The sequence below is a fragment of the Euphorbia lathyris genome, chromosome 1 (genome assembly GCF_963576675.1).
Source record: "Euphorbia lathyris chromosome 1, ddEupLath1.1, whole genome shotgun sequence".
Lineage (NCBI taxonomy): Eukaryota > Viridiplantae > Streptophyta > Magnoliopsida > Malpighiales > Euphorbiaceae > Euphorbia > Euphorbia lathyris.
Genome location: NC_088910.1, coordinates 86,366,274 through 86,438,362, shown reverse-complemented (window position 1 = coordinate 86,438,362; position 72,089 = coordinate 86,366,274). Strand labels below are relative to the sequence as shown.

General features: G+C 36.0%; 3 protein-coding genes across 5 annotated transcripts in view; 1 reads left to right on the top strand and 2 right to left on the bottom strand.

Annotated features, from left to right (window-relative positions):
- The window catches only part of LOC136205186 (cleavage stimulating factor 64), a 14,985-nt gene extending 3,990 nt beyond the window's left edge, over positions 1–10,995 (top strand). Inside the window, exons 4-10 of the mRNA XM_065995685.1 lie at positions 2,436–2,469; positions 2,564–2,808; positions 2,899–2,976; positions 3,700–3,735; positions 3,826–4,332; positions 8,946–9,278; positions 10,313–10,995. Of these exons, the coding sequence (XP_065851757.1) occupies positions 2,436–2,469; positions 2,564–2,808; positions 2,899–2,976; positions 3,700–3,735; positions 3,826–4,332; positions 8,946–9,278; positions 10,313–10,459 (1,380 nt within the window). The 3' untranslated portion in view covers positions 10,460–10,995. The remainder of the gene's footprint in view (positions 1–2,435; positions 2,470–2,563; positions 2,809–2,898; positions 2,977–3,699; positions 3,736–3,825; positions 4,333–8,945; positions 9,279–10,312) is intronic.
- A 28,383-nt stretch (positions 10,996–39,378) lies between these two features.
- LOC136205172 (U1 small nuclear ribonucleoprotein 70 kDa) lies at positions 39,379–46,320 on the bottom strand. Of its 2 annotated transcripts, none has more exons than XM_065995675.1 (10): positions 46,084–46,320; positions 45,732–45,846; positions 45,538–45,617; positions 42,946–43,021; positions 42,768–42,832; positions 42,620–42,682; positions 41,247–41,328; positions 41,002–41,164; positions 40,541–40,612; positions 39,379–40,329 (listed from the first exon to the last, which is right to left on the bottom strand). In XM_065995675.1, exons 1-10 carry the CDS (start codon positions 46,180–46,182, stop codon positions 39,639–39,641), a joined length of 1,506 nt encoding a protein of 501 aa, XP_065851747.1. In that variant the 5' UTR covers positions 46,183–46,320; the 3' UTR covers positions 39,379–39,638. The 2 variants fall into 2 exon arrangements, with proteins under 2 accessions (XP_065851747.1, XP_065851741.1); XM_065995669.1 differs by having other exon boundaries at positions 39,379–40,335; positions 46,084–46,319.
- A 2,288-nt stretch (positions 46,321–48,608) lies between these two features.
- LOC136210998 (uncharacterized) lies at positions 48,609–50,964 on the bottom strand. 2 transcript variants are annotated; one of them, XM_066002496.1, is made up of 3 exons: positions 50,505–50,964; positions 49,590–49,668; positions 48,609–49,286 (listed from the first exon to the last, which is right to left on the bottom strand). In XM_066002496.1, the coding sequence occupies exon 3, from the start codon at positions 49,132–49,134 to the stop codon at positions 48,772–48,774; it is 363 nt and encodes a 120-aa protein (XP_065858568.1). In that variant the 5' UTR covers positions 49,135–49,286; positions 49,590–49,668; positions 50,505–50,964; the 3' UTR covers positions 48,609–48,771. The 2 variants fall into 2 exon arrangements, with proteins under 2 accessions (XP_065858568.1, XP_065858561.1); XM_066002489.1 differs by lacking the exon at positions 49,590–49,668.
- Positions 50,965–72,089: the final 21,125 nt, after the last annotated feature.

Here is a 72,089-nt window from a genome sequence, read left to right as displayed (position 1 = left end):
TAGTAGAACAAAACACATAAAACGAATTCAAACAGAAAGAAAGCAGCCAAGGGGAATTTGAATTCAATAGGAGTGATGAATTTGGAGAGTGTTGATCAGGAGTAGAACTTAGGACTTAGTATTCAACTTTAGCTTTCTAACGTGGGGTTTATTTTGCATTTAAAATTTATTTATGCTTAAGAATATTGTCATGATTTAGTATTCATTGCATTTTTATGTTAGTTTTATAGTTTTATAATTTTTGTTTTCGTAAGTGCCACTTGTCTCGCTATGGTGCGCCATCGCCGTGTGCCATGTGCCAAGGCTCCAGGACCCCTAGTGCCTTAGTGCGCCATGTGCCTTTAATAACTATGGATGGATGTGGGAATATCCTTAGGTCATGTTAGCTGCTAGCTTTAGTGAAGCACCCAAATTAATCTGTCATTTGCATGGCTTTTTCTATTGAATTGCTAAAAAAGAAAAAATCTGCCATCAGCTGAGTAGGATTAGGCGATCTTTATTTATTATATTCATTCACACTGAATGGAGTTCCTGATGTTCTTTATTATTATTATTATTAGGCAAAAAGCATCCTGAGGCCCCTGATCTTTCATTGTTTGGTGCATTAAGCCCTCGATCTTTTATTTAGACACATTAAGCCCCTGATCTTTCATCATTTGGTGCATTAAGCCCTTGATCTTTCATTTAGACACATTGAGCCCTTGATCTTTTATATATGGGTGTATTAGGCCCTTCCGTAAATCAATTAATATATAGGTTTATTAAGGGCATGTTTGGTTAGGTTTATATAACTGCAGCGTTTCGCATTTTCTCTGGACACTGCAACATTTTGGAGCTTTTCACGAAAAACTCTTTTCATGAACAGTTGTTTGTAGTTACTTATTATTGATAAAATTACCCTTCTTATTTCCACAAAATGTGCTTCAATTTTAACATTATTTTTATTTTTAGAACATAATTATCGAAAAACAAGGTTTTATTGTGTTCAATAAATTTTTTATTTTTTATTTAAATTATTTTTATTAATTTGTATAATATATTTTTTATTTTAGAATTTGTTATTTTTAGAATATCATTTGTTGTCACACCAAACATGCCCTTAATAAACCTATATATTAATTGATTTATGAAAGGACCTAATACACCCATATATGAAAGATCAAGGGTTTAATGTGTCTAAATGAAAGATCGAGGGCTTAATGCACCAAACAATGAAAGATCAGGGGCCTCAGGATGCTTTTTGCCTTATTATTATTATTATTTTCTATGACAAATGTTCTTTGTTGTTTTGAGAATACATCAATTGCACAATGCATTATCTTGATCAGTAGTGAGGATTGTTTAAGAAGTGGGCCGCTGGTTAGTAATTTTCCTATGCTTGTGTTGTATTTCCATAGTGGGAACAAGGCAACAATCATTTTTGTTTTGATTGGTTTGAGATACATGTTTGCTTTAAATTTTAATTTATTTTGCAGCATAAGTTAAATTGCGAATTACGGGTGAACGATTTGTAATCAAAATCATCGACAAATTTACAATAGAAAATTCCACTGAGATGTTTCCTATCTTAAAAAGTTGTATTTAATTGTTTAATTGCCTATATAAAATCTGAAATTCAAAGAATAGCAGTGATAAATTTAATGAAATTAAAACTTTGTAATGAAGGATCTGCATGAGACATAAGTGGCTTCCAATTTAATGGATTTTTTTGTGCGCCAAAATATATGTGAAGCATGTGACATGCATGGCGTGATGCTTTACGTTAAGATGCTATTTGATGTAACCTTTATTGTTCAAAGACTTGTGTGTTAAAGCGTATCAAAGAGATGGATTGTTTTATATGTTTGTGGATTATGCTTCAAAAATTTTGTTGCAGGCTTAGATTTATCATTTGGTGTTTCATGAGTACCTTTATTTTTGGTGTTGTCCTTAGGATTACTGGACTAAATCCTTATTGGTGACCTGAGTTTATGGAAAATTTGAAGAGACCTTTACCTTCAACTATTGCATCTTCATTTACACTGTATAGCAATCACAATGGCAGGCTTGGTGCCATTGAGGTAGTGTATGCAAGCATGTAGGTTATGGATGTTCTTGTTTGTTGACTCCACTAAAGCAGATACTTCGTATACTTTGAGACCTTAGTTAATGGCATTTGATATGCTGGTCAGGCCATTAGCTGTATTAATTTCTAATCAGGGAGATAAGGCAGTATGGAAGGTTGTTCATTTTGAATTGATAAAAGAAGTGTTGCCCCCCTGTGAAAATAACAAAAGGTTATTAGGATTTTATGCTAAGTTATAAGCCATAGGGTTTTGAAAAAGCCTGATCTGCTTTCTTTTAAGTCATTGTTTTCAGCTTTAGTGTTTGGTTGTTTCTATTCCGGTTTTGATTGTCAAGTTAATGTAAAGGCATTACATTTGCATATACTGCAGGGTCGTGGGGGACCTGGACTGGTTACAACTGTTGGTAAGCTTTTTCTTTCCTAATATTATATGCATTTTTTTTTTTTTTTGCACAATTAACTTTAGTATGATATATTTTCCTTATTTATACATCCCAGAACCTTTGAAGCAAGTAGGGGGCCCAGCTGTCCTTGGGGAGTATGCTCAGCATCAGCCAATTGGTCTCCATGTAGCTATAACTGCTGCCACCGTCATGGCAGGAGCTTTAGGTAGTGCGCAGACCGGAGTGCATTCAAATCAAAATAGTTTACATAGTCAGTCTGCATTAGCTAGTGATCCCCTAACGCTTCATTTGGCCAAAATGTCAAGGAGTCAACTTTATGACGTAATATCTGAGATGAAGGTATGTGTTTGTATGAATTCCATGCTTAATCTGTTTTCATGGATTGCTGTTGATTGGTGATACAATGTATTCTTTATCTTCTGTGGAAAGGCAATGGCCACGCAGAACAAGGAACTAGCCCGTCAGCTATTGCTTGCAAGATCACAGTTGCCAAAAGCTCTTTTTCAGGTATTTCGTTCTTAGCTGTTTCTACAAGGAGGTCCTATGGCTACGCGTAATTCTTTGACATCAGTTTATTCAACTACAGAGACACTAGAGAATAGTTTGTCTAATTCTTCTTGAAATCACTTCTTTCTCCACCTACGTGTCTTCTAAAAAAGATAAAAGTTTAAGGGTTTTCTTTTTTTTTATTTGCAATATCCATTAAAAATTATAAAACTGCATTAGAATGAATGCATTACCTAAAAGAATTCATTGATAAATTTAAATTTGTTTGTTCAAATCAAGTGAAAAATTTACTTGTAATTAAAAAAAAAGGACCTAAAAGGTGATTTTTTAAAAAAAAAATAATGCATGGAATTGAATCCAATAATTAAATGAAACACAAAATTTGTTTCATTTTAGATGAATTCATGTTAAATACAAATTATACCAACTATGAGAAATCATTGCAGATAAACTCTGTCATGAAATTTGTTTGCAAATGGAATAAATTATATACGGGTATAAACCAAACACTGCCACAAAATTGCTTTTATGTACTTCTATTAAAATAAAACCTTGATCTTGATTTTTTTTAATCTATAGGCGATGATTGATCATGGAACATTTCATGTTTGCAAATATGTTTCAACACGATGCTTTAACCCGGGTTTAATTTTGATAATATTTCTTTCTTTTATGACTTGATTGTGAATGCTTGTATGACAGTATAGCCTGATGTTTTTACAGGCACAAATAATGTTAGGGTTGGTGAACGCACAAGTGGTTTGTTTCAGTACCTCTCTCAGTGTGATTTGGTTCTGTTTTCCCATCTTAGCAATTATGTCACATAAGTTATGCTTTTGAATTATGCAGTTGCACATGCCAAATATTAGACAGCCACCAGGTCCAAATACCATGCAAGACACTCAACAAGCTCAACAACCAGCTATTCAAACTCTTCCTGGGTTACCGCCACTTGCACAGAGGAATCACCCTGGGTTGGTCCCAAAAATGCATGAAGGTCAATTCTCTTCTGCGACCCAAAGTTCCTTGGTTCAGAACCAAACTTCTATAGCCCCACAACCTATGCAGCCTCGATCTCAGGTTCCACAGCTCACCATTAGCCATGTTCCTCAACCAGCCATACCACCTGGCCAGTCTGGAGTTCCATCCCTTCGTCCCTCACAGCCTTCTGTTAGACCACAAGCTCAAGGGGGAAATACCTCTTCCTTGAACCAACAGATACCAACTTCATTGCTACAACATTCAGGACAAGTTGCAGCTTCAAATTCAAGGCATACCTCTCAGGTGGTTCTTCCAAATGCGACAATGAAATCATCTGTTTTACCTCGTCCTCCCTTGTCAGATGCAACATTCCAGGTATCAAAGTATTGCTTCTACCTCTGATCATTAACTTCTCCACCTTTGTTTTTGTTTGTGGAATAAGGAGAAAATTAATACTTAAAATAAAATTAAGAGTATTTAAACACTTCCATGTGCCTCGACATTCAGTTTGTTCACATACACTGCCAGGTCGGACAGAGGTGGTTATAAATTCCACTTTAAACAACTTGAGGGGGCCATTAGGATGTTTTAAAAGTTTTGGGGGACAGTAGGCTTTTGGGGCCAACTTTAAGGGGTTGCGTTTGTATTAGGCCAAAGATGCCTATACATGGTATATAAGTTGACTCATAGTAATTACTCATGCCAAATTCTTTTTGTTTAGATACTTCCATAGGCAGGAACATACTCACGTTGAAAAGTAGTGACGAAACTCCTTCTCAAAACTTCTGTTTATGAGTAGCATTTGGATCTTTTTTATTACACTTTTGATCCTATTATGTGCAAAGGAATGTGCTCACTTTGCTTCGGATGGAAAATTGGTGAAAACATAATAATGTGGGGAACATATTGTATGGTGGTACGTGAGAATGGATAGAAATGATTTATGAAGCACAGACTCTTCTATGGGGTCGGAGTGGCGGTGTCCGACTCGCCGGACACGGGGACTCGTCGGGGACACGACCGGATTCGCGTCCGACACGGCAAAATCGTGTCCCTGAGTTTTTTTTTTTTTTTTTTCAAATCGGACACGGCAGGGACAAAGGATGACATGGCGGGACACGGTATGTACACAAACCTATTTCCCCTTTGTCTGAATCGCGAATCCTCTTCTTCCACTGCGATTCCTTCTTCTTCTTACTCTGCAGTCTCTTCCTCTTTGCGATTCCTTCTCTTCTTTTCCGCTATATGATTCGTAGTCTCTTCCTCCTGCTCTTCATCTCTGGTGCAATTCCTTCTCTTCAGGATTCTTTGGTGCAATTCCTTCACGCTAAGCTCTCTCTCTCCTATTTTCTTCCCAGTTATTCAGTTATTCTTTGGTGTGATTCTTCCTTGCTGTTCTATAGGTCATGTAGAAATAACTGGGTTGTTCTGTAGGCTATTTAGAAATAAGGGCTTCATTTCCCTAGAAATAATTGGGTTGTGTAGGTTATGTGCTTAGTGGGTTATGTAATAATTGGGTGACATAACTGGGTTATTAGGTTATGATTACAACAACAAAGCCTTAGTCCCGAAATGATTCGGGGTCGGCTAACATGAACCATCGTATAAAACCGTGAAATCAAGTCGTTTCAGCGACACAAATTCGCTCCCTCCACTCCGTCCTATCCACTACCATATTTTCCTCAATTCCCAGTAAACTCATATCACTCTCGATCACCCTCCTCTAAGTTTGCTTAGGTCTTCCCCTACCCCTCACCACTACATCCCTTTGCCACTCTTCGGTTCTCCTAACCGGCGCATCAAGCGCTCTACGTCTCACATGGCCAAACCACTTTAGTCGGTTTTCTCTCATTTTATTCTCAATAGATGTGACCCCTACTTTTGTCCTAATTATTTCATTACTCACCCGATCCTTTCTCGTATGACCACACATCCATCTCAACATACGCATTTCCGCCACCGACATCTTATGGATGTGGCAGTGTTTCACTGCCCAACACTCCGTACCATATAACAATGCTGGTCTAATTGCCGTCCGGTATAATTTTCCCTTCAATCTATTAGGCATGCCGGGGTCACAAAGGAAATCCGTAGCACTCTTCCACTTCGACCAACCAGCTTTAATCCTATGAGCAACATCTCCATCTACTTCTCCATCCGTTTGGATAATAGATCCTAAATACCGGAAGCAATCCGAGGCCTGAACAACTCTCCCATCTAGGGTGATTGTCCCTGCCTCCCTACTCCTATGCCGCTAAACTTACACTCCAAATATTCTGTCTTACTTCGGCTCAACTTAAAGCCTCTAGATTCTAGAGTTTGTCTCCATAGTTCTAACTTCCTCTCCACTCTTTTCGTCTCATCAACCAACACAATATCATCTGCAAACAGCATGCACCATGGTATACCATCTTGAAGTGAACTTGTTAGTTCATCCATAACGATGGCAAAAAGAAATGGGCTTAGTGCGGAACCTTGATGCACTCCAATCGTAATAGGAAACTCGTCAGTCTTCCCAACACTAGTATGTACACTCGTGCATGCTCCCTCATACATGTCCTTTATGATGTCAATATATTTCCGCGAAATGCCTTTCCTTATCAAAGCCCACCAAAGTACTTCCCTTGGTACCTTATCATATGCTTTCTCCAAGTCAATGAAAACCATATGCAAGTCTTTCTTCTTATTTCAATAGTGCTCCATTAATTGTCTCATTAGATGGATGGTTTCCATAGTTGATCTTCCCGGCATAAAGCCAAACTGGTTTTCTGAGATCTTCACCGTTCTCCTTAGCCTTTGTTCGATCACTCGCTCCCAAAGTTTTATAGTGTGACTCATTAATTTGATTCCCCGATAGTTGGCACAATCTTGGACATCGCCTTTGTTCTTATACAAAGGGATTAAGATACTTTTCCTCCATTCTGATGGCATCTTATTGTTTCTCCAAATTTTGTTGAAGAACGTCGTCAACCATTCGATTCCTCTTTTTCCCAAACATCTCCAAATCTCAATAGGGATGCCATCAGGTCCTACTGCTTTCTTCAACTTCATCTTACTTAATGCCATTTTGACTTCACCCTTTTGAATTCTCCGCAGGCATTCATGATTTATCATATCATGATGGATACTTATATCTCCAACATCTTGTCTGCGATCTCCATTAAATAAGTCATCAAAATAGGACCTCCATCGTTCCTTGATATCCTTATCTCCAACTAGGACTTTCTGGTCCACATCCTTCACACATTTAACTTTTCCGAGATCTCGCGTCTTCCTATCTCTCATCCGAGCAATTCTATATATGTCTCTTTCCCCTTCTTTCGTATCCAATCTTGTATACAGATCCCGATTCACCTTTGCTCTAGCATCTCGTATGACCTTCTTTACTTCCCTTTTAGCCTCTTTGTATTTTTCGTAGTTCTCGTCACTCCTACATTTCCCCAATATTTTATAGGATTCTCGCTTACTCTTTACTGCTTGTCGTACTTCTTCTGTCCACCAAGATGTGTCCTTACCCGGTGGCATGCTACCTTTAGATTCCCCTAGAACTTCCTTCGCTACTCCCCTTATACTATGCTCCATCTTAGTCCATATCGAATCTATATCTAAATCCATATTACAAGTCCAAATATCTTTTTTGGTCATCTCATCCACAAATTTTTGTTGATTCTCCCATTGCAATTTCCACCACTTAATCTTAGTCTCTACTTGTGGTGTTTGTTTTCTTATACATTTCCTACTTCGAAAATCAAGCACCACTACTCTATGTTGGGTTGTCGTACTCTCACCAGGGATCACCTTACAATCAATATAACTCTTTCTCCAAGCACTCCTTACTAAGAAGAAGTCAATTTGGCTCGCATTACCGCCACTCCGATAAGTCACTAAGTGGGATGTTCTCTTCATAAACCATGTGTTCATGATACTCAAGTCATAGGCTGATGCGAATTCCAAAATATCATTTCCTGCTTCATTCTTATCTCCAAAACCATACCCTCCATGAACACTCTCAAACCCATCTCGCCTAGAACCCACGTGTCCATTAAGATCACCCCAGTACCATTTTTTCATCCCTAGGAACCTGTTGCACCACTTCCTCTAAGTCCTCCCAAAAAGCTTGTCTTATAGAGACATCTAATCCTATTTGTGGCGCATATGCACTAATGACATTCACAACCTCATCCCCTATCACTAGCTTAACACTCATAATTCTATCGCTCTTCCTAGACACTGCTACTACATCATCAATATACTCCCTATCAATAAGAATACCTACTCCATTTCTATCCTTATCCTTTCCTGAGTACCAAAGCTTATAACCCTAAGGAGCTATCTCTCTAGCCTTGGCCCCAACCCACTTGGTTTCTTGTAGGCACATTATATTTATTCTCCTCCTCTTCGTAACATCTACAATTTCAGCTAATCTTCCTGTCAAAGAACCTATGTTCCATGTCCCAAAGCGTAACCTACTACCTTTACCCCTACCCCTACCATTACCGTGGACTAGCTTATTTACCCGCAACCCTTGCATATTTGACACCACCCCCGGGTCCTGGGGTGGCGCGCCGCTTCGGGGCGACGACCTAGCAACCCTTGCACATTTATCACTACACCCGGGTCTAGGAAGTGCAGCGCGTCGCTGAGTAGGGAACGCCCCAACGATATTTATATCATTGGGTTATTAGGTTATGATTATGTAGAAATAATTGTAATATTTATTTAAATGTTATTTATGTTTTTTTATATATTTTTATATGTAAATATATATAATCAATTATACAATAATTTGCCGTTTCCCGCCGCACCCGTGTCTCATATTTTTTAAAAATGCCGTTTGCTGCACCAGCAACCGGAGTCGGTGCTTCATAGGAAATGATACATGAGAGAAAATTTACATTGGACCTGCCATAAATATCTCCAAAATTGAGAAAAAGTGATTTCAATCTAGTTGAAAGTGCTGACATCTAGTTTTTTTTCTATAATAACAGCCTGGCCCCAAAAAACCAGGCATTTCCGATGCCATTGGCAGTGATGCTGATAGATCTGTGCAAGCTAAAGTTGATACAGCACAGGTCTATAGAAGTAATGCATATTTGAACATGCAAACAAACAAGATTGAAGATCCTATAGAACCAGTCATCCGCCCTTCAAAGCTGCTGAAATTGGATGATGGAAGGAGTATGCATTTTTCTTCAGGGGCTTCAAATGTGTCTAGTGCCGCTGTATCTCGACCATCCCAAGCATCTGCAGCGAGTTCAGCACCTAAAAGACCACTTCCTAAGGCAGAAGAGTCTAAGCATTCTGAAAAACAAGTTCCCCAGGTATTTGTACTGCCATTTACTTTGCTTTTAAGTTTGTGTTGAACCAACTTCATGTTCCAGCTAGAGAAACATCATCCTGTAAGGTTCTATCATGCATTATTCTAGTGAATATGGTAGCGAAGGTGACTTCATATCGCATGCATGCAAATTTGTTTATTTCTTGGTTTCTATGTAATGGCTATTAAATGCTTCCAAGCTGAGCTCTTTGGGCTAGAACCAAAGAAAAAAAGAAAGAAACTTGGAACCTCTATATGCCATCAATCGTGGCCAATTACCTAAACAATGCTAGTTGCAGCGATGTACTTAATTGAGGGAAGTGATTGCAGCTGTTGACCAGTCCCTCTGAATTGTTTTCTGTTGTTGAAGTTGGACAGACATTGGAGATTTAAACTGTGTTGTGTTTATTATGGCAAATGTTTCAAGAAGAAGCATTACCATTTTCGCTAAGTGTTTCTGGAATATATTTCTTGATTGGCTGGACATCTATGTTGACTCTTCTTCACTAGCGTTTCCGCATTTCGTGTCCGTTTCCTAGCTAAATTTTCTTAGATATAATGTTTTCCGGTGTCTGTTTTCCATTTCAGTTTCCAGTGCAACATAGCTGGACATCAATTATTATATGGAAGTGTGAAAAAGCCTTTTATTGGTTTTCCCTAATTGTTCAGTAGAACATCTTAAGATTCAGTCACTCTATTCAGTGTATTAACTACTCTAGTTCAGTTGATTGATTTATGAAGTTTTTGCTCAGAAAATAATTCCCTTGGTTATTTGTCTTGATTCTTATGAAGATAATGCCGATATAATCTCGTTCATATTGGTTTTGGGTATTTGGAAGCAACACAACTGGTAATAAGAATGCCTCCGATGTCTGTCTATTCATGATGTTTGTATAATCAAGAATGCCTCCAATGTCTGTCTATTCATGATGTTTGTATAATGTCAAAATGGTACAAGTTTAGCAGCTTGGCTGTATATTTCATAGGGTATAGTCCCATATTTTTGAAGCTTACATGGATCCCATTCCTTGATTGCAGCTGCCAACTGATGTGGAATCTGCATTACTACAGCAAGTCCTGAACCTGACACCAGAGCAGTTGAATTCATTGCCAGCAGAACAGCGACAGCAAGTTATTCAGCTCCAGCAGGCACTCCGGCGAGACCAGATACAGCAGCCATCATAACAAGAAGTGCTTCCTTCCTGTGTATTTTGTGCATTGCGGGAGGTTTGATGATTAATCCAATTCTTAAAGCATGCATGTAAACAATAAGCATTCCCATAAAGGTCCGTAAAGTCTGAGTGTGGGATGTGAAATGCTGAAAGCATCATTCATTCCCATCCATGTAACGATTATTAGATTTTGGTTAGCATATGCAATATGCAATATGATGTCACGTGTGAAAGAATTAGTTATTTTACCAGAAAAAAAAAAAAAGGAAAAGAAAAGAAATTTTGTGTAGCCCCTCCCTCCTCCCTTCCCTTGTCTTAGTTTCAGTGCATTTTCCCTCTTTTGGGATGCCTGCCTGGCTTATGACGTCAGTTATTTACACATTCTGCTTACGTTACTTTAATCATTTTCTTTGAGCTTTCTCATATCCTCTTTGGTGATTTTATTATTATTTATTTTCAGTATTGTTATCTCAATATTTACTTGCTGATTGAATGTAAGGCCAAAATTGACAATTTACTCGCTGATTAATTCTAATGTATCTGGAGCTATTTTTTTTTTTGTTCCGTTTATGTGTATTTATGAACTCTTTTTTAGCTAAAGTTAATATAGTATTAAAATTGCAATTTTATTTTATCCAAAGCATAAAATTTAATATATATCATATTGTATCATTTTATTTTCAATTCTATTAAACAGCAGCTTAATTTTGACAATTTGTAAAAATGATTTGATTCACTAATACGGATAAATTGGCACCTTCTATTTAGACAATATGGGACATAACTGGAAAACAAGAATATTAGAGCTGGTTCAACAGAAAATACTGTATTTCCTCCCCCTGCCTTCTACTTTAACACCATCACTCCATTCATCAATTAAATTCCAAAGACAATGAAATAATTAGATAAGTAATATACATACCTAAAGTGATACCATTATTTTCCAACCCATTTCCATCTCCTGGAGATGCAGTGGGTTATCACAACCAAATTTAATAAGAATTAAGAATTAGTGTCAGTAAAATTTGTCATCCATTGTAATGTTGCCACAAATACTTGCTATAATGAAATTACGACGAATTTCCCACGTTAAACTATCCTCAATTTGGATAATTTCATTTATAGCTAGATTAATTAAGAAAAATTCAAGAAAAATAATAAAATATCAATTAACTTACAGGCCAAATAGGCTCATAAAGGAAATGAAAAATTCTTAGTAGAAAAGCTGCTCTTTGTCATCCTCAACCCTTACTTAAATGGATTGGTTGAGGTCTCGTTAAGAATGATCCGTCCAAAATATTCAATATATCTTATTCATATGATTGATGAGACCAACTCTCTGTCAATCTGTAAATATATCATCTCATTTTTATATCATTAAGTCATTTGATTTATAACATGGTAGGTTTGTACATGTGAGTTAAGATACTATGTGTAGATTAACTAACATATAATATATTTCTTCGTTCCAAATTGATTATAAGCATAAATGTGAAATATTTGTGGAGACAAAATTAACAAGGTCTTCATTCCATATAGTGAAACTGAAAACAGATTCACTTGATCTAATACATAATAATGCTTTTGACTTAAAGTTTCTACAAACTATGAGAGGTAATAAATATTTGGAAAAAGTACAAAAATAAACCATGTGGTTTAGCCGATTTGCAAAGACAACTCCATGGTTTAAAAGTTTAAAAATATGAATGTGTGGTTTATGCAGTTTGCAAACTCATGCATTCAGTAAACAATTATTATAGTGACTATTTACCCAAAAGGAGCAATTCAGAGCAATAAAAATACTAAATTTACAAATTACCACATATATATAAGGTCTAGCTTAGTAAATTAACCAAACCACAAGTATTACTTGGCCTTTTAAAAAAAAGTATTATCTGACCGAAAAATTGAGTCACAGATCCTTTAACTGCAAACTTCACAAATCTCTAACCTTTGTTTGTAAGTTTTTAAATAACAGGACCACGTTTATAAATCGGCCAACCACAAGTAGTTTTTTGTACTTTACCTTAAATATTTTATCACTTTCATTGACGATAATACAAAATATTGTTATGTATGTTTGTTTAAATGAAAGGACAGGCTTTAGAGAAGTTTGTTCTCTATAAGGACGAAGTAGAGAACCAACTTAATAGAAATATTAAGGTGGTAAGAAGCGATAGTGGTGGTGTATATATTAAATCATTTGACGAGTTTTTCTCCCAACATGGAATTACTCACAAGGTAACATTGCTTTATTTTCCTCAATCCAATGGAGTAGAAAAGAGCAAGAGTCGTACTTTAAAGGAAATAATGAATATGATGCTTAACAATTCAGAGTTGCCACAAAACATGTGTGTGGAGATACTCATCTTATAAATAAGGTGGCCCGTAAGAAACAATACAAGTCTTCATATTGAGCCATGGAAAGGAATGAAACCTTTCTTAACTACTTGAAAGTGTGAGGATGTATTGCTAAGGTAATGACTCTATTATGAAAGACAATGAAAATAGGTCCAAGATGGTGGATTGTCATTGGCTACGTGCTTCATACTAATGCTTATTAGTTTCTTGTGTATGAATCTAAAAATCCTAAGATACACGAGAACATGATCATGGAATGAAAGAAAGAATGCTTCATTTTTTCAAAACATTTTCCATTCAAACTAAATAAAGTTGGATTAAGATCCAAACAGACTCTAGAAACTGTTGATAAATATAGTTAAGGCCTTAAATTAGAGATTGAGATTGAAATAGAGAAAGATGTAGGGTCTAGAGAAGTAAAAAGGCAAGGGTGGAAAAAACTTATAGACCATATTTCTAACTTATATGCTAGCGGTTGAACCTCAAAATTACAATGAAGTTGTAAGGTCAACAAAAAGCCCTTTTTTTAGAAAGAAGTTATAAAAAGTGAAATTGATTTCATCATGTATAAGCATACATTGGATTTAGAGGATCGCCCTCTGGGAACTAACACTAAGTTCTGAATGGATTTTCAAATAGAAAATGAAAGAAGATGAGACCATTGATAAGTATAATGCCAAATTGGTCATAAACGGATATAGAGAAAAGGAAGACCTTGATTGACAAGTATTCTTTAGTGTCAAGAGTAACTTCTAATAGGATGATACTTGCAGTCGTCGCTTTGAGGAATCTCGAAGTACATCAAATTGATGTTAAAATAGGTTTTTTGAATGGAGACCTTGATGAAGAGATATATATATGGAACAACTTGAAAGTTGTGTAGCCCCAGATGAGGAAAATAAAATTTGTAAGTTGGTGAAAACTTTATTTGGATTAAAGAAAGTACCAAAACAATGACACAAAAAGTTTGATGATGTGCAACTAACTATAACATAAATGAGTGTGATATAAGTCAAAATTATAAACAAAGGATATATTAGTTAATGTTTGATGTTGATGATATACTCGTTGTGGAGAGTAATGATAAGATGGTAAAGAGTACCAAGAACATGTTAAACTTGAGGTTTGATATGAAAGATATAGGATTGATGCATGTGATTTTGGACATCCAAATTTGTTGAACTATACTTTGAACGATCAATCAACCACACAGATAAACAAAGTTCACAAAGATCACAGATTGGATCTTGAAACAGCAATAAAAAGAATACACACAGAATTTACCCTGGTTCGGCTTAACTGCCTACATCCAGCAACTTCACTAATCAATGGAGATTACAACAAGATTGAAACAGTTTCCTCTCTAGAAACTCTCGTGTTTTCCCAATCCCCAACTCAGAATATCACAGTGTACACTAATGACTTAGTCTAAGAATAATCTCTCGTATGAAACTACTTCCCAACCCAGACCTTTTATAGCCTTTACAAGGTTGTGAAAATACCCAAAATATCCTTACTCAAAATGTACTAACTCAGCAAGACCTACTGACCAGTGGTAACACAGCAAGACCATGTTGACCTGTATTAACACCTCAGTACCATGCTGACCACATCCATGCTGACTTGATAACTCAGCATTATACCGACTTGTTGAATTACTTTATGCTGACTTGATTACATACAATTATGCTGACTTGATAACTCAACACCATTCTTGATTAACTCAGCATCATCAGCAAGTGATAGAAAACAACGACTTACAATCTCCACCTTGTCTTTCTAATCACTCCATCAACTAGTGAAGAAAAAATACACTCAAGGACCACTGACCATCCTAACCAGTTTCAAGCAATGTTCAAATTTACTACTTGAAACAGATTTGGTCAGCATGTCGGCTGGGTTATCCTCAGTTCCCACTTTCACCACCTGAACAGTATCAGTGCTAATCACATCCCTGACGAAATGCATTCTCACATCTATGTGTTTGGATTGTTCGTGAAATACTTGGTGTTTTGACAGATGTATAGCTCCTTGGCTATCACAGTAAATCTTCAAACCATCAATCTGTGTCACTCCAAGTTCCGTTAAGACTCCTCTCAGCCACATTGCTTCTTTTACTGCCTCTGTGATGGCAATAAACTCAGCCTCGGTTGTTGACAGAGTCACAACTGACTGTAGACTTGCCCTCCAACTTATTGCTGTTCCAAACACAGTGAATACGTACCCGGTTTGGGATTTTTTGGTGTCAATGCTACCAGCATAATCAGAATCAACAAAACCTGCTACATCATCCACTAGGGCTTCAGCTCCACCATAACTCAAACCTTTACTCAGTGAGCCTTTGACATACCTCAGCACCCACTTCACCGCTGACCAATGTGCTCTTCCTGGATTTGCCATGAACCTGCTAATGAGACTCACAGCATGAGCCAAATCTGGGCGTGTACAGACCATCGCGTACATTAGACAGCCTACAACACTAGAATATGGCACCCTCTCCATGTCTTCCTTTTCCTCATCAGTTTGAGGACTCTGCTTACTGCTCAGCTTGAAGTGACTTGCAAGTGGAGTGAGAACGGCCTTTGAATTCGTCATACCAAAACGTTCTAACACCTTGCTCAGATAAGCTGACTGACTTAGGAACAACTTCTTTCTTCCTCTGTCTCGAGAAATTTGCATTCCTAAAATTTTACGTGCTGACCCGAGATCCTTCATCTCAAACCGTGTGTTTAGTTGTGCCTTTAACTGATTTATGGCTGCTTTGTTGTGACAAGCTATAAGCATGTCATCAACATATAACAAGAGATAAATCTTAGAGCCATCACTAAGGTCTCTACTATACACACACCAGTCATAACTAGACCTATGAAAATCCTGACTTATCATAAACTCATCGAACTTCATGTACCACTGTCTAGGGGACTGTTTCAGACCATATAGAGACTTCTTAAGCAAACATACCCGCTGGTCTTTATCTCCTATTTCAAAACCCTCTGGTTGTTGCATATATATGACCTCATCCAGGTTTCCATGAAGAAAAGCTGTTTTGACATCTAACTGTTCTAATTCTAGATCAAAACGAGCTACAAGAGAGAGAATAATCCTTATAGACCTATGTTTAACAACCGGTGAATAGATTTTATTAAAGTCTATACCTTCCTGCTGAGTAAACCCTTTGGCAACCAACCTAGCTTTAAACCTAGGTTTCTCTACACCAGGTATCCCTTCCTTTCTTTTAAACACCCACCTTGAACTGACCAACTTCTTATCAGGAGGTTTATCTACCAAAATCCAAGTTTCATTTTTATCAAGGGATTTTATCTCATCCTTCATAGCGTTAAGCCACTGTTCCTTGTCAACCGAATTCACAGCTTCCCTATAGGTTACAGGTTCAGATTCTTGTACTTCCTTAGCAACACTAAATGCATAAGCTACAAGGTCCTCAAAACCATATCTAACCGGGGCCCTAGGGACTCTTCTTTCACGGTCTCTAACAAGTCTATAGCTTTGACTGGACTCAGTAGAATTACCATCACTGACTTCTTGCTCGGTTTTACGAGTGTTTTCACTATTTTCTTCAAGCTCCACCTCATTCTTAACACTCTCAAGGTTTTGAATGGACTCAGGACTACTCGGTTCTAACTGAGTTTTCTCTTGGTTTTTCTGATAAGGAAAATCCATCTCATTGAACACAACATTTCTGCTGACTATGGATTTCTTATAACCAGGTTCTAGGCACCACAACTTATAGCCCTTGACTCCTATAGGGTAGCCTATAAAAACACATCTTAGAGCCCGAGGTTCTAATTTTTCCTGTCTAACGTGTGCAAAAGCTGAACAACCAAACACTCTAAGTTTTTCATAATCCTTAGGGTGATCAGACCATATTTGCATAGGTGTTTTAAAACCTATAGCAGATGATGGGCACCTATTGATTAGGTAACACGCAGTTTGCACTGCTTCGGCCCAGAAAGACTTAGGGAGACTGGATTGGATTAACATGCACCTAACTCTCTCTAGGATAGTCCTATTATACCTCTCTGCTAGGCCATTCTGCTGTGGAGTTCCAAGAACGGTGTGATGTTTGGTTATACCTGACTTCTTGCACAAAGTGATGAAATCTTTGTCAAGAAACTCCAAACCATTGTCGGTTCTCAACCTTTTGATTTTCTTTCCTGTTTGGTTTTCCACTAACACTTTCCAATCCTTGAACGTTTGCAAGGCCTCATTCTTATGAGCTAGAATATAAACCCATACTCTTCTAGAGTAATCATCAATAAGGGTCATAAAATAGGTCCTCCCACCATGAGACTTAGTTCTTGTTGGCCCCCATAGGTCAGAGTGAATGTACTCAAGAATGTCCCGGGTTCTATGTATTGCTGACTTAGGAAACTTGACTTTAATTGACTTCCCTAAGACACAGTTCTCACAGAAATCTATCTTTCCTATGTGATCTTTACCAAAACAACCCTGCTTCCTAAGTTCATGTAAACCAACTTCACTCACGTGACCTAGTCTAAGGTGCCAAAGATTGGTTCTATCAGTTTTAGACTCGGTGAGATTTACTTTAGAGACTAACACAGTACTACCTAAGAGTGTGTATAGGCCATTACTCATGGTACCTTTCATAACAACTAAAGATCCTCTAGCTATTCTTATGATACCCCCTTCGGCTCTATAATTGTATCATTGTTTATCAAGCGTACCCAAAGAAATTAAATTTCTTTTCAGTTCTGGCACATACCTCACACCGGTCATAATCCTTTCTTGACCATCGAACATCTTCAGCCTGATGGAGCCTTGACCCAGTACCTTGCACAACTTGTTGTTGCCTAGAAGAACCCTCCCACCTTCTTCTTGAAAGTCTTCGAACCACGTCCTGTTGGGAGTTATATGGAACGTACATCCGATGTCCAAGATCCAGTCAGTGTTTGGATCTTTATCAGTGACAGCAAGGACCTCAGCGCTCTCATAACCTTCTTCTACCACAGCGGCTTCGCCTTGATCTTTAGGCTGACCTTGACTCTTGTTCCTCTCAGGACAGTTTTTCCTGAAATGTCCTTCCTTATGGTAGTGAAAACACTTGTAGACCTTGCCTTCTTTATTGCTTGAGGATGGAGTTTTGGACTTTTTCCCGTTCTTGTTCTTTGGCTTGTGAGAGTCCTTTTTCTCAGACCTTCCACGAACAAGCAATCCTTGTGCAGCTTCAGTGTTGGTGCTGGCCTCAATCTGTTTTGACTTTAGAGCCATAAGAACTTCTTCCAGACTTAGTGTTTCTCTAGCGTACTTCATGGTTTCAACGAAATGACTGAAAGAATGGGGTAAAGAATTCAAGATCATTATGGCCTGATCTTCATCTTCAATCTTTACCTCTATGTTCTCTAGGTCAATTATGATCTTTGAGAAATCATCAAGATAGTCTTCAACTGGCTTGTCCTGGTTCATCTTGAAGCCGAAAAGCTTTCCCTTAAGATAAACTCGATTGGTGAGTGTCTTCGTCATGTACAACTGTTCAAGCTTGAGCCAAACCCCAGCAGCTGAGGTTTCCTTCGAGACTTCTCTCAGCACCTTATCGCCAAGATACAGGACGATCGTACTGTAAGCCAATTAAAGAAGATCTTCTTTCTCCTCCTTCGTCATTGTCGCCGGAAGTTCTTTCTCGCCCTTCAGAGCCTTCGCAACCTTCATTTGAACCAAGATTGCTTTCATCCTCTGTCTCCATAGAGCAAAATCTCCCTTACCATTGAAACGCCCGATCTCGATCTTTGTAAAACCCATTGCTCTGTTCTTGATTAGCTCTGATACCAATTGTTGAACTATACTTCGAACGATCAATCAACCACACAGATAAACAAAGTTCACAAAGATCACAGATTGGATCTTGAAACAGCAATCAAAAGAATACACACAGAATTTACCCTGGTTCGACTTAACTGCCTACATCCAGCAACTTCACTAATCAATGGAGATTACAACAATATTGAAACAGTTTCCTCTCTAGAAACTCTCGTGTTTTCCCAATCCCCAACTCAGAATATCACAGTGTACACTAATGACTTAGTCTAAGAATAATCTCTCGTATGAAACTACTTCCCAACCCAGACCTTTTATAGCCTTTACAAGGTTGTGAAAATACCCAAAATATCCTTACTCAAAATGTACTAACTCAGCAAGACCTACTGACCAGTGGTAACACAACAAGACCATGTTGACCTGTATTAACACCTCAGTACCATGCTGACCACAGCCATGCTGACTTGATAACTCAGCATTATACCGACTTGTTGAATTACTTCATGCTGACTTGATTACATACAATTATGCTGACTTGATAACTCAGCACCATTCTTGATTAGCTCAACATCATCATCAAGTGATAGAAAACAACGACTTACAAAATTAAATGTTCACCTAACGATCTCATTTTGACTCAATCACAATACGTGGACAAGGTACTTGTAAAATATATATTTTTCACAAAAATGAGGTTTAGAAATGATAAAAGTGACAACATAAACACCATAACATAAAGAACGGAGCTAGACGGAAACTCAAAGCGATAAAAACGACAAAGCCAGCTATATCCTAGAATAAAGGCACATCGACATCTACCAGGGAAGAAAAGGTTGATCGGCTTTATCATATTTCAGACCCAAAAGAGACCAGAAAATAATATGAAAATCGAGAATTTTTTTTGGCAAAGGTAGCATAATAGTTGATCGGCCTTATAAAAATGTATCAACCATTTCAAAAGCTGAGACACATAAAAACCAAAAAAATGAGGGAAGTGAAAATATAATTGAAAGCGAAAAAACTCAATAAAAGAAAAATATGTTCATATAAAGGTCGATTGACCTTTAATTTCTTTTATACAAAAAAAAAATATACTTCTAAATTGGGTTGCAAAATCAAAACAATGAATAAAAGGCAACGAAAACAAAATCAAAGGCCTCTCATATTTTTACGCTTCAATTCTAAAGCCTGACTTGGTGATTCTGACGCCATGTCTTCACGAAAACCAACCAAAAACTCAAAGAAAAAGTGTATTGTTGAAAAACGAAGCTAAATAAAACAGAATTAATCAAGCAGAGATCGAACACAAGGATTTGTTAACGAAGTTCGGCAGTTTTGAATTGCCTACGTCTCCGGGAGCAATGAGCGGTTTTTCTTATTGATCATGTGAAAGAGATACAATTTTTACATGTATTTATAGTGTGTAACAAAATTACTTAAATACCCCTGTACCATACCCCTTGGATATTATGAGTCATATCCAACAAATCTCCACCTTGGCGAATAAACCTGCCCCTTAAAAGATAAGCATCTTCTAGACACGCTATGTGGACCGGCTACCACACTTTCTTAGCAACTGTGAATATCCAACAAGTCCAAACAATGTTTGAACTTGTAAGAAGTAACTGGTTTGGTCAACATATCAGCTGCATTCTCTGAAGTATGAACTTTCAGCAACAAAATCTCCTCAGATGCAATCAACTCTCTGATTTTATGATACCTAACAGCAATGTGCTTTGTTCTAGTATGGTACACCTGATTCTTTGCCGAATAAATGGCACTCTGACTGTCACAATGTAATTCAACTCCACCTTGCTGAACACCCAATTCTTTCACCAATCTAGTAAGCCATAAAGCTTCCTTTGCAGCTTCAGCCAATGCCATATACTCTGCTTCAGTCGTCGACAATGCAATAGTAGACTGAAGAGCTGACCTCCAACAAATACGTCCTCCACCTAGAGTAAACACATACCCAGTCGTAGACCTCCTATTATCCAGATCACCGGCATAATCTGCATCCACATACCCTTCAACCAACGAATCACCATGCTGCCCACCAAATAATAACCCATGCCCAACAGTACCTTTCAAATACCTAAAGATCCATTTGACTGCCTCCCAATGTCGCCTTCCTAGTTTAGACATGTATTTGCAAACTTGACTAACAACATGAGCTAAATCAGGACGAGTGCATACCATAGCGTACATCAAGCACCCAACTGCACTAGCATAAGGAACCTTAGCCATATCTTCAATCTCCTCGTCTATCTCAGGGCACTATTCTTCAGAAAGTTGGAAGTGATTTGCTAATGGAGTGCTCACAGGCTTTGCATTGCTCATAGCAAATATGTCTAACACCTTCTCAACATAACCTTGCTGAGTTAACCACAGTTTCCTAGAGCTTCTATCTCTGCGAATCTCCATTCCAAGAATTTTCTTAGCAGCCCTTAAGTCCTTCATATCAAATTCCTGGCTCAACAAAGCTTTCAAACCAACAACATCATCCATATTCTTGGCAGCAATCAACATATCATCAATATACAGTAGCAGAAAAATAGAAGAACCATCAGTAAGACTCTTAACATACACACAACAATCATACTCACATCGCTTATAGCCAATCTGAATCATGTAGGAGTCAAATCGTTTATACCACTGCCTTGGGGACTGCTTGAGTCCATATAAATATCTCTTCAACTTGCAAACCAAATGCTCCTGGCCGGGCTGAACGAAACCTTCAGGCTGCTGCATATAAATCTCCTCCTCCAAATAACCATGCAAGAAGGCAGTTTTGATATCCACCTGCTCTAAATGCAAATCCTGAGTGGCAACAAGAGCAAGTACTGACCTGATTGAAGTGTGTCGAACCACAGGAGAAAAGATTTCATCATAATCCACTCCTTTCTTCTGTGTAAAACCTTTGGCTACCAATCGAGCCTTGAACTTCTCCTTCTTTTTTTCTGATACTGGTGGCTTCTTTTTTAGAACTCATATACACCGAAGAGCTTTCTTTCCTTCTAGAAGTCGAGCCAACTCCCAAGTTTGATTCTTCTGTAAGGACTCCATCTCCTCTACCATTGCACCCATTCATCCTTCTTTCTCCCGGCTAGTGATTGCTTCTTGAAAAGTGACTGGATCATCACTGCCGATATGAAGTGCATAAGAGACCATGTCTTCAAACTCGAATCTAGTTGGAGCCTTAACATTTGTGTGACTCTGCCTATCTCTCGGCAATTTATAGTCCTACAAATCAGTGGTGTTGGAACCACCTGAAGCTGAATCCGAGCTTTCACCTATCTCAATTGTTTCTGCTGGACTCTGATCTAACTCAATCTTCTCCATCTCTTTATTCTGCTGCAGCATGGACTTTTCATCGAAAACAGCATCTCTTCTAATCACCATCTTCTTGGCAACTGGATCCCAAAATTTGTAGCCCTTGACACATTTCTTGTAACCCAGAAAGATGCACTACTTTGATTTTGCATCCAATTCCAACCTCTCGTCTCCTTGTACATGCATAAAAGCAGGACAACCAAAAATACGTAAGTGACCAAAATCAATATCTATATTAGTCCATACATCTTCTGCAGTTTTTCCTCCCAAAGTTGCTCTTGGTGATCTGCCCAGAAGCGCTTAGGAAGCCCCGCATTCAGTCTCAAACAACGAGCCCTTTCAGTCAAAGTCTGATTCATCCTTTCAGCAACACCATTCTGCTGTGGAGTTTTACGCACTGTGAAGTGCCTCTGAATTCCATGCTCCTCACAGAACTGGATGAAACCCAAATCTATGTATTCTGTTCCATTGTCAGTCCTTAAATACTTGATTTTTCTTCCTGTTTGATTCTCCACCTCCGCTTTCCACAGCTTAAACTTTGCAAAGACTTCAGATTTCTGTTTCAAGAAATATACCCAAACTTTCCTCGAAAAATCATCAGTAAAAGTAACATAATATACAGACCCAGCCAATGAAGACTCTTTGACAGGACCCCATACATCAGAATGCACATAATCAAGAATTCCTTCGGTTGCGTGCTTTCAGTCTTAAAACTGACCTTTGTCTGCTTCCCAAGAGCACAAAACTTACAAAAATCTAACTTGCAGCTTTTAACACCATACAACAGATTTCTTTTATGCAACTCAGCCATACCAGACTCGCTAAGATGACTAAGATGCATATGCCACAGTTTTGTATCATCATCATTAGACTCAACAGATTGAACTCCACCTACAACTGTACTCCCTAACAGTTTATATATATTTCTAGCAGTCAATTTACCCTTCATAACAACCAATGACCTTTTTACAATTTTAATGGTTTCTCTATCCTCATCAGCCTTAGGAATAAAACCATTCTTATGTAAAGTACCCACGAAAATCAGATTCTTCTTCACATCAGGAATATGCCTAACATCAATTAATTTCGTAACAATACCATCATGCATCCTAATTTTGACATCACCAATACCAGCAATATTACAGCATCTATCATCACCCAAATAGACACACCCAGAATTAACTGACATGTATGTGGTAAACCAATCCTTGTTAGGAGTAATATGATAGGAACAACCTGAATCGAGAATCCATGCCTCTGACATCTGAGTAGTCGCAATTGAAAGCATATCCTCGTCATCACCATCTAAACTGTCATTCTTTGCCACGTTTACAGACTTAGATGAAGTGCTGTTCTGACCATCAGCCCGATTCTTCATCATCGGGCAGTTCTTCTTAATATGACCCGGTTGTTTGCACTTGTAGCATTGAAATGTCCCTTTGCCCTTGGATTTCGACCTAGAATGTTGTTTTCCAGATTGATCAATGTCCTTCCTTCTTCCACGATCCTGGCCACCCTTAACGAATAAACTATCACCTTGAGAGGATGTCTCTCCCAAATTCTGCTTCCGCTGGTTATGAGCCAACAATACTGCAGTAATATCTTCAACTTTGATAGTTTCCTTCCCATACGTCAGAGTAGTCACCATATGTTCGTAGGAAGGTGGTAGTGAATAAAGCAAAATCATCGCTCTGTCCTCATCTTCAATCACTACTTCGAGTTGGGCTAGGTCCGAGACAATCTTATTGAAAGTGTTCACATGTTGTCCTAGATCGCTTCCCTCCTTCATCTTCAACTGATACAGCCTTTGTTTGAGATACAGTTTAGTCGTTAGGGTTGTCGACATAAACTGTGCTTCCAATTTCGCCCATATTTCTCCTGGTTTATTCAGAGCCATCACGTGATACATGACTCCGTCTGCCAAACACAGCTGTATGGTCCCGGCCGCTTTCGCTTGCAGTTCCCCCCAGTCATCCAAATCAATCCCATCTGGCTTTGTCAGCTTTAAAGCCTTCAACAGCCCTTGCTGCGCCAATAAGTCTTTCATCCTTGTCTGCCATAAACTGAAGTTTCCATGGCCATTGAATTTCGCAACTTCGAATCTCGCACCTCTTGACATAGCTTCCTCAACGATGCTCTGTACCAATTGTTGAAAAACGAAGCTAAATAAAACAGAATTAATCAAGCAGAGATCGAACACAAGGATTTGTTAACGAAGTTCTGTAGTTTTGAATTGCCTACGTCTCCGAGAGCGATGAGCGGTTTTTCTTATTGATCGTGTAAAAGAGATACAGTTTTTACATGTATTTACAGTGTGTAATAAAATTACTCAAATACCCCTGTACCATACCCCTTGGATATTATGAGCCATATCCAACATGTATGAATATAAAAGATCAGCTTGTATAGAATAGAACAAAGGTTTTTGGGTTTTAACGGCTAGATTAAGAGAAAAATGAAGAAATGTAAGACGAAGAGGATGAAGAGAAAGTGTGAAAAATCTACCAGATGCCAATTCTTATTCGTCCAACCACATGTAAACTCAAACTTGTGAAGTGAACCTTTAATTTGAAGGCTCCCCTTCTTTGTTTGTGTAAGGAACTAGACTAGACCCCCTCCTCAATGTGATGCTCCATGCTAGTTCAAAGAAATGGATTCTAACGCAATAAGTATACTAGCTCTAAGGAGGTGGATTCCTTAGGCTTGGATCTGCATCCTTCTGTCAATTCTGCATCTAGTGAGAACATAGATAACGGATGAGGTAATCAATGTTATCAAATAGTTTTCTAAATAACTAAAATTTTAAATTTTTGGTAAAACGCACCACCAATTCTTTCATTTATATGAGGTAATCAAGGTAGAAAAAGGAAATTACATCATTTAGTGTGGGAAGAATTATACGAGCCGAAGATTTACGGTGGTGGTCTAAGCCTTCTCATCGTGCTAGTGATAATAATTGAGCTCTTCTTATTAAACTTATCTGGAGAATTTGGCTGAGCCAGAGGTGAAATCTTTTCAACAACCTAGCATGTCTGGCATAGCATCCAAAGGTTGTTGCTGATGTTTGGAACCCATTTTTGGTATGATAAGTGGCTTATTAATCAACCTGTGCATCAAAGAATGAGACGTGCATGCTTTGGGTGGCTTACAATTAGACCTGTCAACGGGCTTGGGTACCCGCCCAGGCCCGTGTCCCTTGGACCGAGCTTGGACAATAAAAATTGTTCATAGGCCCAGCCTAGCCCAGGCCCACTAAAGCCCGCCTATTTTTTGGGCGGACTTGAGATTAATAAAGATAACACGGGCCGGCCCAGTCCGGTCCGTCTATTAACATCAATTAATAAATGTATATATTTATATATTAAATATTTTTTTTTGGTAGGAAAGAAAAGAAAACAAACAACAAAACCGCCTAACCCAGGATCAGCCTGGGAAAGCTGACTCCCACCATGTCATCCAAGATAAGAGACGAAATGAACTCCGGAGGAGAAGAAAAGGTTGAGAGCCCCAACATCCTGGCATGACCTTCAGCCGCGAGACGGTCCGCCACCCGATTTTGCTCCCTATAAATATGGCTGAAGCTAAAAGAATCAAAGGAAGAACATAACCTTTTAATCCCTTTGATTAAATTTTGGCTATTCAAGCAGATAGCGTTATTTTCTGAGATCATTCTGACAGCTTCAAGGTTGTCAGACTCCACAAGAAGATTCTTTACCCCCAGATTTTTAGCTAGCCTAAGGCCAGAAAAAATCCTCCAAAGTTCTGCAGAGTAGGAAGAACCTATGTCCAAATTCTGAGAGAAACCAGAAAAAATCCCCCATAAGTATTATTTTTAAGTATAATACTTATTTTTTATAATTAATAATTTTATATTTATATTTAGGTGGGCTTATATGAGTTGGACTTGGGATTTGATTTCTAAGCCCGAGCCCGTCTAAATTAATAGTGGGTTGGACTGAGCTTGGACCGAGCATTTTTACCTAAAAACCCGACAGACCTGGCCCGAACCCGGCCCATCCCGACCTATGGATAGGTCTAGTTACAATTAGATTTTTACCCAATCCATGTAAGGATACTACTTCATGGGTTAGATGGGTTATGATGGGTTATATGGATTGGAATAATTCTTTTTTAGATGGTTTGGGTGAGTTGGGTTATATGGATTGGATGGGTTATTTGTGGGTACAAACTTATTTTGTTTCTTTACTATTTTTTTTTATCTAAAATAGTGTAGGTTAAATATCAAAAAGGTTAAATTGATATTTTGTGGTTTAAAGTAAATTGAACACCCCTAATGTTTTTATTCCTCCCAGATAAAAATCGTTTTTTTTACCAAACGGAGAACTGAATGCGGCTTTTGAATCCTCTTTTGAAGCATAACCATGTAATGTGTTGACAAAACTCCAAATTGCTAAAATATAAAAACAAGTCGGATTGTCAATGTGTGCTTTTTATTGAAAAGAAATATTCATCCTACTCTGAACCTCCTTTTAATAATCAAAAGGCTGCTTAATGAAGAGTGCCGGGTACAAATACTTCGTCTGTCGGAAATCAAACAAATTTGCTGCCCGAGAAGCTCACTACCATTTATGTACTGAAGATTTTTCTGCAGTGTGCAGGATCGCTCTTATGACCCTAAAAAGGGTAGGAAGACAAACGAACATTGAAGTAAACATTTTCAAAATGAAATTTAACATCCATAATATATTAAATCCTTAAGTTTAACTAAGTATAACAAATTAATTTAATTAGAACAAGAGTTATAGAGAAACTCCAGTATACCTTTCAAAGCAATCCTCAGTGGAGACTTCTGAACTCTGCCTGACACTCGTTCTTCATCATCATGGGTTATGGCTATGTTCCAGCATCTCTACACACCTCTTGGAGTCGTCTGAAAGATAACTATTGTTGCTTTATAACTCTTACTCTTTTCAAACTAATATGTTATACGGAACATAAACGTAAGTATTTAACAACTATGAATGTTAAAAGGGGGAGTTTAGAAAGCCATAGAAGGAGAGAAAGAAAGAGTTTATTACTCAAAGTAAGTTATGTCTCATACATCATATGTCTTCTCCTTATATAGGTCCAAGATCAAAGGTAAAATTACCAAAAAGAAGATTACATCATTACAAAAGTTAAAAGTATAAAATTTTAGGCTACACATGTCTCATTCTTCTTATTTTGCTCTTCCACCTCATGCTTTACATCTTGCCACCAATTTCTAATGTCTCCACCTCATGCTTCTTCTCTTGACATATGTCTCTTCATATCTTCATGTCTTGCCACTTCTTGATCTTATTGCCACCTCTTCCTTAGGTATTGACACCTCATTCTTATTTTTCTTATACATTTTTATCTCATTTTCTAAACAAATGGATCCTCCTCTTTTCCTTGGTGGGCTTCTTCTTTGGGCCTTATGGAGTCAATATTCATGGGCTCAAGTCTTATGGGCTCAATTCTAATTGAACATGATTTTCTTGGGCCATACATGGATTCATAATGGGCCAATGTTTCTAAACTATGCTTATATTTCTTATCCATTAATTTCGTATGCATTTCTGTCAGAATCTGTTGACTTGTTTCATCACCCATTTCCATTAAATAATTGATAGTTATCATTTCTTCAACTTCTCCATGATTCGATCTAGCTATTATCGCAACCTTTTTTATTTCTAATATAGTCTTCTAGTCTACACTTGATCGTATGGATCCCATGTGCTCGTTTTTCTCCTAACCAAGATTTAAAATTTTCTAATTTACATGGAACTTCCCATTGATGATCGGAATTATCTACATCAATCTTAGTGTTTCTACCAGTTTTAAAGATCTGAGCAATTATTATTGGTTTCCCTTCTAAGTCCATAGCAGCGTCAAAAATTTGAACACAAAATATTCCTCTTCCAAATCTAAATCCAAGTTCGTCAATGGATATGGGTATGATAGATGGGAGTTTTGAAACACTATTAAGGCTCTCATCAGTCATGACTTTGTCTAGAAATCCATATCTAAATAGTTTCTGAACAACATCGGGACTGCAGTCTTCTGAGCATATATACCTAGGGTATTTGGTCATCTTAATGGTTCTATATACGGTTTGACTCTTCTTATATGTAAAAAATTTCATGATATTCTTATATGCTTCTATCATTTCTGGAGGAAATTGTAACACCTGAGAAGTCATCAGAAATCACAACCTCTCAGGTGTTACAATTTCTTCCAGAAATGACAGAAGCATATAAGAATATCATGAAATTTTGACTCCATAAGGGCCAAAGAAGAAGCCCACCAAGGAAAAGAGGAGGATCCATTTGTTTAGAAAATGAGATAAAAAAAATGTATAAGAAAAATAAGAACGAGGTGTCAATACCTAAGGAAGAGGTGGCAATAAGATCAACAAGTGGCAAGACATGAAGATATGAAGAGACATGTGTCAAGAGAAGAAGCATGAGGTGGAGACATTAGAAATTGGTGGCAAGATGTAAAGCATGAGGTGGAAGAGCAAAATAAGAAGAATGAGACACATGTAGCCTAAAATTTTATACTTTTAACTTTTGTAATGATGTAATCTTCTTTTTGGTAATTTTACCTTTGATCTTGGACCTATATAAGGAGAAGACATATGATGTATGAGACATAACTTGCTTTGAGTAATAAACTCTTTCTTTCTCTCCTTCCATGGCTTTCTAAACTCCTCCTTTTAACATTCATAGCTGTTAAATACTTACGTTTACCTTCCGTATAGCATATTAGTTTGAAAAGAGTAAGAGTTATAAAGCAACAATAGTTATCCTTCAGACGACTCCAAGAGGTGTGTAGAGATGCTAGAACATAGCCATAGCCCATGATGATGAAGAACGGGTGTCAGGCAGAGTTCAGAAGTCTCCACTAAGGATTGCTTTGAAAGGTATACTGGAGTTTCTCTATAACTCTTGTTCTAATTAAATTAATTTGTTATACTTAGTTAAACTTAAGGATTTAATATATTATGGATGTTAAATTTCATTTAAAAATGTTTACTTCAATGTTCGTTTGTCTTCCTACCCTTTTTAGGGTCATAAGAGCGATCCTGCACACTGCAAAAAAAATCTTCAGTACATACCTTTTAACATTCATAGATGTTAAATACTTACGTTTACCTTCCGTATAGCATATTAGTTTGAAAAGAGTAAGATTTATAAATCAACAATAGTTATCCTTCAGACGACTCCAAGAGGTGTGTAGAGATGCTAGAACATAGCCATAGCCTATGATGATGAAGAACGGGTGTCAGGCAGAGTTCATAAGTCTCCACTGAGGATTGCATTTAAAGGTATACTGGAGTTTCTCTATAACTCTTGTTCTAATTAAATTAATTTGTTATACTTAGTTAAACTTAAAGATTTAATATATTATGGATGTTAAATTTCATTTAAAAATGTTTACTTGAATGCTCGTTTGTCTTCCTACCCTTTTTAGGGTCATAAGAGCGATCCTGCACACTGCAGAAAAATCTTTAGTACATAAATGGTATCAGAACCTTAAAAGGATGTCACATATAGTTAGACTTTTTTAAATCAGATTTTTCAATCACTATGTCATCATCATATACTAGTATGTTCACATCACAAAGTAATATTCATAAGAAACCAGTAGATAAATTCATAAACAGCATACTTGAATTAGACCTAAATAGTAGTTTAGAAATTTCTCTTCTCTTAGGTAAATTAATCTTATTATTAGAATATCACCAACATCTCCTTAGTATAGGAACTAATGATCTAAACAGGCATATACTACTAACAAGAAAAATAGAACTGATTAAATGCCTAATTAATTTCACAATCATGATTTTTCAGGCTTACACACACTAGATAATGGATATACCAGTTGAAGGTCTTAGGATTATTGCTGAAAAACCATTAGTTTCTAATCAAGATATTAATCAACATATTATAAATTGTAAAAGAGCTTCACAAATTATGGAATTAAAAGATAGACAATTAGAATTAGCACAAGGTGCTTTAGACGCTCGTATTGAAAAGATAAAACTACAGAAAAGAGTTTTCGACTTAGAATATGAAGTAAAAAGATTAGAAGAAAAACATAGAGAGCAAGAAGAGACAATATAAATTCAAAAACAAATAATCACTGAAAGTTACAGACATATTCAAGTTTTAATCAATGGAAGAGAATAAAGAAATAACAGAACAAACCCATACAGAAAATACTAATATCTACTATCAAATGGATACTTATGAATGTGGTATAACTCAAACTTTAAGTTTTAAATCAGATATTTATCAGAAAATACAAGATGAAATTGAAGAGCTATCTGTAAATAAGATATTTAAAACGAAATGGTTTGATAGAAATAAAAATATACGATATATTGTTCAGAAGCATGAATATTGTTCAGAAGCATGAGAATATTATAGATACAACTACTATAAATGGTAGAGCAAGGATAAATTTGATAACGGATGACGTAATAAAAAGAGAATTATCAAAATTATCACATAAAGAATCGAAGAAATATAGGAATATTTACTTTGGAGGAATAGAATTCACTATAAAAGCATATTTTCATAAAAATATCGATATACCTATTCAAATATATGTCTTGGATGATAGAATATTAGATAATATACAAGATGCCTTAATATCAGTAGTAAGAGGAAATTTAATTTATCATAAACTTAAATTCACAATTCAACCAGATTTTAGTGTATCATTAGAAGATAAACATAAAGATTTAGCATTAACTCTATATTATAAATTAGAAGGAATAAGAATGCCTCCAGGAAGTAAAGTAATTAGTATAGAAACAAAAATGATATATGCCCTTACAGGTAATCATCATATAAGAAAACAAAATGATAGGGATATATTAGTACCAAAATTATACCAAGAAATATTAGAACCACTAGAACATAAGGAAAACTCCATAATAACAATACCAGGCGAAATATGTATAGATTTTAATTCTAGAACACTACAACCAATCTAGAAATTATTACCTAGGATAGAAGGAGGAAGGTTAAGTTTTAAGAAAGAAATAATAAGACAACCAAGAACCTTAGATTTATTACATACATATTATGAAGATAAGTTACGAATAAAAGTAATATTATTTAATCAGCTCCGAGCAACTGATTGTATAGCTGAAATTAATACAGGAACCAAAAGTTTAGTACATATTAGCCAAATAAATGAGAATAAATGTGAACTAATCGAACCACAAACTTATAACTGTCCAAATAGCACTAGAGAAATAATCATAACTAAAAGCATAAGAATTAGATTTAAAATTTAAGATCTAGAATATGAGATAATTATAGGAGTAACAGAATATGATAGTACATATGCACTATTATTAGGATACGACTTTTTAAATAAAATCAAATATAAGATAAATAATCAAGGAATTACGATAGAAGATCAAAACAAGATACGGTATATAAATAAAATATGAACATACGACAACAACTTGATAAAAAAGAGAGAAAATTACAAACAATAAATACTATTATAGCGGAAACAATAATAGAATCTCAAATAAAATATTTAGAAATTGAATCTAAACAACAAAGATTAGAATGTGAGATCAAACAATTAAAATCTTTATTAGAGAAGCCTAAGAAAGAATGGATCAAACTTGAAGACGGATGGATAAAAAGAATCTACAAAGATGAGTGATCCTAACCAAAAATTGGACCAAATATGGATAGAGATTGTAGCAAAAGAACAATTGAAGAATAGTCTTAGTTTAATACAAGAAAATCATATTCAAATCCAAGAAATGATAACACAGGAATTAACAAAACTGTGGAATACATCGGAAATACCAACGTTTAAGATAATTTTGAAAAAATTAAACATGTTAGTAGCTAATATAGACAAAAGAAAGAGACCCATAGAAGAAAGTTGTAGCATTACCTTAGGAGAAAATCTAAACGTTACTATAACACAGACTAAAACTCTAGAAATAGTACCCATAGATGCTTGGAGACGAAGCAATGAACCAATAATAATGGATATAAGTGAAATAAAACCTAAAATCCCTACAAAAGTAAATAAAACCTTAGATCTTTTAACAGATTTACACAAAAAAGGACAATTCTAAAGATTTACACAAAAAAGGACAATTCTAATCTAATGGCAGAACAAGAACATAGTGTAATAACATTTCTTAAAAATCACGCCCAAGAAATTATTGACAAAGAAAGATACAAGTATGAACCGCTAAAAACTAGAAAACTCAAAGAACATGATGCGAAAACATCCAATATAGACGTAAGCACTGAAGTAGAATATCTTCAACTCAAAATAGAAAAACAAAATCAAGAAATAAAAGACCTGCAAAAAGAAAATATAAAATTAGTTATAAATTCGAATACAGAATGGGTTGAAAAATATAAAAAAATATAAACACAAGTTTAAAAATACTAAAAAAGAATTAAAAGAAACAAAGTTAGAACTAAAACAAACAAAAACAGAGCTAATCCACATTACAGATGAATTAAAAGAGTTAAAGGAAGAAGTACGAGTCTTAAGAACAATGGTTAAAGAAGTAAAAGGGAAAACTATTCACATCAGTAACAGTAGTAGTGATAATTCAGATAGTTCAGATAATCAAAGTGAAAATAAACTAAAAATCATTGGGTATATAGAAGAAGAAAATAAAGATGAAACAAAATTAATAGAAGAAAATAACCAAATAATGAAAGCATTAGAACAAATGAAAAACATTAATGCAATAATAGAAGAAGAACCAGAAAGTGATATAGAAAACAACGAATACACTAAGTATGAAGAATCAAATATAGGATTAGAAAATATAGTAAACGAAGATGCCGATAATTATCCAGAAGAAGAAATGATAGACCCCAATTTAGACGTGGTAACTAAAAAAGCACCTACAATTCCACGACATATACCTATAGGCCAACAAGGAGACTTTAAAGAATTTATAGGATCTATGTCTTAAGGATTAAATCCAAATGGATATTTTTTTAGACTTAGATAATGTCTATGATGAACAAGAAATAAGTAGACGAATAAATGATTGGAATTTAGGAATGTACATGCCTTAATGAATTCATCTCACACTGAAAATTTAGATTATATGTATGACCTAATCTCTAAAACAATGATAGGAAAAGTAGGATTTTGGATGGAATCCATAACTCATCAGTTAAGACCACAAATAGAAGCTTGTGCTCATGATTGGAAATCAATGTTATTATTATTCGATATGGTATTAAAAAGAGAATTTTTAGGAGAAAGATGGTTAGTGGCTAGAGAAACAGTATTTGCTGAAAGAAAAGCTGAAATAATAATGAATTTGAATAACATGAAATGTTGTAAAATTAGTAAATTACCAGAATATACTATCAGTTTTACTAAGTTCTTTTATGAAGCTAGGTTTTTTCCACAAGAATGATTGATATATCAACAACTATATTACGACCACTTACCAAACCCATACAACGTAGAAGTTTCAAAAGAATATACTCAATTAGAACCAAAAGAAAATACATTAGGAGAAAGAATTAGAGTACTACGAGCTTATCTTATGAGAAAATGTGAAGAATATAGAGTTCAACAAAAGGTTAAAAAGGATAAGAAACTAGGATTACGAGAGATATGTGGATTCACTGAAAAAGCGGTTAGTTTTTGGTTGTGATGATAAAGTTAGGAGAAAATATAGACGATATAATCCTAATCGCACTTATAGACATAATCCTACATATAAGAAGTCTTATACTAACAAGTATGATAATGGACGATTTCGACGAAAAAGATTTAGACGATATAAAAATAATCCAGAAAATAGGAACAGATTTAGATATAAATGAAAGTTTAGGAAAAGACGGGAAAGACCACTAAGGGATAAAAATACTAAGCTTACAGAATGTAAATGTTGGAATTGTAATGAGAAATGACATTATGCTAATAAATGCTCTAAATTAAAACAAAAAGGTGTAAAATATATAGGAACAACAGAATTTATAATGAGTCTAGAACAAATAAGAGCCAGCGATGATAAATGGCATAAAGAAGATGAATTTTATATTACTGAAACAGAAGATGAGAACTCAGAAGAATTAGAAACAATAGAATATGAAGATAGTGAAACTGATAACTAATGGTAGCTATCTATGTAGAAGCACCAGTAGAATATAAACCTAATAAGATTATAAAACGCCGCATATTTATAGATAGTGGAGCTGATATATGTTTAGCTAAGCAAGATGTACTAGTTCCCCATAAATGGAAAAGATCTAAAGGACAAAAGGTCAGAGTTACAGGATTTAATGAACAAATGAAAGAATTAGATATTATAGCCGAAAATATGAGATTAATACTTAACAAGACAATATTTCGATTACCCATAATTTATCAAGAAAATAATATGAAACAACATATATTATTAGGAAATAATTTCCTTGATTTCTTTAAAGTCCAGCTTATCAAACCTGAAACCATAAGTCTTTTAACTCCTTGTAATAAATGGATTATCCTTAAGGGAGTCCTACCTTTATATCCACTCACAATACATAATATCAAAACAAACAGAGATAATAATTTAGAAATTTTAAAACAGAAATATTTAGACCATTTAAAGATCAACTTTGGAGAAAACCCTATAACTTTTTGGGAAAAAGAAAAGATATATGCTAAGATAGAACTCATAAACCCTAATGATGTTGTTCGAACCAGACCAATAAGATATAGTCCTGATGATCAAAAGGAATTTGAAATATAAATAAAAGAATTATTAGACTTAAAATTAATTCAAGAGAGTAAAAGCCCTCATAGTAGCCCGGCATTCTTAGTAAGAAAACATAGCGAACAAAAGAGAGGCAAAGCAAGAATGGTAGTAATAGATTATAGAGAACTAAATAAGAAAACGATTTTTGATGGATATTTTTTACCTTATAAGAGAAATTTAATTAATAGATTATCAGGAAAAAAGTGGTTCAGTAAATTTGATTGTAAAAGTGGATTTTGGCAAATTAAGCTTACTAAAAAATCAAGACCTTTAACAGAATTTAGTGTACCACAAGGACATTCTGAATGGATTGTGTTACCTTTTGGTTTGAAAAATGCACCCCAGATATTTCAACGAAGAATGGATACGATATTTAGAAAATTAAATGAATTCTGTGTAGTTTATGTAGATGATATATTAATCTACAGTTATAATATAGCAGACCATTTACAGCAGCTAGATGCATTTATAAAAACGGTAAGACAACATGGAATCCTTTTATCCGAAAAGAAATCAGAAATCTTTAAAAATAAAATAGAATATTTACGATATATCATAGATAGTGAAGGACTATAACTCCAAGATCATATAGTAACTAGAATTGACAATTTTAAAGAAAAAATGGATACTAAGAAAGAAGTCCAACAATTTCTAGGAATAATAAATTATGCATCAGATTATATAAAAGACTTACCAAAATTACGACAACCCTTGCAAGAGTTGATTAAGAAACATAAAGCATTTGAATGGACGACAACTCATACTGATACTATAAGAAAAATAAAAGACGCAGTAAAAGTTCTCCCAAAATTAAGACTACCTAAAGATAATGATCAATTAGAATTATATACAGATGCGAGTGATATTGGGTGGGGAGCAGTCCTCATCGCATATAGAAAAGAAGATATAGACAAAGAAACCCCTTTAATATGTGGTTATAAATCAGGAACTTGGAAACCATCAGAGAAAAATTATCATATCAATGAGAAAGAATTACTAGCTGTTAAAAATGGAATTAAAGGGTTTAGATATCATTTGTTACCCATAGAATTTATCATAAGAACAGATAATACACAAGTAGGAGCATTTATCAGAAACAAAATAGATCCCCTACCAGAACTTAACAAAAGAAGGCATTGGCAAAGTTTTTTCAATTGCTATAATTTTGTTGTTAAACCTATCTCTGGAAAACGAAATATCTTAGCTGATTTTTTGAGCAGGAATGGAGACAATCATCCAACGAATATCAGAAATCAGAAATCAGAACCGCCAGATGCTGGCAATGATCAGAAATCATGAGAACTTTCTGGACAACCTTGAGAAAGAACTCAAGAAACTCCAGTCTCAGAACAATCAGAATATAAGAACCATGACTCCTAGATCATCTTATGATTTGTTAGGAGATCTTCATAAGAAGCCCCTTGATATACCAACGTCATCAAGTGGACTCTCAGGAGCCACCACCCTGAACCATTCGAAACTGGTTAATCAGAAGTCATCAGAAATCACAACCTCTCAGGTGTTACAATTTCCTCCAGAAATGACAGAAGCATATAAGAATATCATGAAATTTTTTACATATAAGAAGAGTCAAACCGTATATAGAACCATTAAGATGACCAAATACCCTATGTATATATGCTCAGAAGACTGCAGTCCCGATGTTGTTCAGAAACTATTTAGATATGGATTTCTGGACAAAGTCATGACTGATGAGAGCCTTAATAGTGTTTCAAAACTCCCATCTATCATACCCAGATCCATTGACGAACTTGGATTGAGATTTGGAAGAGGAATATTTTGTGTTCAAATTTTTGACGCTGCTATGGACTTAGAAGGGAAACCAATAATAATTGCTCAGATCTTTAAAACTGGTAGAAACACTAAGATTGATGTAGATAATTCCGATCATCAATGGGAAGTTCCATGTAAATTAGAAAATTTTAAATCTTGGTTAGGAGAAAAACGAGCACATGGGATCCATACGATCAAGTGTAGACTAGAAGACTATATTAGAAATAAAAAAGGTTGCGATAATAGCTAGATCGAATCATGGAGAAGTTGAAGAAATGATAACTATCAATTATTTAATGGAAATGGGTGATGAAACAAGTCAACAGATTCTGACAGAAATGCATACGAAATTAATGGATAAGAAATATAAGCATAGTTTAGAAACATTGGCCCATTATGAATCCATATATGGCCCAAGAAAATCATGTTTAATTAGAATTGAGCCCATAAGACCTGAGCCCATGAATATTGACTCCATAAGGCCCAAAGAAGAAGCCCGCCAAGGAAAAGAGGAGGATCCATTTGTTTAGAAAATGAGATAAAAATGTATAAGAAAAATAAGAAAAATAAGAACGAGGTGTCAATACCTAAGGAAGAGGTGGCAATAAGATCAACAAGTGGCAAGACATAAAGATATGAAGAGACATGTGTCAAGAGAAGAAGCATGAGGTGGAGACATTAGAAATTGGTGGCAAGATGTAAAGCATGAGGTGAAAGAGCAAAATAAGAAGAATGAGACACGTGTAGCCTAAAATTTTGTACTTTTAACTTTTGTAATGATGTAATCTTCTTTTTGGTAATTTTACCTTTGATCTTGGACCTATATAAGGAGAAAACATATGATGTATAAGACATAACTTGCTTTGAGTAATAAACTCTTTCTTTCTCTCCTTCCATGGCTTTCTAAACTCCCTCTTTTAACATTCATAGCTGTTAAATACTTACGTTTACCTTCCGTATATCATATTAGTGGGCAAATTACATACGTGGTGTACAACCTTTACCCCAAATCACACTTTGGTGTACAACCAAAATTTTGTCACACTAAACTGTACGAACTTCAGGTGACCTCCCACTAAAGTGTACAGCCGGTTTTTATGACCGGTCAACGCTGGTCAACTATGTCACGTCAGCATTTTTAATTATAGAATGAAAAAATGGGACCCACTTTTTATGGAATGACTAATATAACCTTATTATTTCTAAATTTACTAAAATATCCTCATCTTCTTCCTTGAACCTCTCTCTCCCATTTCTCTCTCTACATCTTCTCTCTCACTCCTCTCTCTCTCACTCCTCTCTCTCAACTGTGCCACATCTTCACTCCAATTCAATCACTTCTTCACTTCACTTCTCTTCAATCCCAATCCTACTATTTACTCTTTTTTTTCTTTTTATTAATGATGATTTATCACTACCAGGAAGACCACGTGATGAAGATCAAACGGCCAGGAAAGAGCAATGCCTAAGATTTCCATGGCAGATTTAGCCATTACAGAATTGCTTCCTTAATCATCTCTCTAAGCTCTTTATACGTTTTATTGCTGCCCCATTTTTGCCATCGCTCTGGCCAGTTCCGCCGCGCTAATGTAACAACTGGAAAACATCTAAAAGATGCGCTTGATTTACAATAGTTTCTTCATTGAAATCAGGCATTATCGCATTCACTAATTCCTCAAATTCAATCCCATTCGAATCCATGTTCGCTAATAGGGCGTGAATCTGGTCGCCGAACGGCTTCAATCCTAACGATCTTAATAATGCTGCTAGCTCTAGGACGGTGAGGCTGCCGTCCTTATCCATGTCGAACCGATTGAATATGTCCCTTAATTGATTGAATTGTTCGACACGAATCGCTGCCGCCATTGTTAATTAATCAGGAACAGAAAAGTAATTATGTTTTATAATTATGATAGAGACGATGATGGTGGCAGAGAAAAGTGAGGCGGAGATTTATGGAAGGGGAAAATCAAAAGCTGTTAAGGTTTGTTAAGAGGGATGATATGAATGGGAGAGAGAAATGGTAGAGAGAGAGGAGTGAGAGAGAAGATGTAGAGAGAGAAATGGGAGAGAGAGGTTGAAGGAAGAAGATGAGGATATTTTAGTAAATTTAGAAATAATAAGGTTATATTAGTCATTCCATAAAGAGTAGGTTCCATTTTTTTAATTCTACAATTAAAAATGCTGACATGGCATAGTTGACAAACGTTGACCGGTCATAAAAACCGGCTGTACACTTTAGTGGGAGGTCACCTGAAGTTCGTACAGTTTAGTGTGACAAAATTTTGGTTGTACACCAAAGTGTGATTTGGGGTAAAGGTTGTACACCACGTATGTAATTTACCCCATATTAGTTTGAAAAGAGTAAGATTTATAAAGCAACAAAAGTTATCCTTCAGACGACTCCAAGAGGTGTGTAGAGATGCCAGAACATAGCCATAACCCATGATGATGAAGAACGAGTGTCAGGCAGAGTTCAAAAGTCTCCTCTGAGGATTGCTTTGAAAGGTATACTGGAGTTTCTCTATAACTCTTGTTCTAATTAAATTAATTTGTTATACTTAGTTAAACTTAAAGATTTAATATATTATGGATGTTAAATTTCATTTAAAAATGTTTACTTTAATGTTCGTTTGTCTTCCTACACACTGCAGAAAAATCTTCACTACATAAATGGTATCAAAAGGCTGCTTAATGAAGAGTGTCGAGTAAGATATTTCGTCTGTCGGAAATCAAACAAATTTGCTGCCCGAGAAGCTCACTCATGCCCAATTGGAATAACAATTCTTTACTAACCAATTCATGGATTGAGATCGTTAAATTCTTCAATCATATTTTGCATCCAAAAACTAAGTACGGAACATAATAGTAGCGTCCATTCAAACACACCCCAATTAAACAGATCAATATGACATTACAATCCACAAGCTCAAAATATGAAAATATCATTCAATTCTAGGAAATTGATAACCAAAAAGTACATTAAAAAAAAAAAGGAAATATAACAGTTATATCTGATATAACAAACCAGTCAGGCACTTATCAAACAAACCAAATAAGGGAAGAAAGCTAAACACTTTGGAGCAGAAGGCCTGAGCTAACCTCATAGATCTTACCATCAAAAAAACAACAGCATATTACCAAAAGCTTGCACTCAGCTTTCAAACTCCCGGGAAACTGACCTATCTGAGCGTCGATAATCATGTTCTCTTTCTCGTGATCCAGATGCTTTGCGGCTATAATGATAATCATCCTCATCCATTTGATCATAACGATCACGATCATGGTCAGGATATTGATCATAACGGTCATGGTTACCTTGAACATCTGCATTATCATATTGTCCCCTACTTCTGTGATGATCATAGTGATCATAATGTGGATCATGATCTGCATCTTGCCTCCTATGCCCCTGTTCAGATTGTTCATACCAACCATGGTCGTCCTCTGCCTCAGTATGATCATAGTCCTTTTCGCCACGTCGATCCTTTTCATGTTTTGACTCAACACGGTCATAATCAGATTCTCTATCATGTGAACGTCCACGATCAACTTCGCCTGCATCATAATCCCTTTCTCTATCTCGTGGACGTTCGCGATCATGCTCTCGACCACGATCTCTATCACGATCACGACCACGTTCCCGCCCTCTATCACGATCACGTGGACGGTCCCGATCTCGACCCCTTTCTCTCTCCCTTTCCCGGTCCTTCTCCCTATCACGATCTCTGTGGTGCCTGTCTTCTCGATGCTCACGCTCCCTTGGTTTGTCATGAGAGCGCTCACGAGATTTCTCCCTCTCCCTCTCCCTATCTCTTTCCCTCCCCCTTTCACGTGATTTTTCCCTGTCCCTGACATATAATACACACATATTACACATCAAACTAAAGGTTAACACCACAAAACAACAGATTTTGCCGAAGTTGCATGGCTACATTTCATAAGCTGAAGTATGAACTTCCAAGAACGTAAACAAGCTGTAAATTCAGAAGTGATAAGCAAGCAGCAAATATGAAAGGAAAAAAAAAAGGAAAAAATTGAGAAAGAGGATCTCACCGTTCACTATGACGATCTTCCCGTACCCTCGGCTCCTCAGATCGAGATGATCCTCCAGATGGCTGTACCTCTCTGATTACAGAGAAGCATAATAATTCATCAAATTCAAAGCTAAAGTGCCAAACAGAAGCCGTCAGTTACAAGGTGATGCAATATCATACACAGCAAATGGCCGTGTCAAATTATAAAGGATGCTATTAAACCGAAGCATGCATAATGCGGATTCTCCTAGCAAGAACAAATCTTAACAACAAAATCAACATCATATAGTACCAAACTCGAATAAGAGCATATATCACGTAAACTTTTGTGGTGTCTGTATATATATATATATACATACTTTTAAAACTTCCTATGATAAATTAGAGCAAACAGGAAAGAGAATTGTATCAGATAGAAATGGACCTTATGTATCTAGAAGTGTAGCATCTATGTTACAACTGTAGCAAATCAAAGATTACCTCCCAGAATACTTCTGATTAACTTCTTCACCCCCCACTCGGGTGGTCCCGAGTCCACCACCAAGTCTACGAGGCCTCCAATTTGGAACTGTTCTACCTCGCTCAACGTCCACTAGTACTCTCCTTCCATCAAGCTTCCTCCCATCAGCTTGCTTATATGCAGCTGGATATATGCAACCAGAGTTAACAAGGGCGAAGTACATCATCTGAAAAAAGAATATTAACTGCCAACAGATGAAATGAACCTTTCATGTCTCGGGTATGCATGTATTCGATGAAAGCATAGCCCCTAGGTTTGTTGGTCTCCTTATCAGTGATCAGTCGGACCTGCAGGACTCAAAAAGAAGAATTAATGAAGTGCATAAATGGCTAACAATTTTTAATTCTTCAAGCATGCCAAAATAATATTTTCTGTTTGTTCATAAAAATATTTGGCTACAGTATGAAAGTAGACAATAGCAAAACCTAAATGGCACGGCAGACAGGCAGTGTGCCTCATTAGCCGTGCTCACCTTTTATTATGGCTTCCAATCGCGTGATGCACCACCACCAGTGCTAGAGTTGCAGTAAAAAACTGACATTTCATGGCCTATTTACCGGTTCTTGAACAGACTTACATCCCCTTACCAGGGAATAATGTTTTAAATAAGAAAATATAGTTACAAATTAAATAGGAAATACCAGGACATCTTCTCAACAGCTGATATGTTTTGATAGCCTTTGAAGCCAAAAACAAAATTTTTAGTAGCAGGGAAATGCATTACAAAAAAAACTCAAATAAAAGAGAAAGAGATGCTAATACTCCCGACATTTTTTACCCAGTTCAGGGGAAAGAACAAATGGCAGTCTCCTTTTCTTGCTTGAATATAACAGCCAAAAGGCACAAGTATACACTGCTCCGCTCAATTTAATTCTAGCTTTGCCGGCAGGATGAAGCACATCTTTGGAATTGGATGGCAAGAAAAAGGGGAAGCAAAGTTTCCATTCATGAAACATAACAGAGATAACAGCCCCCTTACCAGGGATCTCTGAACACGAAGGGTCTTAAAACTAGATATTACCTATAATGGGAACAACACCCTATCCCTTGATGATTTCTGAACTGAACTAATTAAAAGCAGAGTTATCAAAGAATCATTGGAACAAACCCGTACTTTTACCAGTTAATAGGAAGTGATACCTGTGCTATTTTTTTGGCATAATCCTCCAATGATACTATACATGTATGCTCAACATTCTCCCTTTATATAAATGCTGAATAAAATATGTATCATGCATGACTAGTTACAATTACCACCAACACAGAACATCAGCAACTGTGGTGCTCAACCATACAAGTTTGATTAAATGCCTAAAAGGGATTTGAAAACTAGGTTTTACCAAGTAGTAAGAGATTAAATACAGAACATTATGGGTGTGGATGAATTGCAGGGACAGACAAGATGGGAAGAAATCTAGTACCTTAAAAATTTGAAACTCGTGTAAAACTGGGAAGAAGGCATAACTCCAAAATTTTCAAAGCTTAAAATTCAGGGGAGAAAAATCTTTGTGGAAAATTTAAATAATGCTGCTGCATAAACTCTTACCAAATCCGCTTGGGATACTCGAAAATACCTACCCGTTTTATTGGTCCATAGGACTCAAACTCCCTTTTAATTCTATTCTCTGTTGTCTCATAATTCTGCAGGAAGACAATATGAATTAATGAGTCCATTCCATGTTTTGTACACATGAAAATTGATTAAAGAATAACACAAAAAACTTACAAGCCTGGCAACAAACAATGTCTTGTATGGATCTCCAGAAACATTTGGGTCATTAGTTGGGTCATCTGAAAGAGCACAAAGGATAAAATAAACAAATATATGTACATTCCCATATATAATATCTAGAAATCAAATATCCAAATAATCAAAATAAAGACACCAAGAAAAGAAATGTCACATTTCTGAAGTTCTTCAGCAGCCTTTTCTGCTCCCTTCTCCAGTCGTAACTGGTGAATTCTAGCCCTCCTTTGTGCCTGCATACATAGGAAGGCATTAAAAAATTTTATGAAAGTTTACACTTATTCTAAATTATAAAGAAAAACAAGAATAAAAGCATAATAAGTCAAATAATTCGAGTATTAACAATCCAGTCCGCAAATTAAACTATTCAGCACAAAATGGTGGGAACTATCTTAGAAAAAAATGCAACTAAAAGTTATTAAAGGTGCAAGGCACACTAAGGCACAAGGGGGTCATAGAGCCTAGGCTCAATGACAAATAAAATTCACTCTCACAGAAAATAATAAAAAAAATAAAAAAAGCATGCATTATACTCCAAATTATTATTCAATTATAATACAATCCTGCAAAATGAGATTTATCATGATTGATAAATATAAACTATAGAAAATAAGTCTCATTGCCAATTTTCTTAATCGTAATAACAAATTAAGATACATATAGAAAAAAGTCAAACAAATAATACCCATTTAGTTCATAAAAGCCATTTGCCACCATTACAACCTAGCCACCACACTGCCACCATTACCACCTACTCACCAAATCTACTTTAACCCACAATAGAGAAAAAAAAAAAAAAAAAAAAAAAAAAAAAAAAAAACCCTGCAAAACATAAATTAAGCAATGAATAAGACTTAATTTTCTTGCTTGGCGAAGAGTTTAAAACTCTAGAGCACAAAAAATACGAAATTAGTGAAATAGCCATATAACTGCAAAACCGTGTCAAAAGGCAAGGAAGTTTTGTGAGTATTGAAAGTTTTTATTGGGTTCGTCTCAGTTCTTTAAAAGCCCAAATGTTCTGTTTTTTTGGCTTTTGGTCTTCAAGACTTCATCTGCATTTCTTACCGTTCTTGACTTCTTTCATTTCTTCTCTGATCAGTTTTCTTCTTCCTTATTTATTTTGGGCTGTAGATGATCTTACAATGATTGGTAGAGATTAAAACATCAAATATAAAGTTTGAAATCTTAAAAAAACCCTAAGCCTCTTACACCCATTCCAGGGGTACAAAGGTGCGCCGAGACAAGCACCTGCTGAGGAGCGCCCGCCTATTGCCTTCTTAGGCGATGGGCCGCCTAGCACCTTTCAGGCGCGCCTTTTATAACTATGCCACTAATACTACACTTCTATGAGTTATGTGTTGAAAGCATGATTTATACATCAGTATCTATTTGAAACAAAAAAAATCTAGCTGTGCCACTGTAAGAATTTGTACCCTTGAAAAATAAGTAGATAAAAAATGTAAGCCACCCTGTTTGCTTTTTAACTGCAGCAGCCTGTTTTTCTTTATAAAGAAATATAGTAACGAAAACAATGCTCTGGCGTGATTGACCAAAAAAAGAACATGATATATACCCAAAGGACCATAAGTAATATTGCTAACAAAAGGGCATGTTTCTGTTGATCCAAACTTACATCACTTCACCAATAAATCAAGAACATTAACAAAAAATGACACAATGTCAATATTAAATCCTACCCCTTTAAAAAAAATAAAAATAAAGCATAGGATGCTGCAAGTGACATTATCTGACATAAAGAAACCTAAATAAGCTAAAAGCATAGAGCTTCTGAGGTACAACCATAGTTATTAAAGGCGCAAGGGGTCCTGGAGCCTTGGCGCACGCCGATGGCGAGACAAGGCGCACTTACAAAATTATAAAACTACAAAACTAACATAAAAAGGTAATGAATACTAATCATGACAATATTCTTAAGCATAAATAAATTTTAAAATGCAAAATAAACCCCATGTTAGAAAGCTAAAGTTGAATATTAAATCCTAAGTTCTACTCCTTACCAAAACTCTCCAAATTCATCAGTCCTGTTGAATTCAAATTCCCCTTGGCTGCTTTGTTTCTGATTGAATTCGTTTTATGTGTTTTGTTCTACTAAACTTCTTCCTCTAATAATAAGACTCTGTCGCTTCCTCTTCTAATTAATTCAAATGTATAATTTCTCTCTTTTAATATTTATTTTTTTGTTCTCATTTGGGAACCCTTCAGAACACTAACTGTCAAAAAAACCATAACACTGCCCCTATAGCGCCTTTGGCAACTGCCCCTTGGCGCAAAATGGCGCGCATCACGCCATGGGGGTTGTCATGGTGCTAAGGCCTGCGCCAAAGGCACGCCTTTAATAACTATGGGCACAACAAAAGTTAACATCCGGGTTGCTAACATGAAGCTTCTCTCTTCTCAAAAGAAACACAGCATTAAGCATTTTCTCATCAATTGATTTTGAATAAACATGAAAATAAGTAAACACAGAATTGTAGACCACTAGAGTAGATATAACTATCTCAAGCTTTTCATTTCATTCAATCAACAGCAGTTAAGCATCATTATTTGATGCATGAATTATTTTCTCCATAGTGACATGGACAATCAAATCAAGACAAATTTGAGGGCGTCTGATTTCCCAACATATTTGCATCATTTGAGCTTGCAATTATGTAAATTCAATCAAGAAACATAAATAAAAGTCACTAAGTATAAGAGAAACTAAAGGAACAAAAACGATATAACCTACAGGAGTTTCAACCTCCGGGACTGGTGGAGCATACTCCGGCTCCCCAGGCTCAGCGAACCGACTTACAAACTGCGCCATGCCTAAGGCAGAAAAAAAACGGTGGATAGATTCTATTAATGTCAAAATAAAAAAAATAATATCTAATACCAAAAATCAAGAAATTGCCGGAAATAAAATCAAAATAAAAAGAATACCAGTGTATTGTGGGCATTTTCTCTTCTCTGGAGGAGGTTTATATTCCAGCGGAGGTCGAGGCTCAAAGAGCTTCAACAAATTAGATGTCAACCCAGTCGGATGGCTTTGCCCAATCTGCAAAATCAGTCAAAAAGAAGCAATCAGCATCTCTCAGTTAGTTCCAATTTGGGTTTTTATACATATTATTTAGGTACCATAGAGAAAACAACCGGACAGAAAAAAAGAAAAAGAAAAAAAAACATCATCCAGCAAGCAATATATCACAGAGCAAAAATCTAAGGTTTTCAGAGGTCAAAAATATGGACAGGATAAAAAGAAATTTTATACATATTAAAGAACAGACAGACGAACCAGTTTGAGCTGGAGAACGTTTGCACGATTCTGGCCCTTGGTGGCACCACGGACGGCCGCGTTTTGGTTGCGCATGAAGGGGTCATTGTAATCACCCATAGCGATGAGATCGGAGCTCAGCTAGGGTTTCAGTAGTTTTGAGAATCGGGAGATTAGCTCAGTGAAATAAGAAAACTTTGAGGAGATCTATATTTGAATGGGTAAAATCCGGATTCGATGGAGCACCCGGACCAAAAGCGGCTAACGCAACAATTGGAATATCATACAAATATTTTCACTTCTCTCTAAAATTATTTATGTTATGGGCTAAGGTGTAATACCGCTAACGTTTAGAGTCGGGAACACTTTTACTCTTAATTTTAATAAAATGGTGCAATTTTATCATAACAGTCCAGATCAATTTTATCTCTAATATTAACAAGTTGGGTCAATTTGACAAATAAGTCATAAATTGTCTTCACAGTCATGAATCTTATCGTCTACAGTTTACATATGCGTCATCTGTATCTATATATAATATAAAACAGTAACGATGGAGCTGAGGTATCACTTCCTTATTTTTTACTGATAAAAAATATAATATAATATATTAATTTTAATTATATTATTATATTTATCTATAAAAAGATTATTTTATCCGTACTATATCTAAGAGTTCTAGATAATTTAAATTAATCCCTAAAATCTCTTTAATTCTCTGCGTATCTATCTATATATAATATAAAACAGTAACGATGGAGCTGATGTGTCACTTCCTCATTTTTACTGATAAAAAATATAATATAATATATTAATTTTAATTATATTATTATATTTATCTATAAAAAGATTATTTTATCCGTACGATATTTAAGAGTTATACATAATTTAAATTAATTCATAAAATCTCTCTAATTCTCTGCATATCTATATATAATATATATAATATAAAACAGTAACGATGGAGCTGATGTGTCACTTCCTCATTTTTACTGATAAAAAATATAATATAATATATTAATTTTAATTATATTATTATATTTATCTATAAAAAGATTATTTTATCCGTACGACATCTAAGAGTTCTACATAATTTAAATTAATCCATAAAATCTCTCTAATTCTCTGCATATCTATATATAATATAGGGTAATTAATTTATTAGTCCTTATATTTTGACAAAACACACTGTTTAGTCCCTATATTTTCAAAAACACATGGTAAAGTCCTTAACGTTTTTCTCAGTGAACTATTTAGTCCCTAACGTTTTTCTCGGTGAATTGTTTAGTTCCTGCCGTTAGACTCTCATGAAGATTCTGTTAGCTAATTTGGATTTGCGTTATTCTTTTCCTTTATTTTCCTTTCCTTTAAACTCTAATCCATCTGAAATCAACTTTGAGTGTTCTTCTTCTTGATTTTCTTCTTAATCGTTCAAATTCGTAGGCATTGGGTCTGTTCTTTTTCTTGTTCTTCATACAAATAGCTTCTTCTTCTAAATTGGATTTCCTCTTCTGAAGTTTGAAGATAAATAGTAAACGGTGATTTTGTCATTTCCGAAGTCATAAACGGTAAAAAAATCTAACAAACAAATGGAAGGACTAAACAGTTCACTGAGAAAAAGGTTAGGGACCTTACCATGTGTTTTTGAAAATACATGGACTAAACAGTGTGTTTTGTCAAAATATAGGGACTAATAAATTAATTACCCCATAATATAAAAAGTAACGATGAAGCTGAGGTGTCACTTTTTTCTTTTTTATTGATAAAAATATAATATAATATATAATATATTAATTTTAATTATATTATATATTTATCTATAAAAAGATTATTTTATTCGTATTATATCTAAGAGTTCTACTGAATTTAAATTAATCCATAAAAGCTCTCTAATTCTCTGCATATCTATATCTATATATAATATAAAACAGTAACGATGGAGCTAAGGTGTCACTTCCTCATTTTTTACTGATAAAAAATATAATATATTATTATATTTATCTATAAAAAGATTATTTAAAGTAAATATAAAAATAAAATAATAATATTTAATTTATATAGCACCTTTATATCATTAATTGTAATTATTCGATTATATTTTTGTTAATATTTATATGTTAAGATGAATCTGTGCATCGCACTGGCCAAAAACTAGTTTTATCACATATTAGTAACATATCATAAACATCCAATTAAAATTAAAAAAAATTAAAAATATATATTGTATTTTATACGAGTTGGAAAAAAATTAAAATATTTCACTAAATTTAAAAATATTAATGTTCAATTCTATTATTAAATAATAAAAAATATGAAATCTTTTTTTTTTAGAATCAAGAGACGTGCAATTGGTGTAGAATAAAGAACAAAATATATGCATTTTATAATAATGTCTAAAATTGATAACATTAAGGATAAAATTGCTTTTGGCTATGAACATTATGAGGTAAAATTGTACCATTTTAGAGGTTAAGGCATAGTTTTAAAAGGCGAAAGGTGAGTCAAGGCGACAAGGGCAAAATATCGCCTTGAGGTGAGGCGACGGCCTCTCGCACGTGAGGTGACAAAAAATTAGATTATCAAATAAAATAAAATTAACTCAATAAAAACTAGTAGTACTTAAGGATAGTTTAATTTCTAAGCTTGTAAACCAAAATAACTTAAAATCTAATAATAAAGTGTTAATTCTTAAATCCAAATAGCATAATATCAAGCATCTTCATCCCTCAAATCCAACTCATCATTAAGATTTATATCCTCATCAAGATCTTCCACTTCATCATCCTTATATTCTTCTTCTTCATCATCTTCAACTCGATATTTATCATCATCCTCATCATGGACTTCACCTCTAACAACTCGAGGAGGATTGACTTTTGACCGAGAAGAGTTTCCTCTAATGTATGTCTTTGTGACATTAGCATTTAGGATAGAGGTAGCACTTTTGCCTTTTGCCCTAGTACGGTAGACATCGTCTTCCGCTCCACTAGCTATACCAACCATAATCCATGGCAAATCGTCATTCTCAAATACACGATCATCATCATCATCACTATTATTCTCTCCCTCCATTCTACCCGTCAACCACTCATTACAATCATCAATATCCTTCAAAGTAATGGTGTCTGTAGCCCCTTTTCGATTCTTCACAGCTCGATTATACTTCACATAAACTAAATCATTCAAGCGTGTTTGAGCTAATCGATTTTTTTTTTGCTATGAACCTACAAAATAATAATTAAGAACAACAATCAATTTTATTAATGACTACCATAACTGTAACCCCCGTCTCGGGTCACGTTGAAACACACATAGGAAACTAAGCAATTATCATAATTAAACACAAACACCAACATAACTACAAAAATGCTCCTCATTTATCGTCGTCTATCAAAATCTCATAACCAAAGAATTAAATAGCCAATCAAACAATTTAATTTGTCAATAATATTTACTTAAATTTAAGCAAATAATTCAATCCAATGATATAATAAATCCTAATGCATGTCTATGAACTTGCTACTGACAATGAGACGTTTGTGCTGGCCTGCCTGAATGTAGAGTAAACCTGAAAATCTAGCAAATGGACCAACCTCTGAACCTAGCCTGAAAATTTCAACGTGGCAATGGGTGAGCTGCCTACTCAATAAACATAATTACCTATATTTATATACATGAATATATATACATAAATACATTTAATTTCATGCATTTTACATATAATTAATCCAATAATCAAACAATCAGTCAATCAGGAATAAAAATATAACATATCATCTTGTACATGACTCGATTTACTTCAAACAATAAAATTATAATTTTATTATCTTTATTTTTAAGGGCCCAGCTAGACCTAAGTGAAATATACTCAATGGTCTCATGGTTAACAATAGTACCTTTTTAACCTCGTAATGATTTCTTTTTCTTTCTTTCTTTTTTTCAATAATACGGTACTGCTATCGCCCCCAGTTTCAGGACACAGTATAAACTCAATTAGAGTAAAATAACACCCTACCCAGGTGCCTGTGATCACAGTATCAACAAACCTCCAGACCATTGAATATACTCACCGCAGCTAGTTATTTATGTTTTATTCTAACTCAAACATAATCCAATATAATTTCGTAATTTATAAAATTCTGAACTCATATACATTCCAATTGTATTATGGTATAATTTCACAGCTAATACCTCAATAGATAAATACATGAGCAACATGATTTTAAAAGGAACAAAGCCTTATTTCAATAAATTCAACCATACAGAGAACATTTGAAACTTCACGTCTCAAATCACCATATATATAAATCAAGTACCAATTAAATAATAACCTAAACACTCAGTATTCATTCAACATACATTTAATTATTCGATGACAAAGTATGAATAGACACTCACATAAACATATATATATATGTATAAACGTAAGCAATTAAGTTTACCTCTCGTCCCGAAAAGCTAATCAAATTATTCGGGTTCTAATTGACCCGCTACTGACTCCCCAGAGTTTCGCCGGAGCAAGGTGGTCGGCTGCCGGAAGTTCGCCAGAGATACCGGAATCGCGAACCGAGACTATCACGAGATAGCCAGCGATCAGGAGAGTCCAAAAGTACACTCCTTTCGTTACCGAAACCGATTAAAATGCCGAGATCTAATATTTTTCCGATGATAAATATCCACTCCGATAACCATATTTTTCGATCAGAAAAATATCAATATTGGTTTCAAAACGTTCCTCAAGGAATAAGGAATTTAATGGTAGAATTTTTATTTGAAAAGGTGGTCGAAATAATGAGTTACAAAAGAAAATAGGATAGAAAAAGAAATAGAAAACGAAAGTTTGCTGCGGTGGTATAAAACGATGTTCCTGGAAAAACCCTCCAGAAAAAGAATAATGCTGACTCTCTTCTAATAATATCATAATACTAATAACAAAATATATTAATAAACCTTTTCGAAAAAATATATATATTAATAATCATAATAAAAGTTATAATTAATAAAAAAAATAAAAACAATAATAATAATTCTTTATGATCCATTAAGATTTTAATAATTTTATAATATTATAATATGATTATAATATATATTAAAAATTTATTTTACAAAACATCCTTTCTATAAAATTGCGGATGTTACAATAACTCCTGACTAGTACAATAAGACTCACCTTATGAGATAAGTATCAAGGAATGGTTCCTTGATGAGAGTCTTATTTTATCAAAGACTTAATCAATATTTCTTAGTATCTTGACAATTAGAGTTTGACATTTTGTGACTCTAGTCAAGATCGGGATTTTTAATGAAAGGACTTTAGTGCATGGAAATTATGATCGATGGTTCATAATTAGTTTAATTATAAGTTTACTTCGAGTAACTTCATTCTTTAATTGGGACCTCATGGCGTAGTGTGTTAGCTGGAGATCATGACCTTTAGAGGACTATAAGTAAATATAAGTTAAACTTATATAGGATACACTTATAGTACAAAGAATTGGATTCTTAACATAATTAATAAGTGTTATTATTATGCCTCTAATGCCAATTAAAGATGAACCTAGAAAGTCACACACATACAAGTTGTTTGTATCAAGCTTTAGTTAAATTGATTAATTAAAAGTGTTTTAATTAATTAATTGACTCAATTGAATATGTCAATGGGATTGACAAAACATTCTAACACTGGTTGATATTCAATTGAAATGAGAAAATTAATCTTGCTCAATTTAAATTGATGGCTTTTTCAAAATACAATAGTCAAGTATTGACTGTTGGAATTGAGAGACGTTTTAAATTAGCTCCTCTTAGATTTTGTTAAAGGGTATACTAATAATTAATTAAGTGCTTAATTAATTATTATTATATATTATTATAATAATAAATATATAATAAATTATTAAATATAATAATAATATTTATTATTATATTATTATTTGAAAAAAAATTAAATTAAAAATATATATCATTGCATGCAGTAGGACACGTATCCTACTGCATACAAGACCTATCAATCCAAAATGGATTGATATGTTTGACATATATATTATATATGTATGTCACTTAAAAATCAAGTGAACATATTCATATATACACATATATGAAAACTTGATATATACTTTTGGTTGATTTTCGGTGTTGATCAATCTTTGAGTAAAAGTTCTAATTTTTTTGAGGCTTGATCTAATCGACTTAGTAGATTGACTAGAGGTTTCACCACTAGAGAAGTTTTAATATCCGATTGGAATTTATAAGAGGTATTTATTCCAATCTCGTAGTATAAATATCAATTTGATTATTAAAGAACTTAATGATCTTGGTTAAGGATTTGATGTCAGACATCGGATGTTTGACTGTCTATCAGAGTGATTGGATCACACTGATTGTTTGTTTAGGGAAATTTTTTGAAATTCGTTTCCTAAATACCAACATGCTTCCGCTTCAAATCCTTCAAGTGGTATCAGAGCCCTCTAAGTTCTTTTATAGTTAATTGATTGTATGTTCTCTAGATTGATATAATTATGGATTGTTGGGCCTTTTTCTTTTATTATTCTACTCCTATAGTTATAATTTTAAATTTCAATTTTTATGAATTTGGGTTTATAAATATTGAAGTCTTGGAATACCAAGAAAATTTGTAATTTTGGAGCAAAATTGAAGAAACGGCGAAATTGGCAGATTGCAGAATTTATGGTGTGGGCACACTTTAGGCAATTTTTAGTTGTCTAGTTTGTATATTGTCTGCTGTTATAAAATTGAAATGTGATTAAAAGTATATATTGGCCTTAAATGTAAGTATTACATTTAGGAACAATTGAGGATCAATTGTACGAAAAGGGTCAATTGTGTAATAAAATCAATTTTGATTTTACTACATAAATATATTTAATTTTATTAATTACATGTTCAATTTTATCCAATCCATAATTATACCAATAAGATTAGATGAATGTTAAGATTACACCACAAGGCATGTTATTGGATAATGTGCAAACATTAACTAATAAATTGAATTAAGTGTTAATTCAAGATAAATTTCTTTTTATGCAAATTGCATGTTAGAAATTTAAATTGGTTAATGTGCAAAGTGAGACCTTAAGTTAAATTTAATTTAACTGCAAGACCGAAAATCTTCCAAATAAATATTAAATCCAATAAAGATACAAGAATTGTATCGAGGCTCTCCACTGGTGCATTAATACACAAATGGTTTGTGTGATTAGTGTGAAAGTTAATTCCCATTGAATTAATTTGTGGTTTATGTTAGGCAATTAACATTGTAATAATGCCAATGTGAAGCTGAACAATGTTAATTCGGGCTTAATATAATCTGCTGATCTAATGGGTTGGATTTATCTAGTGTTGAAATCCAATAATGTCAAAGGGAAACCGAGGATTAAAACACTAGGAGCTAGAAAAGTATGAAATTGAATTTCACAGCATAGTGCAAGGTGATTGACAAGTGTTGTCAACTTATGAATTTATTAGTTGTCCCAATAATACCAATGTGAAGTTGAGGGATAAGCTAATAGAATTTATAAGAATTCGATTTACCCACTAGTAATTCATTCCAAAGAATTATCGTTTCCTATTTGGAAGTATAAAAATTCGCCAAATTAGTGGGAAACCATTATGATAAAAGTTCATGTCATATTGGTTCGTTTAATTCACTTTAAATATATAACTGACTATCAATCTATATTTTCTGCAGTTATTCTTTGATTCCAAACATGTTATCAACACTTCTTCGATCGATATTAGACCGTAATAGGCTCACAGGGCCGAATTATGTGGACTGGCTGAGAAACCTTAAGGTTGTGTTAACTCAGCAACGTTTATCATATGTAATTCTAAAGCCTAAGCCTACATGCCCTAAAGAGGATGCAGAAAAGGCTTTACATGAGACATATGATAAATGGGTAGATGATAATACCCAGGCCAAATGCTATATTATTGCTTCTATGGATAATGAATTACAGGAGCATTATGAGAATATAGCAACATCTTATGAAATCTTATTGGGCTTAAAAGACCTGTATGGTGAGACCAGCAGGACAATAAGATATAAGATATCAAGTAAACTCTTTAGGATGAAGATGAAAGAAAGCCAAAATGTTTCTGATCATGTTGGAGAAATGATCCATTTAATCCACTCTTTGAAAAATTTGGATTTTGCAATGGCTCATGAACTTCAAATTGATCTCGTGCTTTCTTCGCTCCTATGTTCATATGGAGGTTTTGTTTCAAACTTTCATTAAAACAAAGTGGAGTGTACTTTGGCCCAGTTGCTGCAGAATCTGGTTGTTCACCAACATAATGTGGTGGACCAAGATAAAAAAGAAAGATGATGTTGTAGTAGTGGCCGCATCTTCTTTTAAAAGGAAGGGTAAGACCCAACCTAAAAAGAAGAAAAAGAAAGTTCAAAAGACCACTAATACAAGTCCATCATTTGTGAGGCCAAAAAGCCTCAACACAACTTAAGGGTGCTGTTAAGCAAGGATGTTTCCAATGTAGAATGGAAGGTCATTTTAAGAGAAATTGCCCAATCTTTCTGAAAAGTTTAGAGAAGGGTAAGGGTGCAGCTTTTGCATCAGGTATTTCTTTTAATAATTATTTAAATGTTGATTTAAATAATGATCTTTCTTATAACTCATTTAATGCCTGGATTTTTGACACTGGAGCAACTTTTCATATTTGCTCCTATGTGCAGGATCTGGCAAATAGAAGGTTGTTGGAAGATGGTGAAGTGGAACTCACACTGGGAAATGGTGCAAGGGTTGCAGCCAAGGCAGTGGGAGATATTTCACTTCTGTTAGACCATCATGTTTTGTTATTGAAAGATGTATTGTATATACCAGGAGCCTATAAAAAGGTCATATCTGTATCTAGTTTGACAAAAAAGGAATTATGAATTTCGATTTTGTAATAAAGCTTGTACAATATATTTTGATAATGAAATTATCGGTTTTGGTGTTTTACATCGTGGTTTATTTTATATTGATAAAAATATACCAGATAACAAAAATGAAAATAAGCAAGTTTTGCTTGGCAACCTAAAAGAGATGAATAATAATTCCACTGATCAGCCAGATGAGCCTACCAAAACAACAGATATCATCACTCCAACTCTTAGGAGGTATGAAAGGGTTTCACATCCTCCTGATAGGTATGGTTTAATTACTGACCACGAATAAGAGTTATTTGTTTTTGGTAGTAATGACCATCATGATGATCCAGTTACTTATGAAGAAGCGGTATATGATACTGAATCTTCTAAGTGGTTAGAAGCAATGCAAAGTGAGATTGATTCCATGGATAAGAATGAAGTTTGGGAACTTGTTACTCCACCTGAAGGAATTGTTCCTATAGGTTGTAAGTGGGTATTCAAACGCAAACTGAATTTTGAAGGAATTGTGGATACTTATAAAGCAAGGCTTGTGGTGAAAGGTTATCGCCAATGGGAGGGAATTGATTTTGAAGAAACATTCTCACCCGTAGCTATGTTTAAAAGTATTCGAATAATCTTATCTATTGCAACACACTTTGATTTTGAGATTTGGCAAATGGATGTTAAAACTGCATTTCTCAATGGATTTCTTGATGAAGAAATCTACATGGAACAACCAAAGGGGTTTGTATCCAATGAAAGTTCTCAAGTGTGTAAGCTTAAGAGATCCATTTATGGACTTAAGCAAGCTTCAAGGAGTTGGAATAAAAGATTTGATGAAGCCATACAGGGTTATGAGTTTGTCAAAAATCTTGATGAGCCATGTGTTTACAAGAAGGTTAGTGGGAGAGCTATCACTTTCCTTATCTTGTATGTTGATGATATTCTGTTGATTGGGAATGACATTGGTATGTTAACTAATGTTAAGGTCTGGTTATCCTCTACCTTCTCTATGAAAGATTTGGGAGAAGCCGCCTATATTCTTGGAATTAAGCTTTATAGAAATAGAGCTAAAAGAATATTAGGGCTATCTTAAAAACTCTATTTGGAGAAAATTCTAAAGAGATTTAGAATGGAAGACTCCAAAAGAGGATTGATACCTGTTAGACATGGTTTGCAACTCTCCACGGAGCAATCACCTAAAACTCCAACGGAGAGAGCAGAAATGGCTAAGATTCCTTATGCTTCTGCTATAGGAAGTCTAATGTATGCTATGTTTTGTACAAGGCCAGACATTGCATTTGCTGTCAGTTTAACAAGCAGATATCAATCAAATCCAGGTATGGCTCACTGGATTGCTGTTAAGGCTATCTTTAAGTACTTGAGAAGAACTAAAGATATGATCTTAACATATGGAGGAGGTGATCTGTTAATTGAAGGCTTTACAGATTCTAGCTTTCAATCAGATAAGGAGAAACTTATATCCACTTCAGGATATGTGTTTACATGTAATGGAGCTGCAGTTGTTTGGAAGAGTTCTAAACAAGATACTGTAGCTGATTCCACTACTGAGGCTGAATATATTGCTTCCTCAAGTGCCGCTAAAGAAGCAGTGTGGTTGAAGAACTTTATCACCAAACTTGGTGTGGTTCCTTCCATTGTTAGTCCAATCCCTTTGTATTGTGATAACAATGGAGCGATTGCACAATCCAAGGAACCAAGGTCTCACAAGAACTTCAAACACGTGCTTAGGCGGTATCACTTAATTAGAGAGATTGTTGGACGAGGAGATATCTCGGTGCAGAAAATAGCATCAGTTGATAATCCAGCTGATCCATTTACTAAGCCAATGACTCAGTCACAGTTAGACCATCATCTTGAGAAGATAGGTCTTAAATATTGTACTGAATGGCTCTAGTGCTAGTAGGAGATTGTAAGTGTTGTATGCCCTAGGCCATTCCTTTTGTATATTATACAGGGTGAATTTTGTATCCAAATGGCAGTTAATAATATATATGTATTCATGTGTAATTATTTGTATTGTTTAATTACTTAATGAATATATATATTAGTCCAAAGATTATTTACAAAGAGATAATATTATTAAGAGTTAATAATAATTAGATATATTTATTTGATGAAATAATAATCTTAAATGTTCATAGTCGGTGGATAATGAATTGGACACTCATCTATCCTTAGACTATCACCTCTGTTTATTTTCTCGATTAGTATGAGATATTAATCAAAAACAGAAAATCTCATTCTGCTTGATATGTTGATATCAGAATAAATATGTGGACATTCAAAGAGGTGAATGGTTCGAACTGTGACATTAGATAATAATTGCACAAAGGTTTACTCCTAGTCAACATAATTATTATCTAGGTCATAATAGTGCATATAGTCCTTTGACTTGAAGAAACTTAGTTGTTTTTGCACAGGTAATTATAGTTTGTTCCTGCTTTGTACTGGGATCTTAATTCTGGTAATCCGGCAGTGAATCGCTATAGTTAGTTGTGTAGTGTAACAAGAGTTTGCTAATAGAGGATTCATTACTCTAAGTAAATAGAGATAAATCCTAAGATAGTTATTGATTAGTTTTTTATGGAATGGGTGTTGAAACACCTTTCCACACGATTTTGATTTGACAAAATTATCTAAGTTAATCCATGATTAAGGGACAATTAAATTTAAGTGCTTTGATTTAATTGTACTAATATGTTTGTTCAATGTTGAGTATAAATATAAATACAAATAGAAATAAAAAGTAAGACAGGACGAAGTTAGCATAAGATCACAGCACAAGCTGAGTAGAGTGAAACTCAACATAAGAGAAGATAAGTCATCTTCAAAACAGAAGCTTAAAAAATCAAGAAGCTGAGTGGAACGAAGCTCAGCATCAAAGGTAGAAATGTCTTCTTGAGAACTATGTCTTGCAGAACGAAGCTGACCATGGAAGCTGAGTGAAAGAGAACTCAGTATATGCATTAACAGACAATCACAGACAACGGCTATCAAAGAGAAGCTGAGTAATCTTCAGGACAACATGAATGTTCCGTTTGCTAAAAGACAACCTCCGACAACTGTCTGCACCAATAATAGAAACCTTGGAATTACGCAAAAGCCAATTTCGAGATGCATGGGTCAAATGTTCGTTAGCTAAAAGATGAACTGGCACAAGAAGACGAAACCTGCAAGAAGAAGACAAACCTGACGCCTGCGGAATTCAGACGACAGGATTGGCGTGCAAGTCTGAAGCTGACCAGAACCTTGTCTCAAAAAGGAGTCGTTTGGATCAACGGACAAATCCAAAGTTCAAACCATTTCTGCTTCAGACCACAACTATATAAAGACATGATCACTCTTGGATCATTAGCCGATCACAAGAAGAACAAAAAGAGAATACATACAAAAGCACACAAAAGCCAAAAGAGATCTTACACCAAATTTCTATTCTTGTGTAAAAGCTAGATTGATTTTCTGTAATCATCTAAAGTGTTCTTCATCCAAAAAGAAAAATTTGTATCAATTGTAAAATTGAGAGTGTTGTGCTGAGTACTCGGTGTTGAGTGCTTAGTGGTAGAGAAATCTAGGTGTTTGGTTATAGCACTTAGTAGGAGTTGAGTAGACGAATAGAGGAAGGTACTCTTGCATATTCAACTGCCTTGTAAACGGTTTGTGCTCTACCTTTAAAGAGCTCGGTATTGGATTTAAAAAGCCCGGAGGGATTCTGGGGACTGGACGTAGGCAGAGAGGCCGAACCAGGATAAGTCGTACTGAGTAATTTCTAACTCTCTCTCAATATATATATATATATATATATATATATCTGTATGTGTTGCTTGTCATATTTACTCAGCATATAAATTGTTTAAACTGACACTGAGTAAATAAGAGTGCTGAGTTGGAAGCTGACCACAATAGTGTCAATTCCCAACTCATACGTAAAATAGTTCTAGTCAACATCTGACTAAAGCTGTCTTACACTATAATCGGCCGTGCTGACTAAAGCTGAGTTAACTAACTCAAGAAAATATATTAAGTCAGCTGTAGACACCGGGGTCGGAGGACCGATGAAGAAAAATTATAAAAAGGGATCCAAATCAGTCGATTGAAATAAATGATGAGTCAATAAAAAAATAATAAATAAAAAAAAACATTGTTCGAAGGAACCATGGAGACCGGTTTGATCGAATTCGGAAATCGAATCGAGATGACGGGCGAATCGGTTCCGCGAGTGAAATCTTAAATCATCTCGCCGAGTTCGGGGTATTTTCACGTCCTTTTCTTATTTATTTTATTTTTAATAAAGTCTCAGGACGATAGAGGGTTTTATTTTGGTATTCGAGCAATCCAAAAAATATATATGATTTTGTAAAAAGATCGATTTTATAAAAGTTAATTTTATAAAATCAGTTTTGACGAAAATCATTTTCGATGAAAATCGTTATTGATTTTGGTTATTTTTAGATGTATTTTGTTTAGTTAAACGTCTTTTATTTTTTTATTATATATAAACGCGGCCCCGTTGGGGGCCGGTATTTACGTCACGGGCCGTTGGACGGCCCGTGACGGGGCTGGGCCGCCCAGGCCCAGCCCCCTGCACTTGGCATTCGGCCAAGTGCATTTTGCTGCACTTGGCCAAATGCCAAGTGCAATTTTAGTTTAGGATTTATTAAAAAAAAAAATTAATTAAAATCAAATAATAATAATAATAATTAAAATAAGTAATAATGATAATAATAATAATAACAATAGTAATGATAGCAATTAGCCATGGATATTTTCATGAAATTTCCTAGGCTAATTTGGCTTATCTTTGGCTCCAAGTTGGCTTGGAGCCAAAAATAAACTAAGTTTAGGGCTTCATTTGCCTATAAATAGGATGGAGCCCAAGGCATTAAGGAGGAGGAAAAGACCCGAACCCCTGGAAAAATTCCCCGAGACCCGAACGAAGCAAAAACACAAAAAAAATCCGACTCAAAACACTATCAATCGACTTGATTTGGCATCCCTATTACCGATTGAGAGGTAATAATCCGAGGAACTAGACCCGTTTATTTATTCATCTCTTTTTATTGTTTGAATCTATTTATTTATTTGTTTTTTACACTTTTATTGTTTAGATTTGTTAAGTTAATTTTTGGTTTTGCATTTGAACAAGTATTTGGTTTTAGTTTTGAAATAAAAACTTCGTTTGGATCCTAATACGAACCGTGACCCGATTCAAGGGTAGTTCGGGATCCAAACGTCGTAGATCCGTTGTTTTATAAATGTTTTGAACCGTTATTTTCAATAAAATGTCGTTTTAGAATCCTCCGTTACAAACCATGACCCGATTTGGGGTAGTTTGGAGGCTAAAATGATAAAATAGAGTAGATCTAATGTTTTTGATAAATCTGGAAAATATAGGAGCTGTTCTGTAATTATTCATTTTCTGTCACTAAAGGCAGTTTACCGACGGATTTTCCGTCGGTAAATCTGCTGAAATTTTAAAAATGCTCTTTTAAGCCCCTTTTCTTAACTTTTGGATATTTGGTCCCTTGTATATGTATATGTGATTATGTAATTATTTTATTAAAATTATTTTGGGGTATATAACTAATACTTATTTATTATATATTTACTCATTTTGTGTTTGGGTATTATTTATACTCCCTCCATTCTTTTTTATATGTCGTTTAAGGTTTTTCATCAAGACCAATGCAATATTAATGAGACTATTAAAATGACTAATGTACCCTTAATACTTTTCTCCTGGATCTCTACTTTCTATGCAAAATTTCTCTCTCTTATTAATTTTTATGACTTAATTAAGATAATTTGCATTAATAACTATATCTCTCTCTTACAATAAATAGGGGCAAATTAGAGAAAGTATTGTAAAAAGTGCATTGGTAATACAAAACGACATATAAAAATGAACAAATTCAAAAGTCCAAAACGTCATATAATAAAAAACGGAGGGAGTATTATTCTAACTTTATATATATATATATATATATATATAGGTTTTCTTTAAGCTCATTTAAGCTATTTCTAGTTATTATTTTTGTGGATTATTTGCTTGGCCCATTTGGGATAATTAATAAATGCTTTTGGGGTTATTAGATATTATTTTGGGTATTGATATTGAGATGTACATTTAGGTGAGTTAATTTCCATATAGTTATTATGTAAAAAACTATTTTGGGGTTAAATGTTATTTTCTTATTTATGAACCTTGTTGATTCTTTTTTTACATTTGTTTTATTAAAACAAAAGTATAATGTGTCTAGTAGTATTTTTATTACTATTTTACATATTAATAATCATAGGATATATCATTTCTTCACTTATTTTCAATCTATAGGTATAATTACCGTCTTTACCCAAAACATATATATATATATATATATATATATATATATTTATATGTTTATTTTTCTTTTGGTTCCTATATATATATATATATGTTTTAAAAGTATTTGGGTTGGGTGAATTTGGGTTTAATTTGTAAGTGTTGTAATTATGTTCAAATAAAGGATAATTGTGTGAAAAAGGAAAAATAAACCACAAAAAAGAGAGTTTAATTTATTTGTTTGAATTAAAGCTTTTCTAGATATTCGTAAAAGGCTTTTTTTTATCATTTTAAACCACTTTCTAAACATCACGTTTTAAAACCTTAATTTGTTCCGACGACGGAGTAAGCGAACCTTGTAATTAAAATCGTGTTGTTGTAAATAATAGAGTTTTGAATCGTTTTCTTATTCAAATGGATTTGTACAAAAATAATTGGACTTGTATGTCTAATCACGTTTTTGGAGTTAAAGTTTTTATTCCACATTTTCAAACATTCGAGTCGTTCCAACGGCGATTCGAGTCGATGTCATGTAAATTAACGGGGTTTTAAAACGTACCTAAATCGTTCCAACGACGATTGAAGTACGAACCATGTAAATAAACTCGTTTTTTGGGGAATGAGATTAGCTTAGAGTTAGTGTATAAAGCATAAATCACCTTGTGAATAAATCAATTCTTCCTTCTCCCCCTCTCTCTCCTATGTATTTTTAATTCATGTAAATGGGTGATTCTTTACTAAAGTGGCTTTTAATGACATGCTCAAAACGGTTTTCAAAGCGAGAAAGAAAAGGTTTCAAATGAATTTTAAACTTAAAGAAATATGCGATTAGTCCGTTATCGCCTAACACGCTGAGTAGGAGGCCGGTGGTTCATAACCGGGCGATGTCGGGGTGGCTAGTAGCCTTTCTCCGGAAAGGAGCTAGCCTTCTCGGCTCGTACCTAAGTTTCCCGAACCCTCACCGGTCTCCCACAAGGGATCGGTGTTCATTTTCCCATTCGTGGGTGGTGACTCTTCCATACTCCGAGCTCCGATCCTGCCGAGCAGCTTGATTCCACGATTGGTTGCTTTCGGCGCCAATTACCGCTTACGTCGCCATGAGGTGTCGATCCTCCGGTCCGCCCGGGCGAGGCCGTTCGGCACCTTGTCTAACAAGTGGCGACTCTGCTGGGGAAGCGAGAAATTTGATTCCGGAAGGCGTGTATTAAGCCCTTAATGGGGACGGATCGTATTATTTCTTTTCGTATGCATTCATAAGCATTATTACAAACCTTTTGGGTAATTTCCGCGAAACCTCTAGCGAGAGTCCATTCGTCGCTCGAAAGAGGCTAGTGTAAGTTCCCCCTTACAGTAAGGCGCCAAAGGGTCCCCATCCATTCGTTAGGGGCGAATTTGTGCGGTCATGTGAGGTCCCGCGATCAGCCGTGTCAGCATATAGTAGCCTTAGAAGTTGCCATAGGATTACCCGTTACCATTTTTGATGTGATGAATGAATCAGTTCGTGTTTTCAAATTGCCATGATACGTGTTTAATCCTAAAATATGTAAAGAAAATGAAACGATACGTTAATATATACTCTTAAACCAATGTACAAACTACCCCAAAACATCGAAACGATTCGAACTAAAGACGACTTAGTCATCTCGTATGAATGAACTTGTGCGACCCGCATGGTCCATTTCCGTGTCCCGAAGAAGGCACATGTTCAGGAAATGCGTTATGACGTAAGCACGTATTAGTATGAATCGGTTTGGTATTAAGGATAGTTATATCTCGATTCAAAAGACTATATTAACAGTAGCCGTTATTCACATTCTTTAAATAGGTTGGGATAAAACGAGATTATGACAAAACGAAAACAAAGAACATTTCTGTTTCGAATGACCCCGTTGTAACGTAAAGAGTTTCGCAAACGTGGCCCGTCCCTTCCGAATAAAAGACGAGCTCTTACGTTATGCCTTGTGTTGTTCTTAAGAGAAATGGACGTGTCCGCAAAAGTGACTAAGAAAATAAAAGAAAAGCAAAAATCAACGAACGACCAAAATCATTCTGTATCTACGATATATGTCAATCCCGAGAGTAGTTAAAGAAAATGAACCAATATCGTTAAATACGTGCCTCGAACTGGTATATACGCCGCTTAAAATCATAAAGCCAAATTAAGAAACCGCATGATTGCACCATGTGGACGAGACTGTGGGTTTGACTAATGGCTCGATCATTTCGACCGTTACCGAAACTACAAGAAATATGGCCCGACATGCGTGTTTGCTTAACTCGTGCCTAAATGAAAAAGAACGGTAATATCCCTGCTTCGAATAAGCATACGATTCAACGAAACGTTGATTTTCTATAACCACGCTAGGATGGTATATCCCGTAAATTGGAAGAAATAAAATTTTGTTGCTAGCCGAAAGATTACCGTGCGCTCGAATAAGATTCATCGTCTTTTCACGTAGCCAAAATGAGCAAACGGATTCTTGACGCTAAAAACAAACACGTTACGCGATGAGTCCGTTCCCTAAAATAAAATCTAAAAAAGTGATTTCATCACTAAACAAAAACGTGGTTACGTCTCTCGATAGATCCAAAAGATCCCATCGTAATCCAAAAATTGAGACACGAACCCACGCGAATAAAAAGGAACGAGTCATTGTCAATAACGAACGATTGAACTGAAAGAATAACTCGTACCACGTCTAAAATCTGAGATGCGTTCAAAGGGAGTCAAAACCCGAACTAATGCGTCTTGCGAAATAACAAAAGACGAGTTATTCGAAAGGACAATCTGATTTGGTCGATATCTTAGTCACTGGATGTTGATACGTCAAAACGAACTGTATTGTCTGATGGATGATTTACTTTTTCCTCAATAATCGACGGCATCACGCGTCCTCTGGACCACGATGTGAGCCCATACCAAAATCCTAGGAAAGAGACTTGGACCAACGAGTGTGTGGAGGAATAAGGATGGAAGAGAGATGATGTGATAATTGTGATTGATATCTAACATTTTCTTTCTCTTGTTGCGATCTGATTACGCGTTATGTACGATTTTCGCTAACTAGTTTGTTTGTATAGATTTATATCTTGTTGTACATTAGTCGAGTCAGATTTAAGTTATAACGCATTCTATGCTTAACGAATCATTGTAGTCATACCATATAGAGCGCTGCATGCTAACCAAATTGCGTGCAGCCATTCTAGGTTTCGTAGACTTAGGACGTATTTATTAGGAATGTGAGAAAGAGTCGACCCCAGCGTCGCGTGTCATTCTGGAGGCATACTAGTTATGTCGTGACGTATCCCATACGTCTTTGCATTGTCATACCTAGGTGTTGGGACGCATCCTATACGTCATTGGCACGTCTCGTGCATCTTCACCGTGTCGTTTGTATGCTAGCTAGGAGGCATGTCCATTATGTTGTGACGTATCCTATCCGTCTTCGCCTTAGCATACTGTATGTATGGTAGCTTACCTCGTATATTTCTCTCGTATGCCAGGCACTAGTCAGAAGGTACAACCCTTATGTCATGGCGTATCCCATACGCCTTTGTTTTGGCATACCCCGTATGTCACGGCACCTCCAATATGTCCTTACCCTGTCAAGAGGCGTACTGTTCTCTCGTGATGTATCCCCTATGTCCTTGTTGTGTCGTGTCATCACGCGTCCACCCGTCAGGAGTCCCACCTATCATGTGGTGATGTATTCCTTGCATCTTTACTTTGTCGTACCCCTGAGGACGTAACGCACCCCCATGCATTTTCCATTAATCATTCAGACACCGATCAAGGGGCGTACCCGTTATGCTATGACGTATACCACATGTCCTTTCCCTGTTGTGCCTCGTATATTATGATCCATTCCTTGTGTCTCTACCACGTCATTACACACCGGTCAGAAGGGGTACCATATGTGTCATAACACATCATGTACATCTTCGCCTCATTCCTTGTGCTAAGCAAGGGGCATGAGTTGCATGCCCCATATGTCAGGGCATATCAGGTGCTTGTTCACCATGTTATGTACGTTAGACGAAAGGCATACCATTTGGGCTGTGACGTAGCCCATACGTCCTTACCCCGTCCCATCTTCCATATCGTGGAGTGTCCTATGCGTCTCCATCACGTCAGCTATACGCTAGTCAAGATGTGTACTCGATGCGCCGCCGTGCACCGCGTACATCCGGGTATTGTCAAAGTCGTACATCGCGATAAGTCGCATATGCGTTTTCCATGTCGGATACGCTAGTCTAGAGCCATACCCCGTATATCATGACTTGAGTTCTCGCCTTGCTAGGTGCCTAACGGAAGACATGTTAGGGATTATTGCCAGTTAATCAACTGTAGCGCAGCAGAATTGCGGTTTAAAATTTATTTCTAATCCCTTATAGCTTGATCTTTGTCCGTTAACCATTGATTGAATAAAACCTTTTGGATCCGTTTAAGGATATAAACATACCCGGATTGTCTCTTCTAGAGACGGCTGAAGAATCCACAAGGTAGTGAGATCTCCGTAGTCAGGTGCACGAACAGCTATTGAGCCAGAACCGGTGCTAGCCGAAGAACGGAGGATGAACTGGAGAGATTTTGATATTTTGCCAAAACAAAAATCCACTTTCAAGTGGAATGGTGGTGGCTGTGAAAATCAATTTTGATTTTTCTTGCCTCAATATCAGTGGTGGCCGAATGTGTTTTTGGTTAATTAGCTAGTTTTAGGTTTTAGGCTTTTATTATATATAGTGTAGTTATTCCTAAACCTAATTGGTTTAGGGTTAATTGGTTAATTATAAAACTAACCTAATCATAACATAATCACTTAAATAAATACCAATAGTATTTATTCTATGCAATTAGTTACAATTAGATTAAATTTAATTACTCCAATTAAATAAATAACACTAATTAATAAATTGACGTATTAGTTTGATTAATTATTCACGAATGCAATTTCATTAATTTACAAATTAATTAATTACATCCCGTAAACTAATTAACCAATTAAATACTCAACGCCTAAATCCATTAATCAATTACATTGATACAAAGTATCAATTAATCAATTAATTAACCACCAATTAATTACCTTGACATTTTACTATCAACCAATTAATTAATCTCATCCCTCCAGTGTACCGTTCTATAAGTTCTAACTCAGATGTTCAATGTGCACGATCCTATGGGACTGTCCTTAGCTAGCAGTGGGCTCACGGCCCACAGACAGTAAGTGGGTTCTAGCAAACCATTACTGCCCCTAACCAATACAGCTATTTCAGCAGTCTAAAGATGCAGAGACCATGTAGTTATCTCTTAACGTCTTTTACCATTTGATATCGATATTATAAACTAGAGGCATGGCGGCTGTCATCCTCTCTGATGTTTATGATATTTCTTGATCTTAAGTAGATTAATGAATCAGATAAGTAAACTACTTATCAGGGTGTGGCCACACACTTATCAATCTCACTTATCAAGTGGCCTGTGATATCATCTCACTGTTATGTGAGTGGTAATTCCATCACTTCACTATCAATACTAATGTGTTCACCTGTTCACCCAATCATACCCGTATTTGGCATCCTGTTACAGACCTGTTAGGCGTATGTCAAAGTGAACCGGCTCCCACATTGATATTATAATGAAATCTAGTCTGAAGACAGTTAGAGACCTACTTAAGAAAACTAATGACACAACCACCATGTAGTTTTCTCGGGCGGATCGATCCATTCACATGTTTACAACATGTACCCATATTCACAACTGACTTATCAAGTGCTATGGCTAGTATCAATTGCTACCATACAGTCGTCGAATATACAAGTCTGTGGTCCTAATCATTCCCATGATAGAATAGACTTGGGATATGGTTTTGTGATTATCAATCAATGGATTCTCGATTCATATTATAGCACAAGATATAAATGAACTAGATTAATGCCTTTATTAATGTGACACAAATACATCTTATAAGAACCAATGCCTATGAACTAGGGCACACCAACAAGACATACCCCATATATCTCAATGTATCTCGCGCGTCTTTACCATGTCTCGCATGCCCATCAAAAGGTCTACCCCGCATGTTATGATGTGTCTCATATATTAGTCCGGGGGAGCACCTTTAGACCCTAAGGTATTCCCTATGTCTTCGCCATGTTATACTTTGTGGGGGATACACCGCACATATCTTTATCATCCTGTTCATACCATTAGAGAGTGTACCTGGTGCATCGTGACATGTCACATGTGCCTTCACCATGGTGTTTACGTCATCCGGAGACATATCCCATATGTCGTGATGTATCCCGTATCCCTCTATCATGGTTAGGCTTGTTTGGTGGTCATACCCCGCTTATCCTGACATTCGCATCGGGGGGCAGGTCCCGTATACTGTCCGCACGGTCAACTCAAGACATACTAGGTGTGTCGCCACGTCACCGATAACATATCAGTTGTTCAAAAAAAAAATCATCACGGCGTCGGTTCCCTCGAGACTCGAATTAACCATTCGTCACATGTCCCATACACGTCCTACCTATGCCTCAAGACATACCATGTATGTCGCTACGCCTTAGCCAACACATCTCAAGATTATGACTGGTACCTTGATCTCAAATAGAACCATAACCTCACGGGTCGTCGTCATCTCCCTTTCGTATCTCAAGACATACCTACGGATGTCGCCACGTTATACACAATGCCCAGGTGATTCCAAATTACGTTGTTGTATTATCCATGCCCCTCACCTCGTAGGTTGCCATCATGACCTTCGCACGCTAAGACATACCACGTGTGTCGGCGCGCCGTGCACCAATACTCCAAAGTTACGTGGTTGTAAGATCGGAACCTTAGGGTTGAGTGAACTGTTTCACAAGAATCTCATTTACCTGTCGTCATTCGCATCTGGGGATGTAGTCCATACGTAGCACCTCCGTATTTCAGAGTTGTGGACAATGCCCTGAAGCTCCAAAACGAACCCTTAACTGGTGTGTTGTCCACGCTTCCCATTTGTACCTTTAGGTGCGCCATGTGGGTCATCATAGTGCCCCCTCGTATTTACATCATCCCACTGTCTGGACCCCAGGTTCACATTGACCCTCTGACGCACGCTTCACACGAAGTCACGACGTCACATCCGCGCTTTAACTAGCGCCTTATATGTCGCCTCGTCACATCTAATGAATCTATGCATTATTGTACTAACCTCTTGGCTAGTAGGTCATCGTCACACCCCATTGGTACCCTCGGTCGTACCTTGTATGTCGACAGGTCATTGTACTAGGGTAACCCGCGCATCCTTGGTCTTCTTGAGACACCCCGTCGCATCTTCAAAATAGCCAAATTGATATGAGACGTAACAGGTGTGTCACCGTATATCGTAACACATGTGACACTAGTGCTTCGAATGCGTATCAGCTTTTGGCACATATCCCGTATATCACCACTTGTGCTTTAATCATACGTTGGGCCTTGTCAAAACGTGCCCCACATGTCGCGTTATCATCGGCAATATTTGTAACCCACGAATATGTCATTAGGCTATCCAATTCTGGACCGACCTTTGACGCACGTCCCGTGTGTCATCCCTCACACCTTACTCACATATCAAAGACTGAGTCGTTTATACCATCCAGTCAGGGTTAAGCTTGTGGCACACACCCCCATACGCGGTTTGGTACGTCTTGTTCGCAGGTCAAATGTCGAGTCATTCATGTCATTGAGTTCAAGTTGAATCTGGGGCAAGTTCATATATGTCATCACGTGCACCTCGCTTACATCTCCAATTTCGAGTCATTTGTATCGTCAAGTTCGAGTTGAACTTTTGGTACGTACCTGTCATATAAAGGGATTCATGTCGTCGAGTCCAAATCATACCCTTAGGCACGTACCCTATGGGCCGTCTCTAGCGTCCCGCTCATACCTTGACACGCTAAGTCATTCATGTCGTGAGATTCCTATTAAACTCTTGACGTACGCCCTGTAAATTGTCACTCATGTCTTGAGTACGCCTCAAACAGCGGTTTGTTTATATTGTCAAATCCTCGACACGCTCCCCCTATATCATTGGTACCGTTATCCATGCGCCCCAAACTCCGAATTGCCTTATTCACGAGTCTGAGACATATGCCCTATGTGTCGCTATTTGGGTCTCGCTCGTATCAGTAGTATCGAGTTGTTCGTACCGCGTCTAAGTCTAATGTTTGGCACTTATCTCTAAGGTCTTGGTTTGCACCTTCGTGCTCCTCAAATTGTTCATAGTGATAGGTTCCAGTCGAACTATCGACGTCTACCTTGTGTGTCATTGCTGGTGTCTCAAATATGAGTGATGGACCAAATACGTCATAAATATCCACGTAAGATCTTTAGGGATTCTCATAAAACATACCATCGTCGGGTTTGCGCTATGAAACAAATTGACCTTTGACGAATACCAGGTAAGTCGTCATTTCCATCTCGTTGGTACCTCGATAGGTTTAGGACACCTCTCGTCCTACCAGACGCACCGATGTCCGCGAATTCATCGAGGTATGTGTGTCTCTAGCGTGGGTTAATCCTTAGACTGCACCCCGCGTGTCGGTGTCGTGTCTAGCTGACACCTCCAATGTTGTAGGAGGTACCTCTTGAGTCATCTCTGTGCTTCATCTATGCCTAAAGTTGGTCAGATAATACGTGTGTCGTATGTGTACCCTATTCGTGCCTCGTACCCAGCATGTCGGATTTCCCCCGCGACGGTCGAAATCCCAAAATCAAGTCATCACATCATTTGTGAGTTGTGTATAAGTCAATCGTGGGGGCACATCGAGTGTGACTCCCATCATGCCTTTTGGCTACCTCTAAGGCATACCATGTACGTCATCGTACTTCCTAAATGCACCATGTTTCAAACCACTCTGTCATGATACTAGTGAGTCAAGTAGGAGTTAACAATTGGCACATACCTCGTATGTTGACATATGCATCCTAGTCGGACCTCGAGTATCGGGTATTCCACGTTCATTGTCCCGTTAAATAATACCCATCATTGTAATAGTTGCTTTCCGAGAGAAGCTGACAATTGGCGCACATCACGTATGTCACTCGCGTCTTCCTTATGCCTTAACCTGTTTGGGGCACACCCCGTGTGTTACCACTTTCTGCATAGCACGCCAAGGTTCCGTTGGTACGTCTACGTATTTGTATCTTGGGTTTAAACTAACCATTGACCCACGCTCCATATGTGGTGGTCTCGTCCCGCTTGCTTCTAGTTTAGGACACACCCTCTATGTCGGCCTGTTTCAGGAAACTTGTGTTTCCTAGAAAGGCGGTTCCCTGCTATCAGTATCGATACGAAGTAAACTATGGACAAGTGCCCCGCATGTCTCCGTCATGGTCTGTTTAAGTCTCGAACATACCATGAGCATCACATCAGCCCGTGTAACGCCTTGTATCTTTGAAATACGACAATCCCCCACATACACCTCGTGCATAGTCGCTTATGTTGTTTTTTTTTAGATCGTGAGTCATGTCGATGTACCAAGTATGTCATTCCCCCACTCATGTCTCTACCCCTCGAATGTATCTATACGTCACGGATATCATCGGGGTACACTCTCATCTACCTAGCGTCCTAAGGAATTTTACTTATCATGAGGGTCGTCTCAATCTCACAAGCGTCAGTCGTGTCGAGCGTCATTCAACATTGTACGTCTTGTAAAGCATTGCGTATGTTAGACGAGGTGCCGCGGCCTAATCTCCCGGGCGGACCGGGGGGTGGACACCTCATGGCGACGTAAGCGGTGATTGGCGCCGAAAGCAACCAATCGTGGAATCAAGCTGCTTGGCAGGACCGGAGCTCGGAGTATGGAAGAGTCGCCACCCACGAATGGGAAAATGAACACCGATCCCTTGCGGGAGACCGGTGAGGGTTCGGGAAACTTAGGTACGAGCCGAGAAGGCTAGCTCCTTTCCGGAGAAAGGCTACTAGGCACCCCGACATCGCCCGGTTATGAACCACCGGCCTCCTACTCAGCGTGTTAGGCGATAACGGACTAATCGTATATCTCTTTAAGTTTAAAATTCATTTGAAACCTTTTCTTTCTCGTTTTGAAAACCGTTTTGAGCATATATTATTGAAAGCCATTTTGGTAAAGAATCACCCATTTTGCATAAATTTAAAATACATAGGAGAGAGAGGGGGAGAAGAAAGAATTGATTTATTCACGGTGTGATTTTATGCCTTAGTTTGTACACTAGTTCTAAGCTAAACTCATTCCCCAAAACGAGTTTATTTACATGGTTCGTACCTTAATTGCCGTTGGAACAATTTAGGTACGTTTCAAAACCCCGTTTAATGACGTTCACTCGAATCGCCGTTGGAACGACTCGAGCGTTTGAAAAATGTTGAGATAAAAGCTTTTAACAGGAAAACGTGATTAAGCATACAAGTCAATTTATTTTGTTCGAAAACCATTTAGGAAAACGATTCAAAAACTCTATTATTTACAATTAAAAGCAATTTTAATTACAAGGTTCGCTTAATCCGTCGTTGGAACGAATTAAGGTTTTAAAACGTGATGTTTTAAGAAATGGTTTAAAAATGTCAAGAAAACGTTATTTACACTTAGGAATGTCTAGAAAACTTTACGTTTAAATAAGCAAATTAAACTCTCTTTTTGTGATTTTATTTTCCCCTTTAGTCACTCAATTGAACCTATCTTGAACATTATCATAATTACAACAACAAATGAACCAAACCAAAATTCATCAATTGAAAACTAATTTAAAACATATATCCCCAAATGCCAAAAGAATAAGGAAAT

Excerpts from the sequence above, each read along its gene's own strand:
- LOC136205172 (XM_065995669.1), bottom strand. The coding sequence starts at position 46,182 with ATGGGTGATTACAATGACCCCTTCATGCGCAACCAAAACGCGGCCGTC. Across the intron at positions 45,847-46,083 it reads ACGTTCTCCAGCTCAAACTG|ATTGGGCAAAGCCATCCGAC; the intron begins GTTCGTCTGTCT and ends CTGATTTTGCAG. Across the intron at positions 45,618-45,731 it reads AAAATGCCCACAATACACTG|GCATGGCGCAGTTTGTAAGT; the intron begins GTATTCTTTTTA and ends TTTCTGCCTTAG.
- LOC136210998 (XM_066002496.1), bottom strand. The coding sequence starts at position 49,134 with ATGGAGGGAGAGAATAATAGTGATGATGATGATGATCGTGTATTTGAG.